General features: G+C 38.7%; 3 protein-coding genes and 1 non-coding gene across 4 annotated transcripts in view; 1 reads left to right on the top strand and 3 right to left on the bottom strand.

Moving 5' to 3' along the window:
• Positions 1 to 26,897, bottom strand: part of dmrt1 (doublesex and mab-3 related transcription factor 1) — a 31,401-nt gene extending 4,504 nt beyond the window's left edge. The window contains 7 exon segments of the mRNA XM_062416666.1: positions 9,985 to 9,987; positions 12,772 to 12,955; positions 15,784 to 15,843; positions 15,845 to 15,865; positions 22,539 to 22,696; positions 24,456 to 24,630; positions 26,679 to 26,897. Coding sequence (XP_062272650.1) covers positions 9,985 to 9,987; positions 12,772 to 12,955; positions 15,784 to 15,843; positions 15,845 to 15,865; positions 22,539 to 22,696; positions 24,456 to 24,630; positions 26,679 to 26,897 — 820 coding nt within the window.
• A 4,086-nt stretch (positions 26,898 to 30,983) lies between these two features.
• cfap157 (cilia and flagella associated protein 157) lies at positions 30,984 to 37,879 on the top strand. Its single transcript, XM_062417925.1, has 9 exons — positions 30,984 to 31,126; positions 32,231 to 32,502; positions 33,117 to 33,270; positions 33,501 to 33,768; positions 34,583 to 34,704; positions 35,544 to 35,694; positions 36,441 to 36,625; positions 36,850 to 36,990; positions 37,771 to 37,879. The coding sequence occupies exons 1-9, from the start codon at positions 30,984 to 30,986 to the stop codon at positions 37,877 to 37,879; spliced, it is 1,545 nt and encodes a 514-aa protein (XP_062273909.1).
• trnac-gca (transfer RNA cysteine (anticodon GCA)) lies at positions 35,431 to 35,502 on the bottom strand. The gene has a single exon. It is a non-coding gene; the product is annotated as a tRNA-Cys (tRNA).
• Positions 37,880 to 39,421: 1,542 nt separating the features above from the next.
• kank1a (KN motif and ankyrin repeat domains 1a) lies at positions 39,422 to 68,334 on the bottom strand. Its single transcript, XM_062417083.1, has 11 exons — positions 68,205 to 68,334; positions 53,585 to 56,239; positions 50,494 to 50,664; positions 47,792 to 47,900; positions 47,382 to 47,621; positions 45,971 to 46,058; positions 44,606 to 44,825; positions 42,201 to 42,343; positions 41,076 to 41,276; positions 40,579 to 40,677; positions 39,422 to 40,454 (listed from the first exon to the last, which is right to left on the bottom strand). The coding sequence occupies exons 1-11, from the start codon at positions 68,239 to 68,241 to the stop codon at positions 40,392 to 40,394; spliced, it is 4,026 nt and encodes a 1,341-aa protein (XP_062273067.1). The 5' UTR covers positions 68,242 to 68,334; the 3' UTR covers positions 39,422 to 40,391.
• Positions 68,335 to 72,089: the final 3,755 nt, after the last annotated feature.

Here is a 72,089-nt window from a genome sequence, read left to right as displayed (position 1 = left end):
ATTTTAGATTGTGTGGCGTTTTTAGATACTGTAGCGCTCCATTACTGGCACTTTTTGCACACATTTTATTGTTATTTATTACATATATACATCAATTTGTTTAATTAGTACAACTTTTGGGTATTTCTAGTAATAACTTTTTAGTTTTGGAAAAAAGTGGAGATGTGTTTTTATGTGATGTTACATGTGGCTGTCTTAAGTGTAGATGTAGCTGCTGTAAACCAAGCAATTTCCTGTGAAGGATCTATCTATCTATCTATCTATCTATCTATCTATCTATCTATCTATCTATCTATCTATCTATCTATCTATCTATCTATCTATCTATCTATCTATCTATCTATCTATCTATCTATCCAAACTATTAAACAGTCTTTGTGTGAAATAACAAAAGGAAGCTTTTTTAACCTCCCACTTGTCCTGTTAAAAGAGCGAAGGGAGGGAGTGAATGAAGGTGCAATCATTCCTGCCGCTGCCAAAGAGGGGAACAAAAGCCCAGATGTGAGAGGAGAGGGTAATTCAGTCTGATCCACCGGGGATAAGCTCTCACTGTGTGTTTCGTACTCTACACTCATCCCCATCGAACACAAGGGTCATGGGGGTAGATAACACTTAAGTAAACACACACATGCGGGCGTGTATCAAACTGTAGTGATGTGTGTGACTCTTTTCAGTCATATTTTGAGGACCGATGACATAATCTCAATCATTTTTTAAAGCAAAATGAACAATTAGGGCTGCAGCTTCACCCTTGTTCTGTTGAACACTGTCAAATGAATATATTTGGGTGAGGGACATTTTTTGGTTTTCAGAGTTTTTATAGACCAAAAAATTAATTGGGAAGATAATATACAGATTAATGCTCATGGTTTTATAATGACATGTTCAACAATCATATAATGTATAGGTGTAATGTATTGTATGTAATTATTGGGTGTCCACATACTTTTGGCCATATAGAGTATGAAAACTATACTATAATTTAATTATTACGCATTTTAAAGGAAACATAATGTTAATAACTGGTCACTAATAGGTAATGACATTAGTGGGAGTGTTTTTTATGGTACACTGTAGCAAGTTTTAAACAAAATGTGACTTTGAGAGTGAAAATGTATTTTTGACCTTAGGATACAGGTAGTAGTTTGACACAATAATCTTAACTCAAGGTCCGTTAACTAGCTTTTCACTGAGTTTTCAACAACAGCTCATGGTCTTCATCAGCAGGCTGCATGTTACATGAAAAAAAAAAAAAAAACACTTCCTGAATGTGTCAGTGCCGTCCGGGGAAAGAAGCACTTAGCTGGAGCCATTATCAAGGGAATAAAAATTCAATCTTAGGAATGAAGAGTTGCCTGTCATATGACAAGGTTGGCCTGGGATGAAATGGCTCCCATTAAAACGATACGGGCAGTGTCTAAAACAAATAAAATAAATAAATGTCCACGGCCAGTTTGAGAAGGTCCCATGTGTGTCCAACTGAGGACGACCCTTGTAGAGGTGGGCGATCTCAAACGCCCTCTCTGGAAACGATATGGGCGTCTGGTTCCTCATCATCAGGCCAGTAGCAGAACTTAATGACCCAGAAAACTCAGTCAAAGAGCAGACAGGCGGGCAGGCTTTAAATACTGAGTGCTGAGAGGCTCATGCCACTCAACTGATGTTCACACCACAAACCTTCACCCTAAGTTTTGAATCATTGATCATGTTAGACTTTATTTTTTTGAGTCTGAACTCTGTTAGGCTTATATGATGTAACCAATATCTGATATATCTGATACCAATATAAAGTAAAGTCACAGAAATACTAAAAAGATGCTGTAACAAATGCATCAGTTTTTGTTTCCATTAAGGTACAAACACTGAATGAACTAATGGGCACAATTTTACGTTATCTATATAGCCAAACTGAAAACATTTAAATCTATAACACAGAAGTTGCAAACCTTGTCTCCAACAAGTCAGGTTTGTATATCAGATCAAATGGTTTTGTCTAATACATTTTGGAAGAAATTGCTTCCTGGTTATATTTACTTACACTTGCAATGTTTTTATGGTTCATGAGATGCTATGGTTTTTCTTTTTTTACAGCACTTTAGAGCAAAGGAGGTTGGAGTAAATGTTGGGCGTAAACACTTCTCTCTTCTTCCACTGTGTGTGGTTAAGAGTTAAGGGAACAAAAAGTGTTTTAGGATTAGCATTGTTAGGAAAAGATCGTGTTTAAATGCAGAAAAAGGGAAATGCTGATACAAGACAGAACATGTTACCCTAACCAAAAAACCCCTATGGTTTTGATTAAATGCTGAAAAAGTAAACAAATCTTATAATACAGGGGTGTCAAATTCCAATTTGATCCAAAGTGGGCCAGACCAGTAAAACATTGCATAATAACCGATAAAATAATATATAATACGCAATATAATATATATTTACTGTAATAAACCAACTTGGGGTAACCCTGATAAAAGATACTGATAAAATGTGTCCAAGCAAGAAAAAAAAAGAGAAGAAGATCAGAAGCGTTGACTGTGAATGGTAAGTGAAAATAAGCTAAAATAGTGGCTGGATTCTGGCCCCTGGGCCATATGTTTGACACCCCTGCTATAATGTATCAGTGCTGACCTTTTGAGTATTTAATCACAATTTCCTTTTTTCCCCCCTCTCTCAACTCTTTCCTGTTGCAACATCCCTCGCTGTGCTTCTGGCTGATCTTATTTCCGTACATACAATACAGTTTTGATGGCTGCCAATATGTAACTTAACTCTGTTGATGACGATGTGACTGTAAATCACCAAAAGGTGTTATTCTCTCTATTACAAGTCAGCATACCATAAAAAATGACTTTGAAACTGTTATTTTAAGGTGAAATAGTTGCATCATGTTGCTTTAAGCCTTCTGAAATATCACTGCTGCTGCTGCTAGAGAAACCAAATGCCACAAGTGCCGACACTGAACTGTGACCACTGCTCTTAAAAGTAAAGCCTGGGAGTGAATTCTGAGCTACTACTAATTTCAAGCCACATCAAACACCTTGATCAGGGAGCTAAATAAAGAGTCAAATAATAGTTTTTTGCATTACCATAAATAGGACTCCTCATTTTATCAAACGTGCAGTAAAAAAAATCATCCACATATTTTTCATTCTCGTCTCCCGCGTGAAGAACTGTTGAGACAGTTGTTCGAAGCAATGATGTTTCTTATGCAGCCATTACCGGGGGTCGGGGTAGGGGGCTAGGGGGGGCAAGAAAACACTTAAATGGTCATTATTGGTTTGCTTTGGAGGCTTAAGAGAGTGGAGGGCCGACACAGGCTGACAGAAGGCATCGGTGTCGGGGTCAAAGGCTAATTAAGCAGAGAGAAACCTTTGCTCCTGCATTGTTAACCAATCTGTCCCCAGTGAAGATGACTGCCGGAGAGGCGTGACACAACCCTTCGTCCCTATGCTAAATCTCCATCTCGGCTACTGTGCCCCATCAACTCACAAAATGACCTGTCAGTCTATCGTCGGGCTTTTTGACACGATCCGTCCAGAAGTTATGGATATGCAATAATGAGCTGAGGCGGGCCGATCAATATTTGCGGGACTTTTCTATCATTGCGTTTTAAACAAGAGATTCATTGTGAGTCAGACAGGGTAAGAAAAATGCCAAAGTAAAGGACACAGGAAGAGTGAAATATATTTGCTATGGAAAGGAGGACGCCTCCCGCGGGTGCTAAAGCTGCCAAATGTGTTTATCCGAGTCGTTCAGCTGTTTCAGAGAGCTGCCAAGGCTACATCATTTGTCAATCCACGGTGACGAGCCGCCGCCACTGCTAAAAAAAACCCCCAACTAAACAAAACATGGAAAGTGACGACAACAGCATGATTAGGTAGGTAACTAACCAAGTTTGTTTTATACAGTTATCAGTGAAATGACAAACACCTATCAGAGTTTAAAGAGAAAAGTGAGTTCATATCCAAGTTATATAGAAACATTTAGAGCTGCTCTGATTAGTCGATTAATCGATTAGTCCATTGAAAGAAAATTAATTGGCAACTAAGATAAGGTAAGATAAGATATTCCTTTATTAGTCTCATGACTGGGAAATTTAACTATTTGGATAATCTATTAATTGTTTTCAGTCATGTTTATATATTTAGATATAATGATGCATACAATGACAGTAAAGGAATTAGTTTTTGGTTTTTGGACAGTTGGCTGGTAAAACAAGCAATGTAAGGACACCTCTTTAGGTTCTGGGAAGTTGTGATCGACGTTTTTCACTTCTTGACTTTGTACCTTTTAATAAACTGAACAATTAATCAGCTGAATCAATAATGAAAATAATTATTAGGTCATCCGTCCTGGAAGCATTTTATATACTGATTAAATATGCCTTATGCGATATGGATATTCATTCTGTGACTAAAGCATTGGTTTACCCAAATTATAAACAACATATTTTCTCATTTACCTGAAGTGGAAATGTTGTTGTTTTCACAAATCTGAAAATGTAATAAAGAAAAAATAATAACATGAACTATAAATATGAAAAATATAAATAAAATATTGTCAGGCAGTGTGAAATAAACTTAATTTGACAACTGTAAAGCTGGAGGGGCACAAAACGGGGAACACTACAGCTTCTGTAGGTACGAAAACATCAAAATAACACTATAGATGATTATACATTACAGGACTACAACTACTATAGTACTAACTACCGTGACCTCTACACAAAAAATGAAATGGAAAATGTCCATCACTGTTTCCCAGAGCCCAAGATGACATCTTTAAATGTTTTTTTTGCCCCAAATAGTCCATAACTCGAAGATATTCAGTTTTACTCTCCTATAAGACTAAAGAAACCAGAAAATATTCACATTTGAGAAGAGGAAATCAGAGTTTGGGCTTATTTGTCTTTAAAAAATGACTCAAAATGATGAATTAATTATCAAAATTGTTATCAATTAATTTAAAAATTGGCAACTAATTGATTAATCGTTGCAGGTTCTAATATATTGCTCTAAAGGAAAGAGCATTATGTAGAGTGGACGTAAAGAAGTCACGTTTAATTTCTTTACCTGTAGGCAACTTGACGCCGGACAGTGTGAGAGTGTGTGTTAGTGTGTAAGTGAGAGAGAAAGAGAGAAAGAGAGAGAGTGAGGAGAAGAGGACATAAACTACACAGCCCTGGCCATTTAATGTCTCCACAGCCCCAGGCCTGTGTTAATGGTGGTGTTGTACAACATATTACAGCGGTGCTTGTGCCCTGAGCAGACAATTACACTGGTATTTAGTCCGTCCACAGCCCTGCAGGCTATCAGCACTTAGCGGCACAGCAGGGTGGGGAAGACAACCTGACAGTTACAGTGGAAACGTCCTCTGTGGTCTAAGAGCCAGAGCCTGAAGAGACACTCAATCAGATACAGATTCAATGAAGCCCTCCAGGGCCTCACGGGGCCCCAGTGGAGTCACTTTCTGTGTGGCTGGCTCTTACTCACAGTTTGGATACAGGCGAGCTTCTGCTAAAATAATGTAAGAATATTAGGATACTTTTTAGGGATTATTAGTTATTTAGAAGTTATTTTCTTGTGTGTGTGGTGTTAACAATTCAATGCAAAGTACTAAATGTATCTAAATTGACGGAAATGTACCTAAGAAAGTATTTGTTTGTTAACTTTTGCCACTATCACTTTATGAATTACAAAAAACTCTAATTTCAGGTTAAGTTGAAGTGGTTTAGTGCATTATCTTTGTTTTTCTAGATCACACACACATATTGCATTCTGTTTCCTGTACAACATTCACACTGAGAGATTAAAACTCAAATTTGTTTAAAAAAGTAATTTTCAAGTAAGCATATAACCTATATTCACTGTTAATCAGGTCTTAACTACATGTTGAAATTACATTTATTATATAATATATGCTTGATAGAAGAATAGAGCTACAACAAATAAATGATTTTAGTGGTAAGAAACGTGTCAAGATGAAAACATTACACCATATTTCACACCTGCAGTCTGTTTTCTAGTCATTGCCTTTTTTTTCTCAGGTAATGAAACAACACGGAGTGCATGTGCTGAGGTGAGCGATGTCGTCAGTACGTCAGTGACCAAAAGGAAATGAACTCTGGCTGCTACATGACATGAAACAGCACTTCCTATGAAAAGGTCACCTCAGTTAGAAGCACAGATTTGTTTCAGGTTTAATAAATCCAAAAAGAGCGAGAGCAGCCCCCTGTTTTCTTTTTTCTTTTTGACATCTCCAGAATGAGCTTGGGGCCATAAGTGTGTATGTGTCGTTGTGTGTTTGTGAGAGAGAGAGAGAGAAAAAGAGAGAGAGAGAGAGAGAGAGAGAGAGAGTGAGAGAGTGAGTGAGAGTTTGCGTGGGTGTGAGCAAGTTTAAAGTAATCTGATCTGAAAGCAGGTAAAACCCATTTTACACACGAAACAAAGAAACTTACTGAAGCCAATCTCTCTATGTTCTTTTTTATGCTTTTTTTTCCCAGAGGAGGCTGAGAACCTGAAACGACAGACTTTATACGCAGTAACTCACTTTCGTGTACAGTACACTATAGATTGAAGCGGGGGGAAAATCAATAGAATATCATCTAGAAAGATAGTAATGGATTTCTAACTTAATGGGCTCACACGGGTCTATCGATTAGCAGGATTAACATCTGCAATACCTCAACAATCTGATTTGCATTTAAATTACTGTACGCTCAGTGCTGACACCAATATAACAAAAACAGACAAACGTATAGCCAGCTCGGCGGCGTTCGATTTCAAGGTCTGACTTAGTATAAATCTTGTTCTCAGAATAAGTTAGAAAAAAAAAACGTGAAAGGAAAAGTTGCTGCGGTGGTAGACAGTTTGCAAACTTCAGGCACTTTTGAATTTAAAAAAAAAAAAAAAAAGGAAAAAAAGAAGAAAAATAAAAAGTCTAGACAAGGACAAAAACGAAAGAAGGAACATAAACATTGACAAACTCGGCTTGAAGCTGTCTTCTGTAAGACTGAAACAGCCATAACTCTTTGGAGGCAGCTCATCTAAGAGCCTCCCCGGTTGTTGGATCCCGGTGGTGAAGAAGCGGGCTGAGTGTTTGTTGAGAAACAAGTGTGAGTGTGTGTGTTTCTGTGTGTGTGTATATAGTATATGGAGGGGAAGAGGGGAAGGGAGGAGGAGGAGGAGGAGGTGGGGAGGGGGACAGTATGAGGTGAGATGTTGGGAGGGCAGCGAGAGCGAGGTGGTGGTGGTGGGAGTTTGATGGACTGCGCTGTCACCTCCCGCTTGGCGATTTACGGCGGCGGGGCTGCTGACGAGCGCGGGGCAGTAAACAGGCCGACCGGGGGCGTATTTCACAGAGAGCTGGCTTTTATGAAGAACACCAGGACGGCTCTCCCCACAGCTCCGCCCGGCCCGCCGTGACGGATGGAGAAAGACGCATGACAAGCTTCATCATTGTTTGTAAATCTTAACTGTTCCCGCTCACTAACTCCAGAAGGCAATTTTGCGGAGACAGCGGGGCCTGCGGAGGGGGGTGGTGTGGGTGTTGGGGTGGAGGGGAGGAGGCAGAGTGGAGGGGGAGCGAGGCGAAGCGAGGAGGGGAAAGGACAGCGTGGCACTCCTGAAGGTTATTTGGATCTCTGTATTTGGCCAACTGATTAGTCCTCTGCTGGGAGGGAGATAAATCTGATGGGGCGCTGTTTGGCAGCCAGGTAGAAGAGGGGAGGGCAGGTAGGTTTAGGGCTCGTAGCTATTTCCTCCTCCTGGTCGGATCCGGAGCTGCACGACATGTTCAGTCAAAGTCCAGGATTACAAGGAGATGTAGCTGAATTTTTGATATACTAGGGCATGATTCTGTTGCTTCTCCTATTGTCTTTACTTTAACCCTTTATCGGGTGAATAACTATATGTTGTAAGTTCTGTAAACATCCAAAATAGCCCTAACCCTAACCCTCTGTGAGGTTGTAGAACCATGTGGATTTTTTATATATAGACTTTTTGGAAAATGTTTTACCCTAGAGCGACAAGGAACCATATATGGTAACTTCATTGACCTTGATTTGCAACATAAAAGTCACAAAAGCAACCAAAAAAAAGTCACGTAATACTCCCCCAATTACTCTCTAGGGTTGCAATTTTGAATTTCCAAGTATTTCAATTAATGCCCTATGAAGGGTTAAGGTGCTTGTTAATTTGGTGATACTGCAATTAAAACTGTGGAGAAGAGAAATTAAACATGTACTGCAGCTAAAGTTAATGTGACATGAATGAAAATGAAATTACTGAGAGAAAAGCTTCATAAACTATTTAAAAAATGATCATATGAAGCTGAAGAGAACAACAGGCTTATAACTCTATGTGACAGCTGACATAAAGGCTCCAGTCTGAGACTGCTGCGACTTGCTCACAAAACAACTGTCACTAATGTTTCACAAACATCATCTTAGACAAAGAGGCTCTTAAAAAACAGGGTTTATAAAAATCTATTGTACTAATCTAATATTTTATTTCTCTGGTTTGCTGATTTTATGATGTTTGATGCACTGTTTTGTTTTTTATTGTGTGTTTTGTAAGGTGTCCTTGAGTGATTTGAAAGGCACCTATAAATAAAATGCATTATTATTTATATCATTAATATTATTATTCAGTCAGTGGAAGCCTCCACTCTATTTAGATACGACACACACCCACACACTGGATTTGACAGCACGTTGTAGTGTTTAAACTGGCTCTTTGACAGTAAAATGAATCAAATCTCATGAATTACTGCAACACAATCTCCCACCAACAAACCTTCTCTCTCAGCTCTGTATAACATGAGATATAAAAGTGTTGCTCCACTTTTAACCAGTACAATGTTTTATTAACTTAATTTTAGTATCCTTATTTATTTTAAGATATTACATATGCTTTTTATCTTGCACTTTATAATCAACCCTATTGACTACTGGCTTTAGATTTACTCTTATACCTTTACTGTCTGTTTGTTGCTTTATTACTTTTATGCTCATATTGAGCTGCTGGACCAATAAAGTGACTATCTATCTATCTATCTATCTATCTATCTATCTATCTATCTATCTATCTATCTATCTATCTATCTATCTATCTTGACAGAGATTTCATGCACTTCCTAAAACACACACAGAGCTTTCACCACAAATGACCCGTCTCTGCAGCTGCTGCTCACCCACAGAGGATTTGTTGAAGATCTGAGAGAGCTGAGGGGGGATTTGAATCCAGACTCAAGTGATGTGAAGTGAGTACAAGCTGATTTTCATCATTACTTTAAAAAAAAACAAAAAAACTTGGACGTATCCTTTCTCACTTTAACTATCACACAGTTATACTTCCAGTTATTGTGCAACTAAGTGAAAGAGTTGAGGTGCAGACAAAAGAGCAATCGTTGGTCACTCTAGAAGTTTTGTGTCTGAAGCAGATGTCTCTACTTACCACTTGTTAGTTTCCTTTCTTTACTTTTTCTTTTCTTTACTTTTTCTCCACTTGTAGAAAAAGTGATGCCCTTATGTGATAAATGAGCACATAAACTTGTGGGTCAGCATTGTCAACACTGTCAGGAAACAGAGAAACTACCTCACCAGTGCCCGATTGATTACAATAAGTATTATCTTGAAGAAAATCATGACAAAACATGAAGAAAGTAAAGTAAAACTGTATTCCTGCTTCTGCTCATAAGCCTCAGAAGAAATATATTTTAACTGCAAAAACTTTTTCTACTATTTCTCTAATAGTTGCTTCTCTGTAGTGAAATTCAAGATGTATGTATCACTCAGTGCCTCTAAAAGTATTCAAATAAAACATCTAAAATGGAAAAGCATTGTTTGATTGCATATATGTATAAAACAGGGGTTGCAAATAGATAATGCTTTCTTTTAAGGGGTCACAAGCCAAAAAAAAAAGAAAGACGCAATGAGTTGGGGAGGTTTGTTTCTCCTGGTATAGTAGTTGCCACCAAATGTGGGACCACCCGCTGAGAGCGTTATTGTCTTGTAATGGAGCATGGCGATTCACAGCAGGAGGAGGCTGACGTGGGACCCTCACAGGAAACGGACAGGTGAAAGTCAAAAACAAATACAGGAGAGATGCGGGGGTCTTAAGAACGGTGATGGTGGTGTCAGGGGGTCTAATTCACTGAAAGAAGGATGTTGATTCCGCACAAATGACACTTTCCCCCGTATATCCTTTATAAATGAGTAATAATACAATACGGCTGTGTTATAGGCCACTTCCACCTTTTTAATCCCTAAACAAATGAGCTCTTTGTTCCAGTCGGAGGTGTGTAAGAAACAAAGATGAGTGGCAGACTTCTGTATTTGTCCCTAAAGTTTGAGTTTTGCTATTTTCACGTGGATGCAGGATTATAAAAAGATATTTACAGATTATACAGAGACAAAAATCTCTTCACCCTTCACTCACATTCAGGTCCAAACAGCATAGAGAACAAAAATTAGCTTTTATTCATAATAACTAATAATTTAGTAGTGTAAGTGGTGGAATTAAAGGTCCCAAAAGAAAGCCAAATAATGGGACGAAATTACCCGTGCCATGTATGCTGTCTCGGCTTTGTTTGACATGAAAATGGATGCCAAACAAAACAAAAAAGTCTCGCTAGGGGAGTCAAACTATAACCTCAATCACCTACATTTTAATTAAATGATAAGTAATGAAAAAATAGTCAGTTTGCATTGTTGAAAAGTCACTGTGAATAGGCTTTAAAGTTTCAGGCGTTAATGTACTGTAAACTGGAATTATATCATAGTTTCAATTGCCAATTTAAATGATAATATCATGGCCTAAACTGGTTGCTTGTCGAGACTGATACGATAGGACTGCACCACACGTACAGTTTGTTCATAACTAAGCAAAAATACGAGAAAACTGGTGGATGTGGCAAGTTCTCCTAATTAACAGGGCCGCCACAACCTATTCAACACCAGACAGAGTTGCTCTGTTAGTAACATTTGGGGGAAAAAATCCATACAGCATAGTATCGCGATATTTTGCGTGGCAATATTGTATCGATACACAGACGCCAAGTATCGATCTTTTATCATATTAATTGCAAATGAAAATATAAGTTTTCGGTACTAGAATAATACAGTCAATTGCTTTTTCAGTCCACTAGATAGCTTTGGTGGCAGTCGGCGTGCAGCAGGAAGTTTTCATTTGGGGACATAATTAGCAGTTGAAAAAAGGTAATGAATTGCAATATATCGCAGCATATCGCAATATATTTTAAATTGCAATAATATTGTATCATGACACAAGTATCGTGATAATATCGTATCGTGGAGCTTCTGGTGATTCTCACCCCTATTTGTTAGGAAAGAAATAAAGCTTGATTTTACACAAATAAAACTTTTACACAAAAATCCCCCCACTGAGATAGAAACAGGACCAGATATAAATGCTACTTGTTCCATGTAAACTTATATTCAGATAGATGTGGGAGTTAGGAGCTTAGCTCGAGTGTAGTCTATAAATGGTTGCTGCTGAAGATAACTTTGGCGTTCTGTCAACACCACACAGCTGGGCATCAATAAGAGGAATCGATCAGCTCGGAGCTATATGATCGTGATGGTTCGGACAATTTGGAACCGGTAATAAACTGGAACCGCCTCTCGATTCTCATCCAACAGAATAGTTGTCATACTTGCAGCCCATAAATGAGCATGCAGGAGCCCTTGAAAACTCACAAATCAGGTATTTATGAGTGACAACTACTTATGAACCAATACGCTGCCACAACTTGCAATCTGCACCTAAGAAGCGACGGCAATGTAGAACTTACTCATCCTTCCTGAAATACGCTAAAAAGAAATAAAATGAAGCCTAAAGAGGAAGTATTTTAAAAAATCTTTGCTTTCTCATTTCCAGCAGTGTTCAGTCTGAGCAAGCACGCCAATCAGCCCCTGTATCGCTCCCCGATCGCCTGCTGCACTGAGCTGGATCTTCCCTCTTATCTCGTTCTCATTGTGCATGCATTCTTCGCTAAGTACTGCAAATGCTTTACCGAACATTTTTCAGCATTACACACAATTTCATTCGCCCACATTCATAGCTACCGAGAAAGGCAGAAACTGAGGTCAACTGCCATGCTTAGCTGATAGATTCACATCTGGGGGGGAAAAAAGTGAATAGTGCCAAAATTTTTTTTTTTTACTGCTGCAGGCTCTGAAATCAGAGATCAGATCTGCTTCATCTTTAAAACAACATGAAAAGAAACAGAGCAGCACTGTCAGCTCTTTGTCAGTTTTGTGGTTATTTGAAAAAACTTTGTGCGATGGCTATAAATTACAGTCCGTAGATGTGTGTTTTTAATATTTACATTTATGACTGTTAAATGAGGATGATGGTTACGGATAAATGACTGCACATAATATGACTTACCTTTCTGTAGTTTTGCTTTAAACATTAAAAGTGAGGCAATCTAACTTTTGATTCATTTATTTCACTTGTAGGCTAGAAGTTGAAGATGGAAGATGTCCCACATACCTAAAATAAAGTAAATAGTAAAAAGAAAAGTGTAATAAAAGAAAAAAAAAGCGTCACTTTAGACTAATTTTGTCTTGTAAATTTTATGACACTCTTGACTCGAGTGCAGACCTCCCTTGAATGTACTTTACCACACTGTTGATGAAGTCTGGGTAAAACTTTATGGGCCCTGAGAAGTGTGTGCATGTGTCTCTCTCTCTCTCTCTCTCTCTCTGTGTGTGTGTGTGTGTGTGTGTGTGTATGTGTGTGTTTCACTCACATGCCGCCATAGTCTCGGAGCAGTTGTTGTTGCTATTGTTGTTGTCCTCCAGGGTGAAGAGCGGTGGCACACAGGTGGTGGAGCCCAGGCCCTGGGTGAGGTAGGTGGCTGCTGGGTAGTAGGAGTGCATGCGGTACTGAGAGGACACGTTGTGGCCCGACAGGCGGCCGTCACTGTGGGGCATCTGCTTCATACAGAAAGACAAAAACAGATACTTTTAAATGGTAAATAGTAAATGGACTGTACTTATATAGCACTTTTCCAGTCTTTTTGACCACTCAGAGCGCGTTTACACTACATGTCACATTCACCCATTCACACACATTCACACGTATAGGTGCAGCCATCGGGAGCAATTAAGTTAAACATCGACATGCAGACTGGAAGAGCCAGGAATTGAACCAACAACCTTTTTTTATAAACACTAGGGAGGAAGAATTGTCTGAATATGCTGCATTTATCGACAACATTTGATTCCTGGTGGGAGTCAAAGTGTTTCTCTCGATTTTTCGGTCAGGTTTTCATGACATTACATTTGGCTAAATCCTCCTATGAGCCTTCTCTCACTTTGTTGGTCATTTATTGTTTGCAAAAAATTCTTACTCTTGAGGAACGCACTCAAGGTGAAATCATCAACAAAATAATACAAGTTATAACTCTTGAAGCAGGTCCATGACTTCATATGTTACTATGTCCTTGAAGCTAAAAATTAGTTACAGAAATATGACTCCCATTTTTAAATCTACACCACAGTCTTCATCAGGGCTGCAACTAATTTACTTAGTTGCTGGTGTATCTGTTCCCCAAAGTCAAACATACAGCCTAAAATGTCTTGTTTTGACGTTGAGTTATTGCCGACAGTCCATAACTCAAAGATGTTCAGCTTCCAATATTAATAGATGATTCAATTTCAGGAAATATTCACACTTAAGGAGCTTAAACTAGAAAATATTTGTATTTTTTCTTTAAAAAAGACCTTAAAGAATCAATTATCAAATATTTACAGATTAATTGTCAACTAAGATACTCTAGTCTTCATTTACTTAGAGTATCCAAGCATTATAATCCCAGTAATACTGATAAATATACTAATGAACTCTCTGAAAGTTTGAATGACTTTCCTTTTCTAGATTTTCAATCCTCAAACATTAACTAACTGAATCACCCCATTCACTCATGTTTAGCTGTACTCTCTATTCTTTCCCTCCTCTCTTCTTTCTCCCTGTTCTCCCTCACTCTCTCAACTGGTCCAGGCAGATGGCCGCCCACCTAGAGCCCGGTTCTGCTTGAGGTTTCTTCCTGTTTAAAGGGGAGTTTTTCCTCGCCACTGTCGCCAAGTGCTTACTCATGTGGGAATGTTGAGTCTCTTTAAATTAAATTAAATGAGTACGGTCTACACCTGCTCTATATGAAAAGTGCCTTGAGATAACTTTTGTTGTGATTTGGCACTATATAAATAAAGACTGATTGATAATCCTTAATCACACATCAAATCTTTACAGGGTAAGACTTTAACGACCTAATCTGCCAGGAAGAAACATAGAAAAAAAAAAATTTGTGAAAGAGAATCAGTAATGTTTCCCGGCTCCACGGCCTGATCTAAAAACATTGAGCTGCAACACGCGGCTCTGGCTCTCTCCAGTCCTCTGAAAACTTTAAAACGAGCTGTCTACTCAGCAGCAAGGCCGCCTCGCGAAGGGGTTTTCAATTTCACTTTTATGGAATTTGATTTCTGTCAGCCTGTAATATGTCACCCGTATTGTCCACACCATCAATTTTCCGACAGCTTTATAAACTGTTATTTAAGCTACACTCAGCTCTTGTATTAGGCTGTGAAAAATACAATAGTGATTGGGCTGAGTCTTGAAAGTGCAATAAGCTTACATTTTGCAGGACACACAGAACACCAAACAAAGCTGTCTTAGTGAAAGTTGAAAAGAGAAAAGGAGAGTTTTTGCAATCCTTACAAAAAAAAAAGGTTTAAAATCCAGTGAATACAGGCAAATCTAACTATCAGTGTTATGTCATATAAATATTTAACAGGGATAAACCTTTCTCAGTGTACACCGGTGGGCTCATACTGTTTTAATTATAGTTTGCAGCGTTATATCAGATCGATGAAATCAAGATGACTGAATTAAGAGCTTTATAAACAGTCTTAAGGGCTGCAAACTAACAATTACTTTCCTTATAGGTTAATCTCTCCCTTATTTTATGGATTGCTTGCTTGTTTGGTCGTAAAAATGTGAGATAATGGGTGAAAACTATTTCCTTAAAATGTTTCCTACCTAAAAATGTCAGCTCACAACCCAAAGTTAATCAGTTTAGTATCACAGAGGACTCATTTAAGAAGCTGCAACGAGAGGATACAGGCTTCTTTTGTTTTTTACTGTTATATATAACCTCTTAATTTTGCTCTCAGAGTGCACCAAAATGATGGTGGCATTCATTCATTCATATAACAGATACTCAATAGTTTATTTAACAGTGGGCCACACATTGAGATTTAAGCATAATATTCCTTAAATGCTTCAGCTGCACCATAATGTTGCTTTGTGAATCAATATTTCTATTTCTTTTCTATCCCTTATTGAGCTTACACAAATGATTGAATGTCTTAATCTAATGAACAGTGTATGTGTCACTGTGTAGATTTTTCTTTTTTTGTTTTAGCTTCTAGCCTGAGATTAATCCTACACGAGAAAGACTCTGCCTGTCACAAGCACAGATGACCTGATGATAACTTGGTGAAAAATGACATCTCTAGAGCCTGTTTCCACGTAAATGCAGTTTCACGCCGCTGAGCATTAGTACGTAAACAAATGTTGAATCCGGAGTTTATACTGTGGGCTGCAACGAATTAACAGCAACTCAGTGGCATCATTTAAAGTATTGCAATGATCTAGTATGATAAAATATGGGGAAATTAGATATTTGCAATCATTTATATCTATAGTACCTTCCTCTAAAGCTCACTGACTAACCTGCTGGCTCCTGGGGGGGCTTCCTTACCTCCCTGAGAGGGCCTGTCTTCTTATCTGGCACCATCTCCTGTCTGGAAGCTCTACACCACCCTTATATTATTATCATCCACCTGCATGACAGCCAAGCACCACTGAGTGCACAGGAGAGAGCAGAGGAAAAGGTAGATGGTCTTAAATTGATAAAGACCACAGTGTTGCCTCTTGCTTTTTTTATTTTGTGGTGGGAAGAGCTGCAAGAAGAAAAAAAGCACTCCTCTATCTTAACAATCACTGATGTTAGTCTTAATTTGAGGGGGAAATAAAACGTTACCGCACTTTTTTTGCAGTTGAGAATTAAATTTGCAAAGCTGACTGATTTCAATTGGATTTAAATACATTTGCTTGCATACCACTCTATTGCAAAAATGTTGTGTAATTGGTCTAAGGACTTAATCAATAATGAAATGATCAATTGAGATTTTGCGAGTTGTATTTACGCACAGTGTTGCAATAAATGAGCAATTTAATGTAGAAATAAAGTAGATTTTTTTCATGTTTTGAAAGATGCACTTGTAGTGAAATGGAAAGATAGATCTGATACAGCACTTTATATTGAAGACAGATAAAATGCATAAAGTTGTCAGTAATATTAATAAGCAAATAGCTGTGCATCAGGCGTAGCACTGTCGTGAATCCAGCAGTAGGCTACACTAGTCACAAAACTGCACTATAGACTATATGGCAAGCAACCACCACAACCACGCTATGTTCAAATATTTTCTTTTTTTCGTGAGGCTAGGCCCTTCTTGTCCGGTCTGGCAGCTCTGTGCTCTCTACTGGGGGTGTAAAGATACATCGATTAAATGATTAATGAGCCAATAGCATCGATGCAAAATGAAAACATAGATCAGACATCATTCATCATCTTTAAGACGTGCATTTATTTTGAAATTCCCTTGGCACGTTGGTCTGCTCCCAAACGCGCACACCTCCAAACAAGATGCCTGTGGTGCAAAAACTAAATCAAGACAAGAGCGAAGAGTGTCACTGCTGTGATTTTTACATTTCAGCAACACGTTTGTAGCCGGATTAGAGGCAAGTCTATCATCAAATGTTTCAACATACTATAACTCTGCCTAAAATGTGCTACTGCTGCTCGTCTTTTGAGGTAAAGTGATGCAGGTTGTCTCGTTTTTTCCTCCGCAGCATGGTAGACACTGCAGTTTTTAAAGAGAAGCAAAAATCTTGCCTACTAGCTACATAGCAGGGCTCAGGGTGAGCTGACTGGGGGTCGGTGCTGATGATCGGTAGTTAAAAACAAATATTTTGTCTTGGTTACATGTTTAAGTTCTCCCGGGTCATCACGTGACCAAGCAGACTGCCATTTCACCATTTTAAAGTAGTTTTCCACCAATCATACAATCTAAAAGAGCATCCAGCCAGACTTTATTCATAAATCCCCAAATTTAAGGGGACTGTAGACCGACGTTGCTTGCTGCCACAAATACAATTTAAAGTGTTTCCCGTGTTCGTCAGGTGTTGCTGCTCAATATATCCGACACATAATCAGACTAACATACCTCGAATATTTATTAAATACAAAATGCTTAAAATCTGTAGATTGTCAAATAGTCATATTTTCTAGCTCTGGGTGCAAAAAGGATCAATTGCAGGTATTGTTTGACGGGAGACGTTTCGATGCTACTTGGTATCGATTTATTTCGGTCGATACCTTAAAGTCATCAAGTACCGATACCCAGCCCTAATAATCACACATAGACCACATAAGCTGCCACCCTGAAGCACCACATGGGGAAATTTCTTCACTGTGACAGCATTAGGCTATCCTGATGCAAAAAAAAACTAAAAATGCTTTGTGAAAATGTCCATTTAAATAATTAAAATTGTTTGTATTATATGTTTTTTCTATTTATGAATTACACTTAAAACTGATATACTGACAAAAACTTTATGAAGAGAAATTCAAAGAGGAAAGACATCACAGCTTTGACTTGAAAGGAGCTCTCTTGATAGCGTAGAAACATCATGGCAATATGTGCTTAGCAGAAAGTATGGAGACAAAATCTAAATTGACTAACTCAAGGATAATCACTTCGGTTGGGGATGCAGAAAACTACATTATATTGTGGAGCTTTAGGACAGGTAAAGGAGATAGAGAAGAGAAAAGCTTTCCTTTGTTTTAAATGTTTTTAAATCAAGGATGCATAAAAAACTGAGTTCAACTGCTCGTTTTATTTCTAAAATAAATATTCCTTTTGTGAATATATAACGGTGCATTTCCAGGTGTAAATTGTGCAACTGTGTTTGTGGCACCGAAACTCCTCCTGTCTGTCATCTTAAAATAATCAGCTCTCAACGCAAATTCAAAGAAAGCGGTGCCTGAATTTGAATAACCCGTAGCACACAGGCCCTCTCAACCTGACAACTTCACTGAAAATATCATAAATCACTAAGGAGGATGGCTAAATTATGCTAAAGAGTGCTAACTGATTAGCATTAATGTGCTCACTTTCTCCTTTGAGCACTGAGGCGTAGCGGTTTGTCCCCCTCCGCCAACAGACAATACCATTAACCTTTGCAATTCAGGCTCCGCTGTGCGCTGACAGGTTAGCGGAGGCAGTGACCCCAAAACTAGATGTTGCTACTGGGGGAAAAGTGTGGGGGGGTGTGGAGAGAGGGGGGTGTTGGAGAGGGGTAAGCAGTGATGGACAAATGTTTATCTTTTAAAAATAAACCACCTCATCAGAGATCACCGAAGAGTTATAGATCTAATTTGCGTCACGCCCCAAGCTCATCTCATTTGACACAATAGAGATACATTTAAGCATAAATCAGTGTGAATATACAGATGGGCGTGAATGAGACCAAGTGTGTGTGTGTGTGTGTGTGTGTGTGTGTGTGTGTGTGAGAGAGCGTGTGTGAGTGTGTGTGTGTTGGTAGGATATTAGGTACTGTCTCCCTGATGTCTCTGTTATGCCATAAGTGCCAACATTAAATCAGACATGTTCATCCATCTCAAATGAAAACAAAGGAATAAAAGTTCATATAAATTACCGTATTACTCTGAATATAAGACAACATTTTTTCCCCAAAAAGTAGGGCTTATATCAATATTGTGATAGATATTGTGTTAGATTTTTTAAATCGTAATATTGTGAAATGGAGTAAGTGTCTTTTCCTGCTTTTAAAGGCTGTATTACGGTAAAATTTTAATTTTTTTATCTTAAAAAACTGCTTGATTATCTGCCTTTATATCCAAATTACTGATGATTATTGATTAGAAATCTCATTGTGTAAATATTTTGTGAAAGCACTGATAGCCTTCCCTACAATATTGTCAAATATTGATATTGAGGTATTTGGTCAAAAATATTGTGATTGATTCTTCCCATATCGCCCAGCATTACCTAAAAGTACATCAGGGATTGTCTTATATTCGGTGTCAAGGCAATTACGTGCTTGCTAGATTAGTGAGTGTCTCTAAGTCTGTTTATACTGAGTGCATAAGAGTCAGTAGGCCCTAAAAGTGCTTCATTAGTCCAGTTTAACCTGCAGGAGTCTCTGAAGGCTAATCAGTAAAAAAAATCCAAGTACCCTTAAAGTGATAGCTATACCAACTGAGTACTTAATTCAATACCCATCATGTGAATAGAAGTATTACATTGAATAAAATGCCACCACTCCTCCACATCTAGATGATTTAATTTTTACACAAATGCATTTATTAATATCTATTAAATACAATACGTCACAAACACTTATAAATCCATGTATGTGTGTATGTGCATAGACGTTATACTGGCAAATAAAAGTCATGAAATATGCAATGAATGTGCTTACCTACTATTCAAGAGGCAAAATAGTCATATTATCTAGCTCTGGGTGCAAAAAGGATCGATTGCAGGTGTCATCTGACGGGAGACGTTTCGATACTACTTGGTATCGATTTATTTCGGTCGATACCTTAACCCTAACATATTGTTCATATTCTGACTCATAATTAGTCTGTACACCATCAGTCATTATTAATAGATGTTTGATTAATCCTTCTGTTTGATTAATCTTGTGGGAAAAAGACATTCACAATCACTATTTTATGGAACAAGAAAACATTTTATAGAATATGATTAATACAACAATATGTCTGAATGGTTTTTTTGAAGGTTTTTTTTAATAAACACAGGTCAAACTTGTACTTTTCCATTTATAAAAAATTGTATCAATTGTATTTTTGTATATTCTGGGTCACATTCGGAAAAGTCCAGCTAAAAGAAATGTGTATACAGTGTTTTTGGGGCTCTCAAATGTAAAAAATGGGTCAAATTTAACCCTGAACAGTGTGTAATGGTTAAAGGTATCGAGCACCGATACCCAGCCTTATGCATGACGAGTGAAAACGAGTCCAAAGCGTCTTCCAACATCTCTGTTGCAGACACAGACTATGTCGAGCGGCCAAATGTGACTTCACAGACAAAAAGGGGATCAAAACGTTATCTGCCGAGGGAGAATAGTTTCTGAACGCTCAGAACAGGAGAGCGTTAGTATGTAACTTTACTGTGATATAACTTACATTCAAAAAGTATTTTTGCAAAAACAGGTGTTTGAAAAGGGGTGATCGTCTTATAATCAGGATCCCGGTTATATTGGTGTCAATACGGTACTACTGCCTGCAAAGAAAATACTTAGTATTTCTAACGTCCACAAAGTTGCTGTCAGATCCAAGTAAAGTGTAAAATTACCCTTTATTCAGAGTGTAAGTACAAAGACGGAAAATCATAAACTTTTTATCACATTGCTTTTGTCAGTAAATTATTTTTTATTATTATAATTATTTATAATGTTATTTACTATATTAAGGCACACCAGAGTGCCTTAAGTTGACTTTAATTGACAGAAAATGAACCAGTCTTGATAATAAACCAAACGTTTATCAAGCAGGTTGTTGTTTGTGAAGCAAAATTGCTAAAACACTTAGTGGTTCCAGCTTCTCAAACATGACTTCTGCTGCCAAATTTTTACATTATGTATATTTTAACATTTTATCTTATTTTATTTTATTCTAAAGGGTTAATCAACTAATTCAAAAATATATTTGTAAAGCATAAAAAATAATGATTAGTTGCTTTCCTTCCTTCCTTTTCATCTTTTGGGGACAGTTTATTCAACAACTGACTGTAAAGACAGACAGGAACCACAGGCGGAGAGACGGGATGGTTGACATGCCAGCTGTGATCGAAGCTTAGCGATTACAAGTATGACCGTTGAACACCAGACTACAGGGACATTGAGTTTATTTTAAAGTTTGTATATTCTACTGAGAGTTTGTCGCTACTGGTTGGAGTTCGTGATGTCTCAACTTATTTAACTTGCCGTCACGACACACCTTTAACTGAATGAAGTGAATGAGGGAAATAATTTCTGACACAGCCGATGTTTAAAATATTGACTGCATCTACAACTGAGGTGTTCAGAGAAAAAGTTTTAACGGACATGTCAACCAAACAGAAAACAGCATCTTTTGAGGTCCCATATCAGTTTGATATATTTCCACAAAAGAGCTTTAAGTTGCAACTACAACCCTGTAATGTGTGACGGTGAGCACCTTGCTCGTTGTCAAATTATTAACCTTTATTTTACCTCAAAATGGTGTTGAGATTATTAATTAAAAGAAAAGAAAAGAAAACAATGAGTAGGTATAAGTAAACAGATGAGATTACGGTGAAGTTTAAAAACATTTGCTGTCAATTAAAACAAGGCCTTTGAACAGCTGTAGTGGTGGTAAAGAATCTAAATTTAAGGTCTTTAGCAGATTGTTCCATGAGTAAAGTGCATTTGTAAGAAAATGAGATTTCTTCTATTTCAGATCTGATTAATGGAGTATAAATCGACATCGTGTGACTTCCGGGTTAAAAGAGATGAAATATAGGGTGGCACCGTGGCAGTAACTGTAATAAAGCTTTATATATGAATGAAAAACAATTCTGATTTTGCCTCACCGCCAGGGATGACCAGCCAACGTTTTGGTAAAGAGTACAGTGGTGGGTACTGTAGGGATTGTTGGTTATAAACCTTGACTGATCATAACAAGCCTGCTTCTGTAGCTTCTGTAGCAGGAAACAGTGGCCTCTGTTTTCAGGTTTGATGAAAACACAACATTTCTTAAGATTTCATTAAAATCAAATATCAGTTAGTCAAACAAATGCATCAATTTCGAAGTTTACTTCTGTATTAAATGATTATTAGATAGTTTTAGAAGGATATTATAAAGCTTATACAATATTCCACTTTGGTGCTACCTCCATGTCTCCCATCTGTGCATAAACACAGTTCAGTGATCTGACTGACATGGGTTTTGTATTGCTGTGACAGTTATGTAATAAGGTAATAGAAAGTCAACTTTGTTCATGCTGAGGTGACTTGAAGTTAAGCAGCTTATCTGCTGTTTCTGTGGCATGAAGAAGCTTAGATGTGAAGTTCTCCCCCCCCAACGCCCCCTCCAACACACACACACACGTATATACAACTATTCCCTTGCTGTGGTTTAATACGGTGGCACAAAAATCCTCCCCTGACTCAAGCCAAGTTAAACACACATCCAAGGCAACCAACAAGCGGGCCCAGCATCAACAATTTCCACAAAATACTTTAGACAAACACATCAATCTGTTGGGAGGAGGGGTGTGCACTGCAGCGTTTGTAATATCAACAATTAGCCCATAAAAAAAGGATTAAAATAGTGTTTAAGTGTTAGTCATAGACAGCAGAGTGGTTATTATTAGTCACCTGGTATTGCTGGTAGTTGTAGAGGTTGCTGTAGTAGGCGGGGTAGCGGGACGGCTGGTATAAGTTGTAGTAGGAAGTCTCCAGGAGCAGGTCCGACTGTCCATCAGTGTGAGCTCTGGCGCTGGCCGACGGGCTGGCAGACGATGTGGAGCGACTCCCTGAATCAACACACACAGAGAGAGAGAAGACGATAAATGAGAGCTGTATCAATTATTAGTCGATTACTAAATCAATAGAAAATTAATCACAAACTATTTTGAGTCAATTTTTTAAAGAAAACAAATAAAATCACAGATGAAAATGATCTTACACTCTTAGCATCTAAGTTTAATTTAGATCTAGATCTTTTGACAGAAGTAGAAGTAATTATAACTTTAACTTTATAAGGGTTTTTTCTGGTCATCTCAACCACCACTCTCTCAAACTACTATCAACAGCACCATCTGCAGGTTACAGGTGGCATTTGGTGTCACATCAGCAGACCTCATAGATAGCGCACTGGCACCCTATCAGGACGAACACGACCATTCAAATCATCATTACTCATTATCCGTTGTACTTTCCTTATCAGCAAGGCCGCATTCCTCTCGGGCAGACTCTGATCTTTTTGGTCTTACAATGAAGACAGTGTGCATCACTGGAGCCAAAGATAGTGTGACGTGAGTTATCCTTCTTCTAACTCCCTCTAACATGTCATTAGTGAATCACGGAGTGCTCAACTCCTTTTTCCATATCAGTCTTTTCTCTCTGTTGCCAAGTCCTTCTCTTACACACAAACACACACACACACACACACACACACACACACACACACACACAAAATGAATGAGACTAAAACACCAGTAGCCTTGACCAAAGTCATAGTTCACCTCTTGAAATTTGCTATCAGGAACATGGTATCTGTGTCTGCCTCCACACCACCTCTGAGAAAAATGTCAAGGATGTCCTTTCATGCTGGTGCCATCAAATCAACTTTAATTTCCACTTTTCTTTTCCCCCCATCAGAGCGTCTTTAGCTGATGTTGTATTTTGTCTGTGAGCTGTTTCATGTTTTTATTGTTGCACAATGGTGAATAATAATGGATGTAATTAGGTGTTTTTGACACTGATCAAAGCAAAATACATTGACAACAAATCTCTCCAGTACAAATATATTTTACTATAACTGGATAAACATAATGTGGCTTTGCTGCATGTTCATCTTAAACTGTTTTGCTGTAATTCTCTTGTGGTTTCAATGTCCAAGATTAATATTCATTGTCAGGTTGATTGCACACTACACACATAGACAAATGTATTTACAAATATTACAACATTTCACATATATATATAGACATTAAGTATGGCTGGATGGTATGTGATTATTTCTTACAGCTATTGATGTTTACTGATAAGCGTATAAGTATGTGTGTATAACCTTTTAAAACACTTGTATCAATAAAAACCAAACCATTGATATTTTAAATGATGATATTCAGGAATTCACTGCACATATACTATTATGCAAGTTATGTCCTGATGTAGTTTTTTCCATGTGATGCCACACCACTAAACTTCACTGAGTGGACAAGCTCACAAACGGGTTTAAATATTCAGATTTTATTATGTTAAATTCTTTTCAGTCAGTAACATTTCTGTAAAAGTTTAAGCCGGAATTATTTTTAAATGCGTCAAGTCAATTGACAAAGGCAAAATTAGCTCTTTTCTCTCTGCTCGCTGTGTTTTACATATTTATTTGAATGCCACTTTACTTATTATGAGTTACCAAGTATTTCTTTTATACTATTCAGTACCTCTTAGAGCTGTGGTTTGGACACAATGACATATCTGTACGGCTGTATACTCAGCTGTGGGTCACATTAGTACTGTAGAGTGGTGATAAGACAGCAAGTGAGCAACTGTTGGTAATAACCTCACCTGTGACAGCAAGAGAAGAGGTGGGGGTGCCGGTAGGTGTCTGGGATCGCCCATCTACAGAGAACAGGCAGTCGGCTCCGGATTCATTCTTCACCATCACCTCAGGGCCGGCCAGAGACACAGGACTACAAATCCCAAGCTCCTCCTCCTGAGCCTGCTGCCGTCTCAGAGCGACCTGGAAGGGAGGAACAGCTTGATAAGAGACTGCTTGATAAGGGCATAAAATAAAATGATTACTCTCATCAAATGGCTAAATATCTGCTTAAAAAAAACAAAGATAATGCTACAAAACAAATATACACAATTCCTAAATGACTACATAAATTAATCAATCTTATTAATACAAAACAAGACATCTATGTGGCTTCATATTGTTTTTAAACACAGTAGCAGCAATGATGGTTTTAAATGTTATGATTCTTTTAGTCGTTTATTGCGGTCTGATATATAAAATTTAGTGTGAATTCAGCATATAGGACTTTAATGATGTGGAAAAACAGATACTATGTTACAAAATATTTTTCAATAAATGTTCCTATGATCCTATATTTCACCAAAAATCAAAGTCCAAAAACTGAAAACAGAAATATATGGTGAAGCTGCAAATTCACCAAAAACAAACCTTCTGAAATATCGATGTATTTATGTCTAAACCACAAGTGTAACAAAATCGGGCAGTAAGGGAGACATAAATTTAAATACTATATTCTTCAGATCCTTTCATCCACCTCCGTTATGTTTTACAACTTTGCATCGCCTGTTATGCGGCTGATATTGAACTATTATGAACAAGCTCAAAGTGGACATTCATTGTAAACATTGTAAACATCTTAAAATTAGCAGTCTTTCTAAACAGTGGAGTCTGAGGGGTTTAAATCATCATCATCGATCAGTTTAACAGTATGACACTTTATTATAAGGATCTTAGAGAGAAAGTTAATTAGTCTAGATGTAAAAAACATAAACTTGTTTTTACGAAAAAGTTTTTGACCGCTTTGTAGTTTTAACAACTAACTACCCTTATTGTTATCAGCCCTATAACTCATATCGGTGCATCTCTAAAAATATAATACATACTTTCATTTACATGTATTTATTTTATTACAACTATAGCTATCTGGAGTCCTTTCTGTTGTCAAAAACTCCTGTAAATTAACACAAATATTAATCTATGGATGTTTGTGGTAGATTAAACATCATCATCAATCATCAGTTCAACAGTATGACACTTTATTATAAAGGTCTAAGAGAGAAAGTTATTTAGGCTAGATGTTATAAAGATAAACATGTTGTAGGAAAGTTTAACAAGTTTTAGACAGCAACTAACTATCCTTATTGTTATCAGCCCTATAACTCATATCCACGGTGCATCTTTAAAAAATATAATGCATATTTTCTGTTTTGTGTCATTACATTTATCAACATTTATTACAACTACAGCTATCTAGAGTCCTTTCTACTGTCAAAAACTCCTGTAAATTAACACAAACATTAATCTATAGATGTCTGAACATGTTTGTGGTAGTTTTAAGTTTATCCACTGTGTGTAGATACAGGTCATGGTCCTGGTACAGCGCCACTGCTGGGAAAAACTACTAATATTTGGGGGGGAACACTGTAATATTTACAAACAAGCAACAAGTGTAGCAATAAACTTATCAAACACACCCCTGAATTAATATTAACAGTTTATAAAGTAACAAATTAAGCTAACATAATATGTGTATTTTTACAGTGTAGTTTATATTAGTGTTAGTAACGTTACACATCGAAACTAATCGAAACAGCTTAAGTAAATGTGTCCACAACAATTAAAATGTTTACAAACACAAATATAAACAATATAAAACATTTCCCAAACAGATATATATTGTTATTTCTGTTTTTTACACGTTAAATTAGAACGTTTTATTTCCCCTCTCAACTGCAGCAGGTGCTTTTTTTTTTTTTTTAAATAAGCCGTTGACATTTTTTTTTATTTTTTTTTTAAACACACACACGAATATAAAACTATGATGTGATAATATTGTTCTCCAAAGAGATACAAGTTACTTTTGTATTTTTATGTATCAAGAAAATAATGTTTCTTGTTAGTTTTTGCTTGTTTTAAAATGAACTAATTTCAGCTTCGGTTTTAAGCTAGCCTAGCTAACAGGTAACGTTAACTTAATCCAAACGACCCTAGCAACAAACAACGGTTACCCAGCGACAGACCACGGTTACCTGCGCCGCCATGACTCTCTGCCTCTCAGCTATAAGTTTGCATTTGGCACACTGGCAGTCCCTCCAACTGCAAAAACGTTTATGGCCCTTGAGAGGAGAAACGTAGCCGTGGTTCCTGCAGCGGGAGCATTTGGGCATCCTGCTGGGTTTCTGGCCTTTGGACGGGGACAGAGGTCCAGGGCAGTCCGGCACCTGCTTGCTCAGCTTATCCTTGCTCATGGCTACAAAGACGGACTACTGCTCACTGCTAACAGACCTACTGAGAGAAAACTATACAATGTTTAAGAGATGGTCCCAGCTCGGTTGGTTGAAGCCTTTCCCGGTGCCAGGCGAGCTGGAGGCTATAAGGTCACTGTCCCTCCCGCCCCTGCCTTTTTCTTTTTTTTAACCGTGGGACCTTCCACACGCCCCAATGGGAGGAAACAAGCTGGAAGCGGGGGAGAAAGCCTGCAGGACAGTGGCATCATTCTCCTGCAGTCTAGCAGTCTAATCCTTTTTTTTTTTACTTAAAAAAAAAAAGGGACAGGTTCACAGTTTTTCAACAATCAATGTACATTTGGGCTCTTGATTGTTGAAAAACTGTGAACCTGTCCCTTTTTTTAAAGTAAAAAAACTGGATTGCAGGCTTTCTCCCCCACTTCCAGTTTATGTACTTTGACTCATTTGGACGGCTGAAGTTTCATATTAGCTTTAGATTTAACTTGTATGTACAGAAAGAGGACTGTAGATTTTGGCCCTATCACTTAACCTACCTACATAGCAAGTGCATTATTGATAAGGGATATTCTAATGGTCAACAGGAGGGATGATTACGGCAAGAATAATGTTTCAATGCTCATTTTGGCTCCTGATTGTCTAATTACTGCATGTGAACCTGTCACATTTTTATTTTTTTAAGTAAAAAACTGGATTAGACTGCAGGAGAATGATGCCACTGTCCTGCAGGCTTTCTCCCCCGTTTCCAGTGTATCTACTTTGACTCATTTGGACGGATGAAGCTTCATATTAGCTTTAGATTGAACTTCTTATGCACAGAAAGAGGACTGTAGATTTTGTCCCCCCATCACTTAGCGTGTGGGAAAGCTTGCAGGACAGTGGCATCATTCTCATGCAGTCTAATCCAGTTTTTTGACAATCAGGAGCACAGATGAGCATTGAAACACATTTCTTGCTGTAATCATCAATGTTGACCATTAGAAGATCCCTTTTCCATAATGCACTTGCAATGTATAGACTAAGTGATGGGGGGACAAAATCCACAGTCCTCATTCTGTGCATAAAAAAATAAATATGAAGCTAATATGAAGCTTCAGTCACCCATATCAGTCAAAGTACATATATTTTAATCTTAGTCTTTTTAGTGTCTCTTTTTGTTCATTTCTATTCAATGAAAGGTTCAAGAACAAAGTTGCCAAATCATCACAATATTTTGTCAAACATAGATATAATGGGTTGCAGGGAGGGTTTTAAGTTGTTTTTAGATCAAAGAATGAGCTACAGCATTAGTTTTTATAGGCTTCAAACAAAGACTAATCAACACTGATTAATAAAGATGGATAATGTGTGCCCTATTGTCACTTCTTTAGGTGCTTAGTGGGTCTCAGTTGAGTCCAAAATGGACTTGATATACTGAAGATCCCATTGCCATAGAGGTTTTCTGTGCAGCTTGATTACATTTCAGTTTACAAAGTCAAATTGAACTGTATCCTCATAACACCAAAACTGAAAACAACCATGTCTGTGTGGGTGCTGAGATAACTTTCAAACGTTTTCATTTTGTTTTGTCTGAATGAATTATAATAGCCATTGGCATTGCTATAACATTCCCACTGGGTCTTGTACATTTGCTATAATATATCTGAGTAGCGGCCCACTAAAATACATTTACTGTAACTCATTTTTTTTCACAAGGGTAGTGTTGGTCTACCTTGGCAAATTCATACACACATATTAAATTAGAAAGGTTGACTGCAGCTAAAACTGAATTAACCTCAACGCTGGTCATTCAGTCAGCCGAGTGGATTTATAGGAAGGGAGTGAATTGAGGTGAAACACACAGACACCCAATTAAAATCCCTGCAGTCAAATGGAGCGGGGGGTGAAAAGTTACCAATTAAAAAGCACAACGCTGAATCACCCGCTTCAGATAAATAACTGCTACACTTCATTGGGTCCTGGTGCTGTAAGGTAAGTGCTGGCAGGGTTACAATAGCACTGAGTTTAATTGCCTCTATAGCATATGGTGATAATGATAGATTACAAAGCAGTAATAAAGTGTATGATTTAACACATTTAACCTTTGTTAGTGTGGCTGCTCTCTGAGGAACAGTATAAAATGAAAACATGGGTTTGTTCTCTCAGCAGTAGCTGCTTACACAAACCTTTATGTAATGTACTGGTCAAATTGACCCATTTCAAGAAGAAGAAAAATGATACATGGATACAATTTTTTCACTGTGAAACTTTATGGCCTTGGCTTATCTTCTGTGGGAAAAAAATTATTGAGTACAGATGCTACTGTCACCCACACATTTATGTCCTTCATAACTTATAGTGTATAGGTCACTTCAAGTACAATCCTCCACTAGCAATACAAGCAGGGAGGGTAAAGGAGTTTTTTACCTCTTTTCAAACACCAATAATGTCCTGGATCCATTTTATCTGAACAGTACCAAGGGTCCAAAAAAGTAAATATAACACAGAGTTAATGGCATGAAGGAAAATATAGAAATATGACATAAAATGTAATGTTTCAGTTTAATTGCATTATGAAGGCATTGGTTCACAGCAGATGGTTAGAAGAGGCCATAGATAAGTGGCTGTAACATTGGATGAGTTAGAGGCCCCTACATGGTGCAAACCTGCTTTTAAAAGGGACAGCTGGAGAAGAAGAAAGAAAGAGACAAAACACAACTTCTGGTAAGCTTTAATTGCAAAATAATTGATACAGGAGCTAAACTGATGAAAATTGGATGAGTGACAACTTCCTGGAACTTAATGAGGCCAAAATCAAAATACTTTTGGTTGGTCCCCAAGAAAAACTAAATGTAGCCGTCACAAACTTGGGCCCCTTGCTGCTAAGGGTTAAATCAGAGGTAACATGTATAGGCATTATTCTTGTTTCAGAGCTGAATTTCAATTCCCATTTAAAGAAAGTGACCAAAACTATGAAAGCGTATTAGGACCATATAATTTATAGTAACAAAAAAGTCGAAAAAAGGTGTTTTGTGTTTTTTAGTGTGTCACATATACTCACTTTGCAACACTGGAGTTGCTTGTCGCTTGTTTTTTTGTCTTTTCAAAGTCCTGATGCTTAGGATGAAATGGTGATTCTGGGCTAAGATAAAAAGATAACTAAAATGAGATTAGAGCCAATTTATGTTTCTTCCAGTCGTCTGCAGGTCCACATCAACAAAAACAAAAGAAAATAAAACAAAACACACAAAAAAGTAAATACAAGGAGAAGACAGTATAAATATGTACAGGGTTAAGACAGACACAGACATGCTTTCCAATGCTTCCAATACCAAGAAGAGTATTTTGTGTCACTTTGTGCAGGCTGGGCTAATGCCATCATGACTTCATTTTTTGATTCATTAACTTCCTCAACACCGAATGAAAGGTGGGGACATTGTTAAAAAAAAACTAAACATGTGACTATAGCACTCGTCCATCTTGGAAGCTTAAGCACGATTATAAATGCATAATTGTTTGCAACCTTCATTTTTGCTTTGCTGCAATTGCTGTGAAGGTGTGGTGGTTTAATTTTGAAGGAGTACAAACCAAAGTACTTACCGGGATAAAAACTGAACACCTGACTCCTTAGATGGTCTTTTAGTGCCTCCAAACGCTGAGCAATACATTTTTAGGCGACCGAAATGTTACAATTAACTTTATTTAACTAAAAGTTAAGCTTGTTTGCAATCCACAGTCTCACCGCTTGATGCCACTAAATCTTCCACATTGGTCTTTAAAAATAGATTCACTGCCCTTCGTTTTTTTAACCACTCTAATTTCATGGCGTCACATTTCGTTATATTAAAATAACCATAACGTACAAACCACCCCAAAAAACATCAATTAATCACCACAGCATAAGATCTGCGTAATAATTCGGTATATTTGTTAAAAAACATATAAGTGTGAGTGTATCACATTTCAACCCGTTGTACCCAGGAGTATCAGCGTGGAGTGATTAACTTTTCAAGGAGTCCCTGAAGGCATCATTGCCTAGCAACGACGTAGTTTAGTTTTTTTGCTGGCTCAATGGGCTCAAAGTTTTGCTGACTTTCCCCCCTCGACATAATGCCCAAAAAGAAGGACAAGAAACAAGATGAAGACAAGAAAACAAAGAAAAAAGAAAGTGTTGCAGATAAAACCGAACCTGACGACAGTGAGAAAGATTTATACCGGACTCAAATCCGATATTTGAACGAACAATTGGAGAGGTACCTTCGGGACTTTTTTTTTTTTTTTTTTTACAAGCCTTTTATGAAAATACATCAAATTAAGTTTCTTTAAACGTAGAGTGATGCAAGTATGATAACATATAAAATCCATAGATGCAAATTCGTGTTTGTAAATAGACGACAACTTTTCTTAACAGAAAGAGAGAAAAAATCACGTCATTAATGTGACGTCATTTTGGTGGCTCATTCATAAACTTTGTCACTTTACATTAAAGCTACCTCATTTAAAGCTTTATTGGACAACAACCAGTATATAGGTTGCAGTAGGCTAGGGTGAATCAGGGTAATGTGGGACACTTTTTGCAATTCTGACTTATTCACCATATTTAAATATGAATCCAATACATTATATCAACAACTAATATCATTAAGAAATCCCTGAGATGTTTCCTTGTTTAAGCAGGAGACATTTTTAGATAGTGTACTCAAAAGGAAAATGGCATATATATATGAATATTCCTCATGCCAAATCATTACAGAATTTGTAGATTTTGTTATCTGGGATGCTATTTTTTAGGCTTAGAAATACTTTGATTTATACAAAGCAGCCTTATATCTGCCAAAGCTTTCTGATTCTGAACTTTCTGCCTGTATGTTGTTGTTTTTTTGCTTTCTCATCAGAAAGGTTAAAAAACTAGTAGCCTGTATGTTCACATGTGTAATGTTACACAATATAACTTACACAGTTCGCATTTAAGCTTTAAAATAACTGAATAGAAAAAGTGATAACTGCACTGGAGTCTAGTTGTCCTACATTACCCTAATCCACCCTATTTTAGTTAAAGATGCATACAAAATACTCTCTAATGTGTGTGTTATATGTATGAAGTCTCTATGCAAGAAGTCTCCTATTTCACTGTAGAGTAATTTCTTAGTGTATGTGCACTGGCTACATTTGTATAAGTTGAATATTGGACCAGGATTGACTCCAAACTAGATGTGATTTCCAAAACTTTACACATGCATTATTCTGCACCATGAAGCTCAAATATCCAACTGTATATGAACAAGAAGAAAAGCATTAATTTTGAGTGTTATATCTATATATATTGAGAGATTTATATGTTGAGCTTTCTATTTTAGATATCAGCTGAAATGTGATGAACTGGAGAAGCAGAGGAAGGACTTCGACGCTCAGTACAACACACTGGAGAAAGAGAAGAAGGATATTGTTCAGTATCTGAAACGCGCCCTGCTGGAGAAGGAGGACGAGGTGGACGAGCTGTCGGAACGTATGCAGAGTCAGCGGCAGGCTGCCGAGAAGGACAGAGACGCCCTGCAGCTGCAGCACAGTCAGCTGAGGCAGGAGCTTCAAGACCATAATGATAAACTCGCAGCAGTGAATGTGACACTGGGTGAGATTAAACAGCTCGAGTCAGGGTCATGTTCAGCTCCTACTGTGTTACTGGTTTAAGAATGGTAACTTTCCTTCTTGAAATAGAGACTGAATGTTGGAAGGGACTTTATTTTAACATTAATACAGCTATCAAAGGAAAAATAGTTGTCAAACAGCAGGAGTCAAATTGGATATCCTCTACTGCACACAGGCAATTTCAAAATCTATGATCCAAAGGTTTTTCTTTATTTCACCGGACCTGTAACATCAACACATTTCAACCACAGTAAATTCACTCACCATCAAAACAGACATGATGAACTGAGCAGATTAGCAACCCCTGTGTTAGATTTTACATAAACTGGATGCAGAAACAAACCCACTGGGTGAGTAAAGCCTCAGTGAGCAAAGCAGTTAATTGAATAAACGTTACATGTAATCTTTAAATCTACTGCTTTTTCTCATTGCACCTGTACTTGCCCAGATACTACTGCTCAGATGATTTTTACCACGGCTAACCCTAACCCTAACCCTTTGCTTAAAAGCATCTGCCAAATACTAAAATGTAAATGTAATGAAAAACTGGATTATTTGTGTAATATGGTTCCTCTCTCTTCCCATCCCTCCTCCCAGTGGCGAGGCTGGCTAATCTGGAAGAGTTTCAGAAGCAGAAGGAGCAGCTGATAACCAACATGGAGTCTCTGGAGAAACAGTTGTCCCGTCAGGAGGAGGAGCACAAAGCTACCATCCACAGCTTGGAGATGAAGGCACTGCTGGAAAAGAAGAGGTTCAGTTTTGGACGGAGAGTCACAGATTTACTGACAACTGTAGCTGTAAAATATACCAGAAAGCACAATATTTCTGTCATTTGAATTGAAGTAGAACTGAAGTGTTGTTAAGTCTAAACAAGTGTCTAGCAGTCTTCTGTTTTCCTGTTCATGTGTGCCCAGATCATTACCTAAAATATCCTTTACGTTCACTCCTCCGTCTTTCCCTTCTCCTGTTCCTGAACAAAAGGTTGGAGACGGAGATGGAGAGCCACGTGGCGGCCATGGCAGCAGAGGTGCAGCATCTGGTGGACCAGAAGGTCCCAGAGACGACCAGGTTGACTGTTCAGGAGAACAACGAGGTTAAGGCCCGATTCAGCCAGCTGTCTGAGCAGGCTCAGGTCCTGGTGGAGGAGAACACAGCTCTGAGAGTGAAGAAGAGTCAGCTCAGCGTGGACGTCGACATCCTGGAGCAAACGCTCAGTGGGATTACTCGTGAGAGCTGCATCCGTAAGAAGGTGAGAGGAAGAATATTTCAAAGACTGATACACAACCTCATTTGACCTGACACCCACTCACTGTTCTCACTCTAATGTAAGACGATTTATTCAGATCCTTTACTTAACTAAAAGTACCAGTACAGCAAAATTAAAATAATGAATTACAAGTAAAAGTTCTACATGAAAAATCCTACTTAAGCAAAAGTACATAAGCATTAAAATGTACTTAAAGTATAAAAGTTTAAATCATATTTTATAATATATGACATTAGATTATTAATAGTGAAGCATCAGTGTTAGAGCAGCATGTTACTGTTGTAGCTGCTGGAGGTGGAGCTAGTTTACACTACTTTATATACGGTTAGCTAGTTTAGTCCAGCGGTTCCCAACCTAGGGGTTGGGCCCCTCCAAAGGGTCAGCAGATAAATCTGAGGAGTTATGAGATGATTAATGGGAGAGGAAAGAAGAAAAAAAGTTCTGATACACGAATCTGTTTTCAATGTTTTGAGTTTTTTTGTGAATTATTGGATCATTTTTAACATTTATTGAAATGAAACTATGTGAGAAGTTTAGAAGGAAACAACACTATTTGGTGAAGCTGTTGACAACTCATAGACATCTGAAATGTGTCCCCTCTGGTATCCACAGCTTCTTTTTCATGCAGTACTATAATATAATTACTGTGGTATTTCTATTATATTATAGAGTTGCCACAGTATTACTTAACTATTTTCTTAAATATCTATTAAGAGATGATCAGTACAACAGTTTGTTTTTATCATTTTCACTTTCATCAATGATCAGATAAATATGTGACTGTTCCCTCCATCAGGTGGTGGGGCAGCTGACAGAGAAGTGTCAGCACCTGCAGGTGAAGCTAAATGACAGCAGGCAGGAAGTGGAGCAGCTTCAGACCGAACATAAAGGAGTCCTGGCAGAGCTGGAGGCTCTCAGGTTAAAGTTTACTCTGTCTCTACTCTGTCCACATCACTGACTCATGTTATATTAATGTTAAGAGCAATGAGCAAGAAACTCTATCCACATTTTTATGTGTAATTATGATCTGCTTCATTATTTTTATAAGTTGAAGAAGTAAAATACTGTAATACTGAGTCAGATAGAGGGACAATAAGGACGAGCCAAGATAAGAATATATATAAATAGACAAAGACTAAGTAAAGTAACACTTACAGTTACTGACAAAAATATACATGAGCCATATAGAAGCCCCAGGTATCAAGATAGCCAAAATAGAGAAAGTAGGTTTTGATTTTTTTTTTAAAGAAAAGAAAAATATTTTAAAAGACACAAGCACAAGCAAAACAATATATAATTCCACAATGTTGATTTAGGAAACAAATAACTTATATCAAGAAACATTTTGTGTGAGTCATTTTCGTGAACATGGTTGTGAAAAGTTTCAGTGACATTTTAGAGGTTTTTACAAGTTTTTCATCTAAACAACAAACTATAATCTTTTAAAGAAGACAAACAGCAGAGAGATAAACATCAGACTGACCTTCCATGACGTGAAGCAGCTTTTTTTTGGACAGCATACCAGAGTTAAAGGCTTGAACATGGCAGTACTGGTGTTAGACTGCACCAACAGGCTTCACAGAGTGTACTGAACCAGATGCAATGGAGGTCACATTGATGGGAACTCATGCATAAAGCTGACTCAGGGGGCATCCGGACTTGAACCGGAGACCTCTTGATCTGCAGTCAAATGCTCTACCACTGAGCTATACCCCCACACGTTTATACTGGTGTCACTGTAACTATTCTGTTTTCAGACTGGACCGAGCCGCAGCATCTGAGCAATGTGATGAAAGCAGAGCTGAGGTCAGTCAGCTGGAGGCTGAGCTGCTGGAAGAGAGGAGGAGGAGGATCAGGACGAAGAGCAACATGCAAGAAGCTGCTGTCACTCTCAGACAAGTCCTGATGGTAAAAAACTGTGTGGAAAGATTATTATTCTTCATTTCAGGAGACAAACAGACAGGTTAACAGGTGGCAGTAAAGGTTAAAATCCACATTAGGAAAAACACAGCAGTCAAATCAATATAAATTTTCATTTATTTATTAAAAACCAAGCTGAAACTAATTCACAAACATCTGGTTGAAGACATGGTTCATTCTGCTGTAATGTAAAAACAAGTGGGTTAAACATTTTTACCAGCAAGTCCATGACCCAGTAGCTTAGCCCTGCTGACCCTTTAAATAAGCATAATTAAAACCTAGCTGACCTTCTGCAGCCATGAATGAAAATAACCTCTCTAATTCACTGCAGTAACTTCACTAATGTCCGCTCAATATAACCGCTCTAAATGCTCTGACGTGATCATGCTGATCCAGTCTACACAATATGATCCACATCAGAGCAGCTGAACCGCTAAGCTCATTAATGCGTGCGTAAGAAGCAAATACAGAAGAATGAGATTATATTAAACCCATATAACACAGAAGAGGCTGAGGTATCATGGCCTGAAAATGAAATCTTGCTTATCTTGTATCACAAAGACATTTTGAATATCTCCAAATGTGAAATTGTTGCATGCAAATACAAATGATGTCATTGCAGATTATGTAGGCTAATAATGTACTGAACAATTAATGCAGTTCCTGTTACATCTCAGTTACATTTAGAGGTTATTCAGCCTCAGAAAAACATCTTTCATGTTTGTGTCTTGCAGGAAGCGCACGCAGAGCAGGACCCCGAGGTGGACTCTGTCGTCCAGTGGAGGCAGCTGATGCAGAAGCTCCTGGTGGTCCTGGACAGACCCGCCCCGCTGAGGAATGACTCCTCCCTCACCGGCTCCACTGCTGAGAGCGAGCAAGTGAACGAGCTGCAGACCTCTGACCCTGCAGCAGCAGCCAGGTACACTCAAGTGCATTGTGACACTATATTACCCATCAATGTAAAAACTGAGGGATTTTTTTATGTGTTTGCTTGACAGTTCAACTAATTATTGAAACATTACAGTTATGTTCTCGGCTGTGATTGAAATAAATATTTTTGTTTACTGAACAGATTCAATCTACCTTCAGCACCGGACTGAGCTTTCCTGTTTAATTTCCAGCTTCCTGTTTGTTGTCTTACAGAAACAGAGCAGAAGGAACCATCAATCCAGCTTTGAGTTTCCAGCTCCAGCTTGGCCTCGCTCCCCGTCCCGCACTGAAACACAAACACGTACTAACAGGAACAGGAGCTGGACCCAGCAGCACTCACCTGCCTCTGCACAGGTTTGTTAGGATCCCAGAAATGAGCTGCAGGGGGCAGTGTTGTGTTTGGAAGTACAGTCTCAGTTTGTTTTATTCATCACTGCTGACTTAAGGTCTCAATGGAATGACCTCACTTGACTTCTATTTCCTGTAAAACATCATCCTTCATAAATCTTTGAGCATCCAATCTTTTCCATCTAACCCTTAAAATAAAATTGTGTTTCTCTCCCAAACTGATATTACGAATGATCCCTCCCTACACAAAGCCCACCCCCCTAACATCCTGTTTCAACGAATTAAATTAAAGAGTATGATTTAAACCTACTCTTTGTGAAAGTGAGTTGAGATGACTTTTATTGTTATTTATTGGCACTGTATAAATAAATAAATGGATAAATAAAATCAAGGAAATATAGGAGTATTATTTCATGGGGACTTCAAATTAAATCTTTCTTGTGGGAACTGATTTCTAAAGAGCAACAAATCTTTAGGACTGGCTCTAAAAATATGAAACTTCAATTAAGGATTAGATTACAAACTGTGTGTTTTATAGAAATGTTATCACCTAAATCTCATCACTTACAATACAAACATACATTTACTGAGGACCCAGTTTGCATGATGAGCTTTGACTAAAAAAATAACAAGATCAGTTTAAAATTTCACTCATTCAATAAGAATCTCACTTTCATTGTTACATTGTTCTTTTGGAATCAAGCTATAAGATATAAATGTGCTCAAAACAACCTTCCAGATGTGTTCATGTTGTATATTACAGCTGTTGGTCTCTCCGTCACTCAGGAAACCCGCCGGTCAGAAGACGACCAGATCCGCTAACCTGACTCAGACTGATTCATCTGGGAGATTCTTGACCTCCAGAAACTCCTTCGCCAAACACAAATCACAGTGACAAAACATATTTCCTTTCCATGTCGGAGAAAAAACTTCATATCTCTAAAAAAAGAGAAGATAAAGTCCACTGATTAGTACATTTCTTTGTTAAAGTGATCCTGATTTTCACAGCATATGTGTCAATGTAAAGTTTGACAACATAAGTCAACATAAGCTGCTGTTCATACCAGACACAGTAAGGCTGCTGCAGTGTGTCAAATCGAACATTAGCTCATTTAATTTCTTATTAATCCAACTTTTTATCAATATCTGAATTAATGTATTATTTCCTCATTCAGAAGTCACTGTTATCAGATCTGCATATCACTTTTAAAAGAAGAATATTTGTACTGTTTTAGTTTATTAATCATGATTTCATCTTTCACATTTCCACATAAATACTGTACATGATCATCTACTGTCAGACTGTGATGAGCAGCCAGCACTGAATTAGCTGCCGGTCTGAACACAGTCGAAGAGTTTGAGTAAATTTTGTTCTGAAATGACGATCTCAGATCAGATGTCAATCATGAAGGCAACATGTGCCAAATCATTGATTTGTAGATAAATGAATAAAAAGACGTTACAAGCGTTAAAAATATATTTTAAAAGTCCTTTTAAGTAGTTTTTGGACCACAAACTGATTCACAAAGGTTTCATTTATGTGATTTTTACCGTCCTGAAGTAAAATACCTCGATATATACTATGGACTGGCACAAATTGTATATAGACTTTCAGGGTTCCCTGATGATGTATTGAAATGACTGATCATGACTTTTGCTCTAGCGCCACTGTGAGGTTTAAATTTTATGAGATTGCCATAAAATCTGGTTCACAGGTTCACATCCTGCTCAGAGTTAACTGTAACTTTGGTGATCTTCTTTTCCTTCATCTTCACCCAGTTACTGACCAAATATCTGCAAATCTAATGAAATTTCATCAGCTTCAGCTGTACTTTGTGTTAAGTGCCATTTAACAAACACTAAATTGATAATGTGCCAAAATAAGATGGGAAATGTTCCTTTTTAGTGTCGGGCATCAGTATGTTAAGCACACTGATGTAAAGCACAGTGGCACTTCGAGCTAAAAGCTTCACAGAGCTGCGGTCATGACTCTTTTTAAATGATGGACTTTAACATTTGGCTTTTAGAAAAAAGGACTGATGACAGGTTGAGCCATTTTCAACCCCTAAAATCTGTATTTTTTATAAATTTGGTGTCAATATTAACACCAGAATTGATGCGTTTCATCACAGAACAGTCATACAATTAATTTTATAGCCAAAAAACAAGTGGCAGTACCCCTTTAATTAAAAATGTTTTTTTTAAAGCCTCAATGAACTGAAAAACTAACCCTAAAGTATTTAAATTAGTCTAGATGTATATTACAACTACATTTAATATGTACATCTAAAGAATGAACAACACATGAACAAAAAAAACAACACATTTTAGCGTTCAGTACCCCTTTAAATTAGCAGCAAACTATGTCATGTGCTTTATGTGAGAGACTGTCTATATTTGAACAAGCCTCAAAAATAAAGACAAGACACCGTTTAATATTCTTTAATTGATGTTTATTGTAATATGGCAAAGTCTCAGGCACTTCAATTCTCATTTGACGATGAAAGTCAGTACCTTGATGCTTACTAGAGGAGGACAGACAGCTTATATATTACACATTGGAGACAGAAAGAAACTGGACACAAGACAAAAAACTGAGTATAACTAACACTAACGACCACTGTATGTACAATGAAATACAAATATCTGCATTAAAAACTATACTTTGATAAATATATAACTTCATGGATTGTTAAGTAGTAATAGGAAATATTCAAAATACTGTGATTCTTCTTTTTAAATAGATACAAAGGATTTGTATAAAAGTACAATTTCTCCAGTCTAGGTCATGTTTATTCATTGATGCATTCGTCCACATGAGTTGTACATATACTGTAGAGCTGGGTGCACGTGTTTGAGAGACCGGGATAAATGAGGCGAGCAATATATACAGGAAATATTTCCTCTAATGAGTGGGTGAATAAGTCTTCATCCGCCTACTCTGATGCGTATTACGCTAAGAACAAAAGAAAGATAAATCACATATGAAGGTGTTTTGGTGCTCTTGAATGATCAACATTGAGCTTTAGAAATAAAAAAAATTAAAAAAAGGTTGTCAAATTGCAAAAAAAAAAGAAAAAACAAGGAAAAAATGGCATTTATTAGTTAAGTGTGTGTGTGCATGTTGGTTTGAACTCCGGTGATTTGCTGACGACTTGAAGATATTTGAATGTGATGGGACTGGAGGCACCGGCTGGTTACATTCATAATCTAAAAAGGGCACTTTGGGCTCGTCATGGAGGCAAATGTGCATTTAAAAAAAACAAAAAAAAGCATCCAGAAATCTCATTGGTTGGTTGGTTGGTTTGGTGCCTGGGATTAAAGTCCCTCATCCAGCTGTGGGTAAGGCATCGTTCAGCGTGAACCAATAGCAGCGCAGGGTTTGTGGGCAGAGGCGGGTTCCTCCTCTAATCAAACATGCTCCTCCGAGTGGGACTTGGTGACGTCTTTCTGCCGAGTCGAGGCGTCCCCTAGAATTACAGACGAACACACAAACACGTGTGAATAGATCGTGTGGCGGTTAACGTGTAAAATATTCATGAAATTAGGAGCGTTGGGGTCATTTAAATTTAGTAAAAAATAACGAGGACGTACCGGTGACTGGGCTTTGGAGAAGTTGACATGTGCATAAAGCAGCACGGCAATGTCCTTGTGTCCTGCTTCCAGAGCTATGGACAGAGCGTTACTCTCATCCTGAAGGAAGGAAAGAAGAAATGAGACAAGGATTAAAAGACAAATAGAAGAAAAATTTGAAAAAACTGATATCAAAATACAAAAATACAAGGACTACCCAAAAAAATTCTCCCCAAATAGTAAATATGATACCACGAATATCTGCAATTATTAAGATTTAAGTAAAAGTAAAAAAGATTTCTTCTATGTTATTATATATTCTGGGTTTAGCAATTAAAGCATATTCACAATCACTATTAAATCTTCCATCACCACTCACTATCCTGCTTATAAACACACTATATTAGACTATATGACCATCACAGTCCACATATTGGAGTTAATTACAGTATGAAATGTTAGTTCGCAGTATTTCACTTCACAGCCGATTTCAGCTCTGTTCACTCTGTGTTACTCACGCTGTCGCTGAGCGTGGCGTCGCAGCCGGGTTGGGCCAGCAGCAGCTTCACGATCTCGACGTGGCCGTGCTCGCTGGCGCACATCAGCGCCGTGGATCCCTCGTCGTCCTGGATGTTGACGTCGGCTCCGAAAGCCAGCAGAGCCCGAACCATGTCCATCCTGCCGTGACTGACCGCCAGCATCAGTCCCGTCTGACCAGCCTGACACAGAGCAGGGAGAACAGCAACTTTTACTACACTTGCTCTCTCTTCATGTTGGTTGTTTGGGATTAAGAGTAGGCATATAAATACTAATAAAAACTAATGCAATCTTAAAACTTTAGAGGCAGCTTCTTGTCCTGAAATATGTGATAAGTGTTGAATAAGAAGGACAAACAACAGGTATCTTTATATATATATTTATCTTTAATTAAATATAATCCTCAGTCTTTCTGTTTGACCCTCCCATTCAAAACTTGACACACATTTCAGGACAAGAAGCTGCCTGTTCTTAATCAGGGCAGTATAAGTTAAAGCAGCACTGAAAACAGACTTTATAGCAAACATATTGATGCTGAAACAGTCGTTTGAGGAGTCGGTAGTGAGAAAAGTTATAATTTTTGATTGACTGCGAAAAAGTCTTGATTTCCAAGGGTATGACATTTTCTCCACAATCAGAAAACTCCAAACTAAAACTAAACAAATACAAAACTTTCTCTTAAATATCATCAAGCAGCTGAGCTCAAAGTTTCTTTTTGGTAAATAAAGTCTGTAACTTTCAAAAAGTTCAAACAGTTACCTTCCTTCACCACTAGATGGTGCCACAGCACAGTGACTAAAGTTCACTTGAAGTTAAACTTTCTGATCTACATTTTGCAGTTTGGATTTTAATGAGACTCTTGTGCTTAATCTAGTCTTATACATTCATATTTACTTAGTTAATCATAAAAGACCCACTTAATAAACTTCATATCTTGTTGTCAAATGTGTAATATAAAGGTTAAATCTAACCAGATGATCTGTTCTGGACTCATCTCTGCTCATTGAAACCTAAACCATGTGTGCTTTCTGTTGGTGCCCTGTCCCTGCCTTCTCACCTTTGACCTCTGACCCCCTTCTTCCCCTCCCACCCCAACAGCCACTGACCTGACTGGCTCGGGCGTTGACGTCGCCCTTGCTGAAGAGCTCCTCCACAATGCGCATGTCCTTGGGCGACTCCACGGCGGCCAGTGCGGCCAGCATGATGGGCGTGTATCCCGCCTTATTCTGCTGGTTCACGTTACACACATCTGAAAACACAGGCGCACACACACACACAGGTTAAGCACTCTGAAGGAGCCTGAGGGAATACTTCTTCAGTGCGGGTGGTCCTGGTGGGAATCAAACCCTCGTACTCTCTGACTCGCTGCCTGTGATTGACTTGTCACCGGCTGTCACTCAACGACACAATAATGTACAAGCACTTGTGTCGAGCCTGTGATGCTTCAGTCAATCACGTCTCCTCCCTGACAAAAACACTACACAGAGTCCTGGGGACGGGGGGCTACATTGTCCGAATCTTAAAAAAAAAAAAGGACTCGCACAGAGACGATGACAACGACGACATCAGAGCCCGGACAGGGAGGGAAAGGGAGTATGAGGGTAGCTGCCCGGCCGGCGAAGGGGAGGAGGAGGATGAGAGGTGTAAGGAACTGGGACGGCAGGAGGACAAAGGCTACAATGGGAACAGGGGGGTGGGATAGGCTGTCACACAGCACAAGGACACAAAAGGCCGACGAGACAAAAGGCCTTTAGAGCAGCGAGTGGCCGGGACCTCATCACAGTCTATTGAGCCTTCAGAGAGAGATCGCTGCGTGGATGTATCGAGGAGGAGTGGATGTGATGTGGAAAAAGAGAGAAAAATAATAAAATCTACTCTTCCTGTTTGGCTTCCGTATTGTGTAGTTGATTCAAACACATATTTTAGGTTTTACAATCTACACACTTATCTTAAACTTTAAAACATAGTGATGATTCAGGTCGTCTGTGTCTAAAAAGTTTCATCTGATAATTTTAACGTTACTCAAATCTTTGTGCTTATATGGTCATTTAATATTGAAACTATCACAATGATCTCAATGGGACACATCTGGTTAAATAAAGGTTAACGATATATATGAAAAAATATACATTAGTGTCTAATTTCCTTTTTTCTTTCTTCATATTTGTAACTTTTATTTTCTGTGCTTTGAATGTTTTACCGCATCAAATCTTCACTTTAAATCTTCAACAATTTTGCAGAGAAAATTCATGTTGAGTTGAGTTTTACCAACTTGTCTTTTTGGTTGAAATGCTTTAAGATTTCTTTGTTGCAGTTTACCACCTCACGTTTATTTTGCAGCACTGCATGCAACTCTCTTAGTCAGAGTCACTACTTTCTGAGAGGCAGGGGTGCAACTTATTGTTGTTATTCTCTGGACATGGAGGGTTACTCAGAAAGGCTGTCATGTTGCATGTTGATAAATGTTATAAGACAGTTTTGCTTATTTTTTCGCCTGTATTTGTTTCAAAACATCTGTACAACATCTGTATTTGAATACATTGATCTGATTGCGAGTCCTCCAGTGACACAAGACCTTAAACAAGCCAATATTAATGGATTTTTATCAATTCTGTTGTTTTTCTCTTTCATATTTCTATCTGTTATTCATGAGCTTTGGCACTACAGTTCCCATAATGCTATAATCATAAATGTAAAGAGCTTATAAAGCAGCTAAAATGATTGAACGTGAGTAGGAAATGTGTCTTTTTTCTATGACTTCTTAGTAGATATATGGACACATGGTGGCACCACTAAAAAGAGCAGAGTGTCTACATTTTGGCAGAATGTGAACGATGTCTGTATGTTTCAGATTTGGAAAAGAGGGAGAGTGAGTTTTGACTCATATTGTAACAATCAGGGTGTATCTGTGAGGAGCAGCCAAAGACACGAGGAAGAGGAAGAGGGGAGCAGAGATGCAATCAGTGCACTTACATAACATGATTTCTTAAAAAGGGGAAAATGAGAATGACAAGAAGTTGGAGAGTAAGAGCAGACTGCAGTCAGATGAAGAGATCAGGAATACAACAGATTTTGGCAGCCTGTTAAAGCAGCTACGGGAGTAAAATAAAAACCTTGGCTGTATTTTGAGAAAAACTAACACAATCCCAGAGTTTTTGATGATTTGGGAAAGCCTTGAGACATTTTAAAAGCACTTTACGAGAGACAGAGATGGGGAGGGGGAGGGGGGGGGGACTCCTTTCAAGTTCTTTCTCCATTTCAACACGAACAGGAAATTAAATTCAGTCAGACACGCAGATGCTCCTCAAAGGGTTTTGATCTTATTCACAAGCAAACATTCAGACATGCTTTATGGACGCGTGAAGATTAGAAGAATACTTGTAAACTTTTTTACATTTTTAGTGGTGAGACTGTTTTGTTAATTCCTGTTTCCTGTGTCAACTTTTTACAGATCTCATGTCAAACTTATTTTACATTTTTCAGGTTATCGGACTCATCCTGCCGTCCTCACCTGCATCCAGCAGCTTCTTCACCACCTGGAAGTTGGAGTGCGACACGCTGTAGTGCAGCGCCGTGTTGCCGTTGCCGTCGGCCATGTTGACGATGTGGCGCAGCACGGCCGGCGAGATTCCCCCGAAGGCCCCCAGGTAGTCCTCCACCATGGCCGCCAACGCCGCCTTCTGACTGGAGATGCGGAACCACTCGTGCTGAATGGTGTTCATACAGGCTCTCTGTGGAAGGGGGGACGGAGACTCGTTAGTGATTAAAAACTGGAACTGGAAGAGATGCAGATGTTCTAAATCAACATCGGGAAGTGCTGAGCTTGATTAACACTAAATATTTGACCTTTAAAGTCAGTTTGAATCAAAAGACAGAGCCGAACGCTGCTGACAAATGCCGTAAATCATGTTAAAACTTTCAGCTCAAAACAGATTTCATAAGCTGATTTGAACTAAATCTGAAGTTTATCAGGATTTCTGCACATCCACAAAATTAAAATGTAAAGACTTCAATATAAAATACAATATAATAATTTCACAATCCTAACGACTAAAGTAGGAAACATGATGATGAGACCAGTGTGATTAATCATTATGATACTGTTTTCAATTCTTCCTAACAGTACATAACAATAATTCCTGATGACATAATTACTTAAATTAATGCAATCTGGACTGAGACAAGCAACAGAAAATGGATGATCGATTTACCAATAAAAAAGTGTCTATTAAGTTAAGTTTTTCAATCAATCAAAAGGTTTTTTAAAAATTATTTGGCACTATATAAATTGATTAAGGCCTTTTTTGGGGGAAACTAAAGTAGCGACAATATATCCAAGTAGATAATGATTAATTACTATATTATATTGTTTTCAGTACTTCCCAGCAGTATTTAACAATAATTCCTGATGATATAATTACTTAAATTAATGCAATCTGGACTGAGACAAGTAGCAGGAAATGGAAGGATGGATTAACCAATAAATTATCCATTAAAAACTAAACCCTCCAACCCATAGACCTGCAGATTATACAACAGTAACTTTTTCCTTCTTCTTGAGAAGAGAGAGAGAGAAGAGAGAAAAAGAAAAAGAGAAAGTTGGTGGAGCGATTTTAATACTGTGAGTTCGTTTGCAATAAAAAATGTAAAACACTAACCAGTAACCAGATGTGAGGTGTGCTGATGAAAAAATTTCACTAAAGAAATAATCATAAATACCACTGAACTGTCAAACTATATGAGATTTCTATGAGATTTGACTGAATACTGTGACCTGATATTCTCCCTTGGATTCAGGCAGTATTAGATTACTGTGGATTATAGCACAACACACACACAGTACAGTGATAAAAGCAGAAATGTAACAAACACTCACCAGATCTTTACTGCTTACAGCCTTCGGGTCACTGAGGTGAGTTTTGAGAACGTTGCTCGCAGCCAACATCTTTTCACTTAGCTCATATCTGCAGAAAGAGTCCAGACAATCAAAAGTTAAAAAAGACCCTAATAAAGGTTTCACTACTTTAGATGTTGTCTTAAAAATGGCTCAAATATGACAAATATAATGGCATCAGTTTTTTATCATCAGAGCATTTCATCATTAGTATTTATTTAGTTATTTACTGCGTCCGAGGGGAGACTGAAGATTCATTTTAAGCTCTGGTTCTATTAAAAGTTTCTCTTTCACTCATTTTTTTTGCATAAAAGGACAACCAGCTCTGCTGCAGCTGTTTTGTTCATGATCGAAAAAAAATCAAACAAACTTGGAGTCAAATGTTGCTGATGCAGCTTCAGCAGAAAAAAAGGTCTGATTTATTTATCATTTGGAAAGTAAGCAGAGAAAGAAAGCATGACTTCTGCTGACTCATTTTAAAAACAAAAAAAAACAAAACCCCCAGACTGTCCCAGGTGCATGATGGTCATTTACCTGCCAATAAAAGTTTAGTGTGACCCAGTTATTATAAAACAGGACAGAGATAATAGTTAACGACTCTTTAAACCAAAGCAAAATCTGCTTGCTTCTTATTGTAACAAGTTGCATTTGTTTACTAGATGTGAACATTTAAATAATTGTGTTATTTGAATCATTTAAAGAGGTTAATGCATGCATTTTGCTTGTGAGTGGCCTAAAATCATCTGTACTGGAATAGACTGACATTCATTTGTGAATTTCTCCCTGTGAACATGTGGCTGAGGTGTTTGTTTGTTTTGTGTTTGTGATTCATAAATATGAGCTCATGTCTGGACAGCAGTGTAAAACATTTATGCATTGCTGTCCTGACATTTTGTTTCAGAATAAAAGAGAAAGTGGAGGGAATTATCTAGTAAATCACAAGAAAATAAAAAGTCTGAAAGTTAAACATAATGTGCGTGTTGTCAATCATGTTTCCACATGTTTCTCTTAATGTATAACGTATGTTTGACTTATTTAGTGATGTATGTGTAAATTTCTTGTACACAGATCTCAATGAGACTAAATAAAGAATAAAGAATAAAGGATTACATAAATAAATGTGGTGCAGCAGAAATGTGTTTTCCATCAGACCATGTTGGGAACCATTTCGACAACAACAAAAACCCCTATATCTACAATAATTACTCAAAATGGGCAATAAATAACTCCTTTAACTGTGTTTGATACAGCTCTCTGAATACTTGCAGTATTAAATCTTAGTGTTTCTTCTTCTTATTCTCATTCAACATTTGACACATATCAAACACACAGGATCATTCACAATCATCTATTATTAACACATTTCTTGTTAAATCATATTTCTGTGGCCCACCTCTCTCTCGCCTCCTGCTTCTCTGAACTTTCCTCCTCGTCCTTCTTGTCCACATCCTCTGCTCCCTCCGGCTGGAACTCCTCCCTGGTGTTCTTTCCCTCCACGTTCTTGTATCCCTCGTTTCTTACGCTCTCCTTCTCCTCCTCTCCCCCCTCCTCCTCCTCCTCCTCCTCCTCTTCATCCGACCCAGATGAGCTGCTGTCCTCCGAGCTGGAGTCGTCACTCGATGTAGTCTCGTACCTGGACCAGAAGGGGGCGACAAAGGCTCAGGTGCTTGCACAGTAAGAAAACATCTATCAGACTTATTAGTTTCTATTAGAAGTGAAAAAATAACTCATTAATGGATTAAAATCATGAAATGAATGATAATCTACTTAATTATTAAATCATGAATCCATCTGCCAACTCACCCTCCGTTAACCCCGACGAACTGCAGGTTCTTCTTGGTGCCGTTTGAGTCGGGTCGTCCATCTTTCTTCTTCATGATGGACTTCAGGGTGCTCTGACTGCACGGCTGCCCTAAAAACATGAAAGTGAACATCACAGAATAATTAAAACGATATAATCACATCATTAAGTGCTGAAATCACAGCAAAAAGTAACATTTATTGGGAGTTTATGGATCATTAAGTTTAAAAAAAAGTCTGTCTTTTTTTGACATTTTCCAGTTAAATGTCCTCCTAAAACTCTATTGTTGGTAAAATGAGTCAATTTCAGAATTTGAAAATAGTATCTCATGCTATTCATGTTTTGTTTGTTGTTTTGCCATAAAATAATAAAAATTACAAAACTGGTATGCCCTATAAAGGTGACGATTTACTGTAAAAGTAAGAAACTTTAGGAAACTAACTTCTAAGATTATTGATGGTCTTAGTCGTCTAATATAGTTTTTCTCAGTGAAAATCTCAAATCTGATGCCTCACTTGGAGACATTGTTCTTGAGGCTCTGTGGGACAGAACAGCAGAACGACACAGAACAAGAACGTCTCTGTTTGACTCTGTTTACTGAAAGTGGCAGCGTGACAAGTATTAAACGATCCTGCCTGTGGATGAACGGATAAACCTCCAGTCCAGGACTGCCAGTGTCCAGGTAAATGGTGATTTTACAGTAACTCTTAATTTTACTAGTCTGTAATTTCCTAATAAGTTTCCCTGTAAGAGCGGGTAAATATTGGGAAAGTAAAAAAGTTTACAGGTTGTTATTTGAGTTTAATTAGTTAAGAGCGAGTTAATAAGCAGCTGTTGATTTCAGAGCGACTCTGTTGAAAAACTGCCTCATTTAAATACGATCAAATATATACATAGGCTTTTCTTTAGATGAATTTCACATTTTTGTATTTTCAGCTGACCTGTTGTATACTGACTAAAAACTAGGCTAAACCAGCAATAAACTGGAATCAATTTAATTAGAATCGTATCGATTAAAGTCTGTTTGAAATAATGAGCTTTTTCCTGCAATTAGAGGCAAATTAAAGGGTCATTTCCTGGAAACATCAAAATAGCACTAATGAAAAACCATGACATGTTGAGGGTACTGAATCAAAGTTAAACTCTCCTTATCAAACCCTCATTTGCACACTTTCCTCTTTAAATTCTAAAACATCCTGCGGTTAACAGCAACACGACTTCTAACACGACCGGTCACTTCATTACAAATAGCTGATAACGCCTCAACGCTCCACTGAAGCTTTCTGACATGATCAAGAGCTCTGGCAGGGAGGAAAGTAGCCATTAAGTGTCCGTCTCATGTTCTTTCCAAAGCTATCTGTCAGCGAGGCATTGGAAGTTGCCCCAAACCCTGAAGTATCTCAGTCACTTTAAGTACAGGCCTCGAAAACCAAAATACCAGCTGAGAGCCAGAGCACTCAGCACATCTGCCAAGACTTGCCCCGGCGGATGGGGCCTCATTTTACTGCTCCGGGGGACAACAGTGGAGAGGAGAGTGTAGAGTGTGAGAGTGTGTGTGTGTATGTGCTGATGTATGCAGTCGCATGCGTCTAACAACTGGCGTATGCACCCTCAGTAGCAACAGAGTCATTCAGCATGTTTCCCGTGTTTTGACAGGTGGGAGCGTGAGCGGCATGAGGGAGCTCGTCAGGAGGAATCTGGGCTGACACTGATGTTTGTTAAATGTGAAATCTATTTAAAAAGGGGGGGGGGGCATTCAGGTGGGGTTATGCACATATTGGCAGCTGTACACTAGTGTAAGCTCTTAACTACTGCACCAAAAACAGCTGCAACTTTGTCTTAATAAACAGAGATTATCACTTCACCAGATATTCAGGATGATGTCTTTTTAGTTAGTTTACCACAGCTTAAACATCTGGCCAGATTTACGCTCTTCAACAGTTTACAGTGCCGTGTTGTCACGTGTTTTTCAGTTTTTTGGCTCTGGATTAAAGTGCCGAGCTGAGCTTTGAAGGTGTTTATTGGGTCAACTTGTTTTATACACGGACCCTTCAATTTTAGGACAATGATTGTTAACAGACAAAGCAACACAGGAGATTCTTAGAGCATCGGGGAGGGCAAGACGGGAGAGGGGGGAGCAGCTGTGGCTCAGAAGTAGAGCGGGATCAGATGATTGGTGGTTTGATTCCCTGCTCGTCTAGTCCGCATGCTGAAGTGTTCTTGGGCAAGATACTGAACCCGAAATTGCTCCCGAAGGCTGTGCTGTCAGTGTATGAATGTGTGTGTGAATGGCTGAATGTTAGCATGTATTGTAAAGTGCTTTGAGTGGTTGGAAGACTAGAACATTGCGAAATAAATGCAGCAAATTGACCATCACCAGGGAAGATAGTTACCAAGCGTCTATTGATCTATCCTTATGGTGGATAAATTTAGTTTTGTTGTACAACTAATCTGTCCTTTAAAATTAGGGAGACGATGTATAAAAAGGATTCCTATGATTCACTTGATGTGGTGTAGAAAGGATCGAAATGTAAAGAAAAAGGTAATTAGGCATCCTACAGTCAGATATTGATAATTAATCTGTGTCAGACCCAAATGTGGTTTGCTAGAAGTTCTTCAAAACAGGATATCACATGCTAAAATTCTTATATTTCATTTCCAGGAACAACTTCTGAGGTGGTGTTGCATGTTTTAAGGCAGTTACCGTGCAGCGCTGTAGACATCTGCAGGTCCATTCGGCTCTTCTGCTCGGCCGCGCTGAGCTGCTGCTGCTGTGCAGGTGTGTTGGCGGCGTCATCCGCTTGTGTCGGGCCTGATGAAGTCCTCTCAGTCTGCGTCCGGACAGCGAGCGACTCGGAGCAGAGCTGACTGCTCTCTGAAAAGAAGGAGTTACAGACAAGAGTCAGCAAACAAATGCAGAGGTAGGATTTGGGACATTAAAAGGTTACTTGTGGAGTTTATGACAACTACAGATGTTGAACAGAAATGTGTTGATGAGATGGTCCCTGCGTTGTTTGAAACTCTTCAGATAGCACAAAAACAGACATGCAGGCTAAAAGAGGAGTGGGAGATCTGGATAACTTGTAGTCTATAAAGATTTGTCTTCTGAACTCAGAGCAGCCAACGTCTACCTGATAAATACTGCACTAATCAGTTATGCTAATAATTTATCGTCATTCTTACTTCAACTGGAAACTTCTCATTAGTGCTTACTGGGCTAATCTTGCACATCACCTCACCCGAAAGCAAATACAACTAGCATTTATGCCAAACTCTGCTACTATCTCTCAAATGAAAGGGGCTCCAAAATGTTGGCAAGAAGTTGGTGGCATTAAGGAACCAATAACAGTGCACAAAATGACTGCTAAATAATATTAATAATGCAGGTGTCAAAACATTTACAAAAATCAGTTTATAAATGTTTTATGAGGAAGTATGTACCATTTACAGGGAATATAAATATAGGAAATGCCTCATAAACAATATACACACCACACAGATTGCTTAGAAAAGTGTATATACACAAATCAGCTGTTTTATATCAAATGAAAGAGGCTGCAAGATGTCACAGTTGGTGGCATTAATACACCAATAATGTACAAAATGATGCTAAACAATGCAGATATCAAAACATTCACAAAAATCTATAGGCTATAAATGTTTTATGAGGAAATATGTACCAATTATAGGGAGTATAAATATAGCAAATGCCTCATAAATGATACACACACCACAGAGTTTGCTTAGCAAAGTGGATATACACAAAACTCTGCTCAGTGTACTTTCAATTACTCCTCACACCTAAATGGCACTTAAACATAACCAAAGAGACCTCAGAGTGGTTTCATCTTACGCTTTTAAAACTGAAAACTGTCCAACATGTTTCTTAATAACAAGAACAGCATGTTGTGGTATGTTGAACTCAGGTTCTTGACACAAAACAAGCTTCAATTAGGTGATGAAAAAGGGAGAAATTTGACTTCCTTCCACTTTTATTCTGACCTTATTGCAACTCCCAACCATCACTACCAGCTTAAGAGACACTTTAATGAACTTTTACACAGTTGTTCCCACTGAGCTCATTATGTCCAGCGCTGTGATTACACTGAAATTAGCTCCTTGAACAAGAACAAACAGCTGGGGTAAGTCATCCCACATTCCCAAAGAGGCCAGCAACTGACCTGAAACAAGCCTCCACACACAAGACAGACAATCAGCCTGCATTAATCTGCCAGCCAGCATGAATGCAGGTTATGTAACTCAGAAGGAGCCATGAATCAGCATCAACAGTGAGGTGTTAGTGAAGGGAGGGCGGCGGGCAAAAATAACAAGTGGCCGATTGGTGCGACGTTACTGGCTCCCAAAAGAAATGAGCTCATTGTTGGTTTGCGTCCAAAGCCCCCGCTGCATTTTTCGGGGTCAGAGATAACTTTGGCCTGTCTGATCCTATCAGGATTCTCTTTAGACTGTGGGTGAACGCTCTACCAACAACCCCACACTCCAGACCAGCTCCTGTACAGTACTGAACAAACTGCACCTTACACGAGCCGTTTCATTTCAAGTACGCAATATTATGTCAGTGCAGCCCTGTGAGATACAATGAAAGTTATTTTAAAAAAAGACTTATAAATGGAATTCAAATTTTGGGGTGCAAATAAAGACAATAGGACTGCAACTAACAATTATTTTCATTATTAATTAATCTGTCCTATTCATTCATTAATCAATATTAGTCATGAAGGCATTAAACTGTCTGAAAAATGCCCAAAGTGATGTCCTGAAATGTCTTCTTCTGCCCCCACTAACAGACCACAACATAAAGATATTTAAGTTTACTATTATAAAAGATTAAATAGACAAGAAAATATTTGCATTTAAGTTGGAAACTATCAATTTTTTCTTTAAAAAAATGACAATAAATTGTTAATTTTCTGTTTATCTATTAATACTACTAACTATTTGTTGCAGCTGTTAAGTGCGACTTGAAAACATTTAATATATAAATATTGATTCAGGAAAAATTCTTGAAAGTTAAGACTGAAAGCTCATTCTTCACCTCGGACTTCACAGACAAAACAGAAGTCCTTTGAGAAAAATGGAAATTTGAGAATCTACATTTCGGCAACAACTCAGCCTGCCGAGGAAGACACAATCAAAAGCTCCAGAGCAGCTGTGAAAAAAGGGACTTTGTGGTGAGATTGTTTTATTATGTTGGTGTCAATTCTTGAAGGGTTTTGTAGCTTATAATGTTACCTATGAGATAAAACCTAACATGTCTAAGTGCCCTTGGGCAAGACACTTGATATTGTGTGTGTGTGTGTGTGTGTGTGTGTGTGTGTGTGTGTGTGTGTGTGTGTGTGTGTGTGTGTGTGTGTGTGTGTGTGTGTGTAAAAGTGTGAATGAGAGGCAAAGTTAAAAAAGTGCTAAACATGTGCAGATCATCTTCCTTTAATTACTCAGTCATAATGAGGGACATGTGTATGGAGCAGATTTAATCTATTGAGTAATAAACCATAAAAGTGAAAAAAAAGAAAATAACTCAAACTCTGCACTTTCTCTGAGACACTAAATACACGACAGCCTGTTTGCCAGCTACAATTATGTGTGTTTGTGTGTATTTGTGTACATTTTCTGTGTCTGCCCTTGAAACTATGCTAAAATTGCCTTACATGACTTTCAGCCAATCACCACAAGACCCATGTGTGTGGTTTTTGCAACACTTGCGGAGAAGTCGTGTTCATGTATGCATATGTAGTCATTACCCTGCTCCATGCTGGTTGTGGTAAACCTCTCACCTTTTTTCGAGTCCAGAGGGTCTGACTGCAGCTTGAAAATGTCCTCAGCGCTCCCGTACTTCATCACCGAGTTGATGGATGACAGCGTGCTGACCAGCTGACTGTTGATGGATCCAAACTGGGACTGCGGCTGACCAAAGGCCTCTGCAAGCTCGCTGTAGTTCTCTGCCAGCAGCATTTGTTGCTCCTGTAGCAGTTTCTGCACCCTCTCAATGTAGTGGTCCAGTCCAGCGCCGTCCTGGGCCTCAGTTTGCAGCGGTGCAGCTTTCGTCTTAACCTCCTCGGTTTCCTCACTGCTGCATGCGGCAGACTCAGCTGGTTGGGAGGGGCCGCATGCTATGTTCCTGGTTTTTAAACCAACCAAGAAGTTCTCATGAACGCTAACAGGTCCCACTCCACATTCTTTGGTTTTAGTAGAGCTTGGTTTGCAGAGGAATGACTCCACATCTGTGGTGGTTCCAACAGCAATCGAACGCATCTTTGCTGTTGAGTGAACGTCTTTAACGAGTCCTTCCCCGGCAGCAACCGTCCTCGTTTCAGTCACAGTTGTGTTGGTGTGCTTTTCACTAGTTTTAAACACCATGTTGGTGAAAGAGTCAGTTAGGACAACTGTTTTTGTGTTGGTGGACTTGCTCACCACTTCTGACTCAGTGTTGGTCTCCTGTGTTGCCGAATCAGGAGCAACCATGACACCAGAGTCCACTTTGCTCACAAGTTCTGGGTCCGTTCCTTGTGACACCAGCGTTTTGATAGGACTAACGATCACATCCACTGAACAATCTCCGCAGCCAATTGACCTCGACTCCTTACTCAACTCCGTCATGGGTTTGCAGAGGGCTAAGCTGTCCACTGACTCCTCCGTGTTAATTCCCACCTCACAAATGTTCATCTCTGTGCCAACCTGCTGGTGGGACGTCTCCACCCGTCTCCCTACACACTGGTCATTTACCGCCACACGCTCATGCACCACCCACTGGTCCATTGGGATCTCTGGGCCAGTGGCAATGCTCTGCACACTAGGTTGACAGGACACTCCTATAGTATGGGTATCTATAGTTTTAGTTGAGTCAGTATGGCTGAACTCCAGATGGTCACCCACTCCCTGGCTGCGCATCTGGACTTTGGCCTCCACGCAGGCGTTGTACATCTCAGGCTTGGCCATTAAACCTTTATCTGCTTTTTTCTTGTTTGACCCACCAGCCGCTTGTAGCTCGAGCTTTAACTTGCCCATTTCCATTTGATGAGTTGTTTCTTTCAGCTGTACTTCCAAGCGGTAGATCTTCTCCTTGAGTGCTTCGATGGTCTGTTGCTGTAGCTCGATCTCTTTCTCAGCTTCTGTGGTCATGCCCAGCATGGCCTCGTTCACACCGACTGCTACACTGTGAGCTTCCTGACGCTCCGTCCCAACGCCTGCATCCCGGAAACAATGTTCTTTTGTCGACTTCCTCTGAGAGAGAGGAAGGTTGTTCATGTTTTCATCAGTAACTACACCAATGGACTTTTGGTGGGCTTGGTTTTGTTTGAGGTTATGAGGCTTAGTTTCAACACTGTTATTGTCCTGGGTCGTCTTCTCCAGAGCTTGGACCTCCGCTGCCAGACGCCTGAACTCCTCCAGCCGCTGAGCATTCTGTTCCTGGGCTTCAGGCTCCATGATGTGTAGCTCTGTTTCTTTTTGGATGGGGCCTGGGTTCTCCATTTGGTCAGCACTACCTACGCTGTAAGAGCGCTTGCGGAAACCAACAGGACCTTGATTTTTGGACTGAGCAGCCAGTTGTCTTTTCTCCTCCTGCAGAACGGCAATCTTAACCTGTAAGATGGGAATGGTTTTCACCTGCTCCTCTAACTCTTTCAGCTTCTTGAGGGCCACAACCATCTGCTCCCGGATTTGTTGCAGATGTAACGGGCTGACGTTAGTCACTGGTGTAGTCATGCCGGAGCTCATGGGGCTGTGGCGGATGGAGCTGCCCATAGATGGTGGGTAGTAAGGGTTATACTCTCCATTGGGGAGGTGACCATTAATGGGCAGAGGCTGATGGGTGCTGGGAGAAATCTGGCTCGGGGCTACTGAGCCTGAGTAAGAGGACGAGCTGCTTGAGCCCATGCCACCGAAGCTGGCGAGGCGACGGCGGGGCATCGGAGGCTCGCTGAGCGGCTGCATGAGCAGGCGCTCCTGTTCTAGACGACGACGAGTCTCCATTAGGGTCTTCTCCACTTGGGGGTTGTGACGAGGGGCAAACCGGGGTGAAGGTGGTGGGAGAAGCAGTTTAAGCTCTGCTGTATTTGAGTATGATTGTTGCTGGGGGACTTCACAGGCTGCCCTGGAGAGGGTGGGGGTCAGTGGAGTAGAAACCTGGGGCCTGGAGTTGAAGAAGACTGGGGACTGCTTGTCATCGCTGTTGGAGGAGGACAAGGAGTCTGTGGAGGTCCATTCAGCCTGAGTGCTGCCCCCGCCAGTGCTGCCCCGAGGCACTGCCCAGGGTTTGCCCACTTTGGGCTTCCTCTGGATACTCAGCTTCTTAATGGTGTTGCCCCTCTCAATGTCATCGACATATTTGAGGAAATCCAGGTCTAACTGATAACCGTAGGGAGTTTCAACATAGTATGGGGCCACAGAGTCCTTCTCGTCTTCTGTGCTTGGGCATCTTTGTCCTCTTTCTGTAGAAGAGACCATAAAAAAACATAGAATTAGTGAAGTATTTAGGATGACATCCAAGTCTCATTTCAGTGTTAAAAACCAGAGTTTGTATTATATAATATTTTCTAACCAACAAATGTCGACAAATGTAAAAAAGGAAAATTGCACAAAGTTGTTTTGAAATCCTTTCAGCTTTAATCTCAGGTGAAGTGTCAAGTGTTTCCTCAGTCACTGACAATCACCCTAATTTGACAGTGCGAGTGCAAACATGTCCGAAGTTTCCACATCACTGCTTGAAAAGCGTGAGTGATAATCATTTAGGCAAGAGATGGTTTAAGTCATCCCAAAACTATGTGATATCCAAATATGTGAAGCAAAAAAAACACTGATCTCAGGCTTCATATAACTTATGTAAAGTCCTGTTTTTCTCAACACACTTGTTAAGAGTAAAACGTGCAAAGCTAAGCGACAGATAAACAGGCTTTTGTTTACTAAGCTTTGATAAGACAGAGGTAAAAGGGGTCAGACAGGAAAAAAGGACAATGTCAATATTTTCTAGTCCAAAATCCATCCCTCAGGTAAACTTCAACAGACAAAAATGAACCATAAAACCTTCACCAGTTCAGTTCAGATTTCGAGTTGACACTTTGAAGACAGAAACAGAAAACAAACTACAACGGATATCTCAAGTCTCTACATGAACAGATCAATCAAAGCAGCTTAAATCAGAGTCCAAACTCCACACATCCAGTTAAAAAATGTCTGAATCTGTCAAGAGCTGCGTCTGTAAGAGCCAACCAGTTTTCCAGCCCATTGGGAGACTCCACTACATTCACGCTGTGTTGGCTAAATACAGCGTCTTGTTCTTGGTATGCCTGGAACTCTCACCGACTAAAGCAAACACAGGCTTGAAATAAACAGCCCCTGCTCTTCCTTTCCAGTACACCCAGCTCCGGCAACTTTTCCCCGTCAATCCCTTTCCATTCAGCTGAAACAGAGGAGGGAATTACAAGGCTAAGCCTGCTACTAAAACCTCAACGCCTTGTTGTTCAAGGCTTCACTCACCTCAGTCCAACAGCACTCTCTCCATTTTTACTTTTTTTCCCCCCTTCACGTCTCTCCCTGCTGGTTGTTTGGAGGACAGGATACTGTACAAAGATCAGGCTGTATGAGCTACAGAACTGCTGTTTCTTCTCACTGTGTGCACTCTTTCTCAATCCTCTCTCCATAAGGGGGGGAGAAAAAAAAAGAAGAAAAAAAAAAAGTCCACTATTGGTGTAAACTAAGCACTGCACTGCTCTGGCGCACTATTGGACAGCTGCCTCCTCCAATCCTGTGAGGCTGTGAGCCGGGCGCTTCCCTTCCCCAAAAAAAAAGAGTGGCGTTATTCACTAGAGGGGAGGTGAACTCATGACAATAACAGCCTGTTCTTAAGACAAATGATTCAGCTACTGTACATGTCAAACTTGTATATTCAGGTTTACACTTAGGTGCACTCAGTTTCCCCAAATACAGCACTGTTTAATAGTGTAGTCCAACTTTCACAACTGTGCATTAACGATTGTACATAAACTACTGCTGGAACAATTAGCCATTTAATTGGTCCACAAGGAATGCACAGCCACCCATTTTAAAAAACAATGAAGATTGATTAGTAAGACCTTCTTAAATGTGAGGATTTGCTCCTTTTATGAAGACGTCACTTCAGGCTCTGAGAAACTGTGGAGGACATTGTTCACTCATGAATCATTTGTTTGTTAGTTGCAGCCCTAAAATAAAACCTCACAACACAGCTGTCATCTATATTTAGAGTAATGTTACATTTTGTATGTCGCAAGGCAGGAACTAATGACTACGTTTTGTTTTTCTTTATTCAACTAATAATTCAGTCTATATAATGTCAAAATTGTGAATAAGGGCATTCAGGTTTGTCAATTTGCTTCCAATGTCCAACAGTCCAGGCCTCCCTAATATTCAGTTCACTTTAATTTACACTGATGTACTTTAAACAGAGAAAAGGCAGCAAACTGACATATTTAAGAAGCTGAAACTATCGATTGTTCCAATTGTTTTGATTGATAAATGGCTAAAGTGATGAATAAATGATAAAAACTATTGCAGATTCATTTTCTGTTGGATCAATTTGTGTCTACCTGTTGTTTCTCTTCACATAATGTAGTTCTCCTATTCTAAATTAAAGTAGAAACAATTAGTAGATGAACTGATTAGTCCATCGGCAGATCATTAATCATGCACCATTTCATTTATATTCATTTTTCAAGCTTAAACACCAACTATCCTCTGGTTCCAGCTTCTCAAATATGAGGATTTGCTGTTTTTCCTTCTTATGTGTGATAGTGAATGAAAGATCTTTGGCTATCAGACTGATGGTCAGACGTAAGAAGCAATCTGAATAAATCATTATAACAGACGTCTTGAGCTATTTTGTGACACTTTAAAGAAAGTATAATAGATTTATAAAAGAAAAATAATGCATAATACTGTCTTAAACCACAACACATTAAACTTTTCCAGCTTTATGACAGTTTGTGTGTAAATGAAACACTTTCCTTTCATTCTTAGGAAGTTATCTGGGATTTCAGTGTCAAACATTTAACAAAGAGCACTTTCAACACAAAGTCCGGGCTGTGAACGCTCTCGCACGGACTTGAAAAATAAAAAAAAGCAGCACATCCTGTTTTCTTTCCTGGTATAAATAATCTCTGTGTGGCAGCACAGTCATGGTCTTGTGCTGTCTGGTTTTCAGGACTCCCTCTGGCACGTTACCGAGCACTGACCAGCAGTGACACACACACACACACACACACACACACACACACACACACACACACACACACACACACACACACACACACACACACACACACACACACACACACACACACACACACACACACACACACACACACACACACACACACACACACACACACACACACACACACACACACACACACACACACACACACACACACACACACACACACACACACACACACACAGAGAGAGAGAGAGGAGTGACAGGCGGCCCTCTGGTACTGCAGAGACCCCGAACAGCTGAGCGATGACCTCATCAACACGGGACAACTGAAGGGGTCACGCTCCAGTGACAGGGAGCCAACAGTGACACTGACGAGAGCCCGGGAGTCTGCTCCACTTATCAACAGCTGTTACATTGTCAATTTGACGAGGATTACACAGCAGCTACTCAGCCAACAGTGTGAGGCAATGCACGTTGTTCTGCAGCCTTTTCTTTCCTTCAATTCAAAACAACTGACTATTAGTTGATGACGAATAACAGACTTATTGTTTAGTGATAGTTTTTAAATTTATTATGAATCATTTTTCCAAGTTTCTATAAATCATCCCTCCCTGAAGAAATGTGTTTGCAAATTCAGCAAGTTGTACATTTTTTGTGGATGAAGTGATACCCTGAAACTTTCCCAAGCGGTGTTTCCAAAAGTGAGCTCCACCAGATTAAACTTGCTTCCACATGATATTAAAAGGTTAAGAAAAGCAGCACATGAGATCATAATTGTTATTTCAGCAGTAGCTTCAAAAGTCTCTCTAGAACTGCAATTATTTTGATAATTAATGATTAATTAAGGATTTAAGTCCTTTTTTAAAGCAAAAAATCCAAACTTTTCTTAGTTCCAGCTTCTCAAATGTGAAGATTTGCTGCTTCTCTCCATTTTATATAATCATAAATTCAATATCTTTTAGTTTTGGATTGTTGGTCAGACAAAACAAGACCTTCAAAAGACTTCATCTTTTGCTGTGGACATTTTCCACCATTATCTGACATTTTATAGAAAGAAACAATAAAAAAGATTAATCCATAATGAAAATATTCATTAGTTGCAGCCGTAAAATTGGCAGAGGCAAGTTTCAATAGTTGATTACTCCAATAATGCATCAATTCTGGCAAAATTTGACATTTTAACAAGTTCTTATGCTAAAATTTAACTCAATTTGTGTTTAAATTTGAGTTTGTGGCCTAATGATTCTCACTTTTCAACTGAACTTATGCTTCAGGTTTAGTTTTATGTAGATAGAGGTCTTGTAATTTATTAATTTAGAGGATAAGGCTGGCGTTATTTGGCTTTTTTTGTTATTTATGGTTAAGACACATACCAGGTAATCATTATGTTGGACCTTTGTTGTGTGTCTGTCCCCATTCTCCCCATTGTTTCCTGTCACTTTAATAAGCTCTACTCTCCTTTTCTCAACTGTTATATAAAAAATATTTGAGCTTAATTATCTGAAACTAGCTTTGGATCCATCCCAACGATATATTCTGTTTAAACTCCGAAGTAATCACCAAGAAACTGTGATTGTTAAAATTTAACTCCCATGTTTGCAGGAGCTACTTGCTGCACGTCTTTCACAGATGACTTCCAGGCCAGAGAGTCTTAACAGGAACCACGTGTTGACTGAACACAGTCGTTCTTTAAAGTCGGTGGAATACGTTGATATCTGAAGAAGCCACAGCCTGATTATTCACACATCGCTTCGTGGCCAAACTCACCAACACATTACTCAACACACATCGATCTGACACCGGTGGTTCACACATGTTTTAGCTATTTCCAACTTTAACAGACATGTGCAATCCATAAAATATCCTTAAATACATCAAGGTTTGGGCAAATGCTGTCACATTTTCTTCTATATCTTTGCTTAATTTGCCTGAATATCCCTTTTTTCCCTACATTTCTTCCCCTATTAATTAATTCAAGATGTTAAACCAGCATGAATTTCTCTGTAATGCACATTCACTCACTTTAAGGTCATGAATCCTTTCTGTGTTTGCTCTTAAAATATTGTGCTAAAGGTCAAATTGGGCCTTGATGTTAAATCTGTGAGGAAAAATATACAACGAGGGCTCGGCTTATTTTGCAATGCCTCTGTAAAAGTTTATATTTAGTAGCTGACAAAAGCCTTTTAACATCCACGGTGCCCTCAGAGACAGAATAAATTAAGCTACTGCTCTAAATCTGTCTGCCAGTTGTTTGTCGTCCAACCATCGAGAAGTTATTCTTTATTTTTACATTTGGGACCAAGTTCTGCATCTCAAAGCTACGTCTGGTTTTCACATCTTAGCGAAAAAGAAATATTGTAAGTTAATGAAAGTATTTTATAATAAGCATTGAATTAATTGATTAATAAAGAAAAAATGCTGGTTGCAGCTTTTCTCTACTTCATATAACTGAATATTTTTGGGTTTGAGACCAAACGAGCTCATTAAATTATGCTGTGAAACTCTACCAGCAGCCTATTAAAGAGATATGTTCCAGTTTAAATTAAACAGGGCTGCAACTTAACAATTTATTCCATTATTGATACATCTGATGGTTATTTTCTTTATTAACCGACTAACCATTTGGTCTATGAGAAGTCAGACTTTGCCCAAGCCCATGGTGATGACTTCAGACTGCTTATTTTGTCCAAACAGTCCAAAACCAAACAATATTACACATTACTATGGCATAAGACTAAGTATATGACATACAAATATAAGAATATATTAATACTTTATAAGCTGGAAACAGAACTGAGGGGTTTTTTTGCTTGAAAATGACAAATTTACAATCAAAGCAGATGCAGAACAATTTAAGCTAATTGTTTTAGCTCTAAAATACACAATTATCATTAAGTTGTGTTTTTCATACACACACATTTCAGAAAAATATACCACCCTGTTTGACAGCAAATGAATTTTAAAAAACAGCTCAAGGATCTCACTGAGCAGTGATATTAATATTAATATCAAACGTTGTTTGTTATTCTGTCTTCTTTGGATCAGTCCAGCTCACCCTGTGATGACCTGAGCAGATGCACTTAGGGAGAGTACTGAAGTTTTAGAGAAGTTAACAATGTCGTACAAAGCACACAGTGTGTTACAAGTAGCACAAGAAGCTAACGCAGCTGTAAACGGATCCTGCGTTCCTGCACATGCTCAGTGACGTCTGCCTCACACAGAACTACTCTCCGGAGACTGGAAACATAATCACAGTTATTTAGTCTTTGGAGACGTTTCTAAACAAAGTAACATGACCAAACTCTTTGTAATAAAAGGAACTTCTTACCCGCCGCAGCAGCGTGGCTCAATGATGTGTTTTTAATAGATTTTGGACAACGAAATAAGATATATCAAGCTTTGGATAGACTCATGTTAGGGGTGTCAGTTTATTGTTGGTTTGGCTCTGAACTTGAACATGAAATAAAGAAAACCACCTGCTTTATCCTTTAACAATAACAGCTTCAAAACTGAACATATTTCCTTGCAAATTGTACAAACTCAGCTGTACTGATCTCATACACGCAGCTGCACAGTGGAAAAATACAGTACAGTGGACAATTCACACTTTGCAATACACCTAGAGCAAAGCATGATGCAAGTGGCTGGGTGGAGGAGAGTCTACTGGCCTGACACACACACACACACACACACACACACACACACACACACACACACACACACACACACACACACACACACACACACACACACACACACACACACACACACACACACACACACACACACACACACACACACACACACACACACACACACACACACACACACACACACACACACACACACACACGACCTTTTCTCATACAACCAGCTTGGTATTTCCTGGCTCTGCCCGTGAGCTCGATACGCCTAATTACTCACAAGAAAAAGTAGCACTAGTATTTGATCAACTCCTCAAACTGCAGGGTCTCCACTCAGCTAACAATGAAACATCCTCATTAAAAAAAACAACTCAGGAAACAACACAAATATATTAAAAAAAAATAGACAGAAAACAAGTACTGGGCATAAAAATGCAGCACATTCCTGCCCTTTTCTCACCGAGCTGATCTACCTCGAGGAACTCGCAGGGCAGTGCCAGACGACGCTGCCAAATTCAACAACTTAACTCTGTACATGAGGATGCAGACTGAGAGGAAATGTTTGGGCTTCCTCTGCAAACACAGACGCAGTTTTATAATACTCAGACCTTTCTCATAGATGGTCAGGGAAAACAATCAGACATGGTAACGTCGCTTTGAGTGAATGTGTAGGCTGGTTTTTTCATTCTGAACAGGATGAGATATGTTTATACTTATAGTATTTAGATTATGTGGGAGCATTAAGAAAGAAAGAAAACTAACTGGGAACAGTAGTTTGACAAAATCATTAAAGTCCACTTGCTACTGTTTACTATAGCTTTCAAATTGAATCACAAGCGGGCCTTGAGTTAAGATTATTTTGTCTTTTTTTATTATATGTTTAACAGCTTTGACAATGGCTGCAATCAGATAAGTCGTGTGCACATCGAAAAAACCTCAGTGGGATAGATGCTAGATGCAAGAATGGTACATGATAAATGGACTGTACTTACATAGTGCTTTTCTAGTCTTTTTGACCAATCAAAGCGCTTTTAAACTACATGTCATGTTCACCCACTCACACATAAGCATACACTGATGACAGGGGCTACTTCACAGGGCACCAACATTAAATCAAAGCTCCTTTTCATTTTACTGACAACATTTCGACCAACGACGACATGGAAAAACAGCTGAATCTGGTCAAAACATTGCAAATAAAATGACAGAGAGCTGTAGTTTAGCGTGTGAGGACGTCTTCTATCACAATTTAATGGCTGCAATCAGTCACACATGCAAAGCCTCTTATCAGAATTACATTACATTAAAGTAAAATAAAATTGTGTAATCTATTTGTGTTTAACCTTTGTGTCGTCCTCCCAGGTCAAATTGACCCCGTCTGTTTTGACTGTTCCTTCCTTCTTTAGTTCTTTCCCTCCGTCTGTCCTTCCTCCTTTCCTTCCTTCCTCTTTTCCTTTCTCCCTCCGTTCCTCACTCCTACATTCCTTCCTTCCTTTCCTTCCTCCCTTCCTTCTTTCCTTCCTTCCTTCCTTCCTTCTTCCTCCCTTCCTTCCTTCCTTTCTTTCCTTCTTCCTCCCTTCCTTCCTCCTTTCCTTCCTTGACTCGAGGACAACAGGAGGGTTAAGGCAATGGTCTCCAACCTTGCTCCTGCATGTTTTAGGTATCTCCGCAACACACCTGATTCTAATAATTAACTTGTTATCAAACCCCTTGATGAGCTTCAGCTGCTTGATAACGAGCTTATACTTAAACATGCAGGGCAGTAGCTCTCCTGGAGCAGGGTTGGACACCACTGGTTTTAGGTTAGTCATGAAAAATGTATCTAAAATTAGTTTTCATTGTGAATCAAGCAATAAAAATGCTTTCTATAGACCTAAATTGCATCTTTTGCAGCGTACACTGCCCCCACTGTCCTGACCTGCTGGCTGAAGAATGCCCTCCTTTTCAAAACATTGACAATGAAGGCGATTACTGCACACTGAGATACAGTCACACTTACATAAACCAGACCAGCATCAATTCATCAGACATTGTTGTGTAAAGACAGTACGAGTCCACAGCGGTCATGTCCAGTGAATAAAGCGGAACAATTAACCCGTTTGGTCGACAAAGACGCAGCAGCGACCGACACCGCCCCCCTACTTTGGCACACATTCTTATAAACTGACAGTGCTTACATAAATACACAACAAGAAAGTGACTGATGGGGTGCAGTAAGAAAACAGTACCATGGGTGTATTTTAAGTGGCAGCTGGGTTTGCCCCCCCCCCCCCCCTCCCTCGCTGCAGAAACTAAACCACTTCATTGGTTTTGAATAAGTTGCAGGAGGTCGACTCATCAGCCAACACTGACCGCCGCTCTCCCCGAGCTTTCTGTCTGGTCAGCTGCGAGCCGTGACTCAGCTTGTGCCGAGGTTTTATTTTAGACGACCGAGATTTCACTGCATGTGGGGAAAAATTTGGGTTTTTGGTGCTGTGGTGGTGATTTTTCTATTTTTGGGTCGTTTTGGCAGTAGATTAAAATGCAAGAATAACATTTCAGATCAGCGCAATTTTCTCTCAAAATGACTATGATCATGTTCATTGATACTATCATTACACTACATCAGTTTGGTTCTGATCATGACTAGTGCTACTTTGATGTTATCATGCAAAGCAGCTGTTTTATGGAGCTTTTTTTTCAATTTCGGAGCATGATTTATTGATTTCACATTCAGATTTTGTAATATTGTCCCTCAAAACTCTCCCTGCCCTCACACTTATATAACCTCTGCTTGCAGTTAAATTTGCACTGTTCATGCTCAAACTAACTTGCTGTCTGATTTCCTGCGCTCAAGCTTTATTTCTTCTTCTTCTTCTCACGCTCAGCTGTGCTCGAGCAGCTTCTGCTCTCGGATTATTTGTGCAACGACCCCGTCAAAATCCCCCAACTAAGAGAAGGCCGGATCAGCTTATCCCTGCCTCCATGCATCCTCTTGGAGATGTACTTTACTTCTTAGAGCGTCGCATACAATTAGGGAATCTTTAATGTGGTTAATCCACTCCTGACCCCCCAGAGCTTTTCTTAATGTACTTCTCTTGCTTTCTTTACAACTTTTGGAGTTAATTTACTTTTCATTACAATAGCTGCATACAGTATAATAATTGCCACATGGTGCAGCACTGCCTATTATTATACTACTATTATACTCATTAACAAAATGATATAACACAAATGGACCAGTGACCCAATTTAATAAAGAAATGAAGTCAAACAAACAGTCATACATGTGGGCTGACTCAGTGTTTACAGAAATGCAGCTCTATTGTGTGCAATGACTATTACTGTACTATTCATCTACATGATAAGGCTAACTTTAAGGGATATTGCACATTCATAAAGTTGGAGGTAATTGAGAGAAACTACAGATTTAAAAAAGTGTTTTAGTCCATTATGAGGTGAAAGTAAAGTAACACTTGCAATCCCCCACAATGCAACACAATTGCATCTTTCATAAGAAACTACCAGCCTCACCTTTCAAACTCCACTTTTTCTAGTTTCTATCTTTTAAAAGACAGATCTTCACATATAAAAAATGTTTTGGCATCATTGTCAGATTTTCCTGAGCAGCCTGGTTCACTAACTCGCCCTCATTTTAAAGTAAATAACACCCCAGTTTTCAGCACTGGCTACTGCACCGGAGCATCTCCACGCTAAAAGTTTAGTTTTACAAGTTTTGCTCACTTCTTGACATTCTTCTGGTGCAGCAGGTGACCATGCTGGCATGTTAACTGCCCACACTGCGGTAAAGCTATTTTTAAAGTTTTCTGGGGGGGGGAGGTTAGCGGTGGTCACGTAGCATTTCTTCAGCATGTTTCACATTTGGTAAGATTTGTTTTTCTCGGTCTCCTCTCAGAGTCGTGTAACATGCTGGTAGACTGACGCTGAAAGACAGTGTTTAAGTGTCCTGAAAGCATCTGTCCTGCATGTTGTGCATTCCTGGAGGGATCTGGCAGAAAGAGGCTTCACTCTCTCCTGTTAGTCCGCCCAGGAATGCGAGCTGTCTGCAGGTGTGTGTTCAGAGCTGACAGCGTTTACTTCACACTGAAGCACGGAAATGTGCTGTACGTGTGCACCGTCAGCCGTGGGAACGTGCAAAACCTCAGGACAGAGAAGGGAGGTGCAGAAATAACTTACAGAGGAGCTACTTTAGTTTAGAAGAAAGGTAAAGTTATTTTCCAGCGTAAGCTAATGTTTAACATTCCTGCAAGTATGTGTGATGTTCATGAGGAGGCTAAGACAGCACAGCTTAAAACATGCTGTAGAGAGACAGATATTTTCTCCTAATAACAATAATAGCATGTTTAAGAGGTCACACTGAAAGATATAAAACATCTTATTAACAGTTTCTAACTCATTCTGATTATAATGCTACTGGTTCAATTAGCAGGAAGCTGCAAAGCCATACATGTAATATTTTGTTACTTTATCATGTGACTATTGATGATTGTGCTAATGCCTGCAAATTAATTGAAGAACTCTGAGCAATACATTCATTTAATAGGAATTTTGTTTGTTTGTTTTTTTGTGCTTGTGTGTAAAATGTCTAAATCAGGAATATTGAGTTATTACAATAAGCATAAAAAAGTCATTAATAGTCAAAAAGTAACATAACATTAGCTGTTTAAGTCCCAGCAGTCCTATAAACTGTGAAGTGATGAGTTTAACGACGTGTTGCACGTGCTGCAGTTTACAGGTGTCCCCTCTGGCTCGTTTAGTATCTCATTTAGTGAATTTAATGAGAGGAACAATCTGATAATGACTCTAGATATTGATCTTTGCTCTCAGTTTTTCTTTATGTTGTATAATACAAGAATTAAAGCTATGAGAGTTGACCGATCAATCTGTGCTGAAACTAATCAAACTGTGCGTGCATGCTCTTCTTAGTTAAAGCATATGCTACTGACAGTCAACACCTGTATAGGACAGCTTGTTTTTATGTATAATGAGGACAGCCTTGCAGGTGGTGCAGGACTTTAAATGAATCCTTCTAAAATTGTGAATTGTTCCAAAGCTGGAGAAAAATCAAGATGTTTCGTTGTTTTCTTTTGGTCATATAATCTGACCCTAACTCCTAGTAAAAAATAAAATAATAAAAAAGTCTTGCAAATCATCTTTTTCTAGATTTTAAAGCAAGAACGAACAGCTTTCACTTGCAGAGATAGAAATAGATGTAACGCAGGAGTCGAGCAGTTAAATATACATGCCTGACATAAGCCTGAAACTGGACACTCAATCCACATTTAGTCCCATTGTATCCTTATACAGCCAAGTTTTATATAGCCAGCATGAGCACAAATTGTTCATGAGGTAGTCAGGCATCATTTATACAGTATTTACCAACAGTGTACTGAGTGAAACTAACTTTAATATACTAGCATAGTACACATCCATCTACTGGTGATTCACTCTAAAACTAAAAATAACATCCTTATAATGCAAATTGATAAAAAAGAAACAAGAAAGGAGTATATTCCTCTAAGCTCATGTGATGAAATGGTTAATAAATGAGTGTGTTACCTGGGCCGCTGCCATTCACGTGCATGGTTTGAGCCATGGCTGCAGCTGTGTGCTCTCAGTCCCACAACAAGACCTACTGGGGTCATGCAACTGCCATGCATCAAGTCCAGATTACCATGCAACCTGCAAACTGAGACAAAACACAGGAAACATTCAATCACTTCATATCTTGTTAGCTGTAAACAGTCCGTGCAGAAAAGGAAAGCAGCAACAGGAGGATGAAGCTCTTTATGTCTGAGAGCTCTGCACGCACTTCAGTAAGGCTGCAACTTCACTTTTTTTATTATTGATTCATCTGCAGATTATTTTCCAATTAATCAACTAAAGATATATTTTAACCCTCACAAACTGTTCATATTCTGACTCATAATTAGTCTCTACATCAATTCACATTCACAAATTTCCCATCAGGCATTAATAAATGTTTAATTAAAACATTCACAATCACTATTTTATGGTTCAGAAGAACATTTTATATACTATGATGAATTCAACATGTTTGAATGCTGATTCTTGAATATTTTTAATCAACCAAGGTCAAATTGGTACATTTGCATACACAAAAATGTGTATCAGCTGCACAAAAATTTTAAAAGAGCATTTTATTTACATTTTTGTAAACTTTGGCTCACATTAGGGAAAAGTCCACCTAGAAGAAATGTGTGCAGAGCCAGGAAATACTTTTAAATGTAAAAGTGGGTCAAATTCTACCCTGAACAGTATTGTAAGGGTTAAAAAATGTCAAAAATAGCAAAAATATAGGTGTATTATAAAATCCGAATTTCTTCATCTTAGGCTGGAAGATGATTCATTATTAGAATAAGCACTGATTGAATTTTCTGTCAATCATCTTATCAATTTATAGCATAATCAATCAGCTCTAATCATTGTTAGTATTACATCAATTTCTCCATCACAAATTCAACTTATATCGATAATCTTGTCAATAAAACAGATTTAACCACGTCGTCATGGTTACGCATATATCATAATGTTTGCAGGACGCTCAAAGGTTACGGGTGTAAACTAGAGCAAAGAAATAGTTTAAAAAAGAAAATAAAAAAGGAAAGAAAATCATTCATGTCTGTTTGACGTGTATCTCCTGTTCTGTAACACAAAGACTCTTCACTGTGAAAAGCTGAAGCCCACTTAATGTGATGGACAGCGCTGACCTCGGCTTTTTCACAGGTGTGTTTGCATCTGACATTTATGAACATAAGAGGTCCTGTGTGTGTGCTGCTCTGGTCATCATCAATGGATACATTATGAGCAGGAACAAAAGAGCTATTCTCTTCTCATGAAAAAAAGAAGAAAAAAAGAGGTGGAAAAGTCGACTTCTTCGGGCCACGGAGAAGGCCAGATTTCTTTTTTTTTTTTAAAGAGCATCTGGAGGAGCAAAGACGCAAGGCAAGGTTGACTCTGATAGTTCCACCAGGCCATTTTTACACACGCGGATGACCTCGGACTCTATTTACCAATCCTGTTATAGCAAGACTACTGACCTCGGATGATCACAGGTTCCCAAAGTGGCATCAAAGCCCTCTAGTGGTCTTAAAAAAGGTCCTTAAGGGTCCTCAGCAAAATATGACAGGCTTCAATTTCACTGCTGGTCAGATGATGTTCATTAAATATCAATAACATAGAAGCATGTTAAAAGAAGTCACTCTGCTGTGCAAACACTTCATTAAACTGTTTATTGGGTTTCATTTACTCAACAGGATTATGGTGTAAAATTAGCTTCATTTGCCTATTCCTTATTTTTCTGTCAAATGTTTTATTGGAAGCATTTTATGAGGTATCAGTGGCTTTTTACAACTTTCAAAACTGGACCAAAAAAAATGGGTGTTTATCCCTAAAATACTGTGTTCAGTGTATAATTTGACCCATTTTCACATTTGAGAGAAGAAAAATACCTTAAAAACTTTTCTTTTAGCCAGAAATTATTTGATGACTTTTCCTCACGTGACTCAGAATATACAAAAAAAGAAATATTTCAACTTTCAAAAAATGTTTTTGTGCAGATAATACACATTTTTGTTTTGGGTTTGAGTCATATTTACTCACCATCATTTGCATACCATTGCTTTCTGAAAGCTTCATTAAGGATTAATCATCAATTTATTAATGATTGATGATGTTCATTAATCATTTGTGGTTCCGAAATTATGAATCGAGACTAATTATGAGGCGATATTGTGAAATGCCCAAATATGAACGGTATGTGAGGGGGGCTGTACTGGAATATCTTTGCATGATCAACTCTTTATTTAATACTGGTTCTTTTTATGCAGCCCCTCAGTTCAGCCTCTGACTTTAACAAGCCGTTTTAACTCCTGTCTCTTTAAGGACCCCCCCCCTCCCAATGAGCCCACTCTTTTCTGACAGGCCAGCATCAGGACGATGTCACTTAGTAGACATAGTAGTAGTGGGATTTCACTTCTTTTTCTCATGTTCAATCCAGGATCCGATCCAAATTGTCTTTATTGTATTATAGATGTTCTTAATTTTATCACACATACATTTTTCTTTCTTTTTTTTTTTTAAAGTACAATCACAAGGACCTGAGTATGGTATTTCCTTCAATTTCATGCATCTACACAGCTGGGATGTCAAAGTCAAAAAGTAGAGGTAACATTGCAAATCAAGAGGCTGAAGTCACTTCTGCTTCTCATTGTTCATGCGAAATGGAAACTTCTTAAATACATGTGTACATGTTCGAGCCAGAACCCGATCCAAAATATGCAAGAAGACAATGTGAACAACCTTGGCAACAAACAGGAGACTGTAATCCTGGTTTTTGACTTTCAAGGAGCATTTTGACACACATTAACCTCAAGTTTTAGACCTTTGACCACGTTTAGCAAAGACATCCAACATTATAACAGCATGTATATATATATATACACACAACATGTATATATATATACATAACAGAAAAACACAAAAAAACCATGACATTGCCCCTTTAAATGGAAACTACCTCTCTAGAAGTGGTGTGGCAACATCGCCACGTGTTCAGAAATGACATCCCTGTCATCACATCACACAGCTTTATCTAAGAGGCAGATCAATAGCTGACCTGAAGCCAGATAATGAGTCAGAGAGAGTATCTGAAAGGTCACTCTGTCAGTCGTTACTCTGCAGGCGAGCGTCCAATCCTCTGCAGCACACGCAAATCCTTGTTTACAGTACGCACCCAAATAAAGCAGCGCTGCAATGTCATTAAGTTGATGCGTCTAAATCCTAACTGTTCGTCATCCGTCACCAGAACGATTACATCTCTCCTCTGTATCTGATCTATAAACAACCGACCCTCCAAAATAGATCCTAATCATGTTCCTCATCCTCTGCAGCTCATGTTCAATGTGAGGGAGAGTCACAGATCAGAGAGTGAAGTCATAATCACAGCAATATTCATTTTGATATATCAGTATCCTTAGAGTGAGGAGCAAAGACTGACAGCCACTAAACTATTTTATATGTGAGGTCGGTTCAATGACTGAAACATGTGCTGCTTTAGAGAAGAAAACAGGAAGAGGACGCTGCTTTTTTTTTTACTGCAGAAATACCTGAAGTCTTTGGAGGCTTTTGTTACAGGGTCCAAAATTCACTTTTTTTGTCCATTGGCTAGTAAATGTAAAAATTTGACCTGCCATCCAGTAGAATAGATTAGGGTTTTTGGCTGGTGAATGAAGCAAATCTACCAGTCATCTGTATATTTACTAGGAAGAAGTGAAAGTACATGCACCAAAATAAAAGAGAATCAAGTGAAAGCCTTTTTACTAAGAAGCTGTTGGGAAAAATAAGATTCATAGAAAATGTAAATCATGTTTCTAACTAAAGAAATCTTTGTATATTTTTGTCAAATCTTTTGTCTTATAAATA

The sequence above is a fragment of the Scomber scombrus genome, chromosome 4 (assembly GCF_963691925.1).
Source record: "Scomber scombrus chromosome 4, fScoSco1.1, whole genome shotgun sequence".
Classification (NCBI taxonomy): Eukaryota; Metazoa; Chordata; class Actinopteri; order Scombriformes; family Scombridae; genus Scomber; species Scomber scombrus.
This window is presented reverse-complemented; position numbering and strand designations above follow the sequence as displayed.

Excerpts from the sequence above, each read along its gene's own strand:
- cfap157 (XM_062417925.1), top strand. The coding sequence starts at position 30,984 with ATGCCCAAAAAGAAGGACAAGAAACAAGATGAAGACAAGAAAACAAAG. Across the intron at positions 32,503-33,116 it reads AGCAGTGAATGTGACACTGG|TGGCGAGGCTGGCTAATCTG; the intron begins GTGAGATTAAAC and ends CCCTCCTCCCAG. Across the intron at positions 34,705-35,543 it reads GCAGAGCTGGAGGCTCTCAG|ACTGGACCGAGCCGCAGCAT; the intron begins GTTAAAGTTTAC and ends TTCTGTTTTCAG.
- kank1a (XM_062417083.1), bottom strand. The coding sequence starts at position 68,241 with ATGGCTCAAACCATGCACGTGAATGGCAGCGGCCCAG. Across the intron at positions 50,665-53,584 it reads CCCTCTGGACTCGAAAAAAG|AGAGCAGTCAGCTCTGCTCC; the intron begins GTGAGAGGTTTA and ends CCTTCTTTTCAG. Across the intron at positions 41,277-42,200 it reads TCAACGCCCGAGCCAGTCAG|GCTGGTCAGACGGGACTGAT; the intron begins GTCAGTGGCTGT and ends GCTCTGTGTCAG.